General features: G+C 51.1%; 4 protein-coding genes across 4 annotated transcripts; all 4 read right to left on the reverse strand.

Annotated features, from left to right (window-relative positions):
- Positions 1-9430: 9430 nt before the first annotated feature.
- Positions 9431-46516, reverse strand: LOC132417004 (sialic acid-binding Ig-like lectin 5). The gene is given in 17 exon segments (XM_069540261.1): positions 9431-9664; positions 13900-13981; positions 14332-14428; positions 14731-15015; positions 15101-15358; positions 17379-17657; positions 17873-18256; positions 18323-18371; positions 36623-36746; positions 40265-40378; positions 40726-40822; positions 42477-42521; positions 42607-42828; positions 45254-45301; positions 45523-45801; positions 46018-46401; positions 46468-46516. Coding segments are annotated over 17 exon segments (2979 nt in total). The 3' UTR covers positions 9431-9481.
- On the reverse strand, positions 24042-36559 carry LOC132416448 (myeloid cell surface antigen CD33-like). The gene is made up of 7 exons (XM_059999823.1): positions 36508-36559; positions 36064-36441; positions 35584-35862; positions 35301-35348; positions 28230-28326; positions 27219-27300; positions 24042-24215 (listed from the first exon to the last, which is right to left on the reverse strand). The coding sequence occupies exons 1-7, from the start codon at positions 36539-36541 to the stop codon at positions 24042-24044; spliced, it is 1092 nt and encodes a 363-aa protein (XP_059855806.1). The 5' UTR covers positions 36542-36559.
- Positions 46517-52162: 5646 nt separating the features above from the next.
- On the reverse strand, positions 52163-58910 carry LOC132416447 (myeloid cell surface antigen CD33-like). Its single transcript, XM_059999822.1, has 7 exons — positions 58859-58910; positions 58415-58792; positions 57935-58213; positions 57659-57706; positions 56251-56347; positions 55241-55322; positions 52163-52336 (listed from the first exon to the last, which is right to left on the reverse strand). Exons 1-7 carry the CDS (start codon positions 58890-58892, stop codon positions 52163-52165), a joined length of 1092 nt encoding a protein of 363 aa, XP_059855805.1. The 5' UTR covers positions 58893-58910.
- A 4100-nt stretch (positions 58911-63010) lies between these two features.
- On the reverse strand, positions 63011-69245 carry LOC132417006 (sialic acid-binding Ig-like lectin 13). Its single transcript, XM_060000620.1, has 6 exons — positions 68747-69245; positions 68251-68559; positions 67982-68029; positions 65338-65595; positions 65194-65253; positions 63011-63111 (listed from the first exon to the last, which is right to left on the reverse strand). Exons 1-6 carry the CDS (start codon positions 69243-69245, stop codon positions 63011-63013), a joined length of 1275 nt encoding a protein of 424 aa, XP_059856603.1.
- Between the last annotated feature and the right edge of the window lie 590 nt (positions 69246-69835).

Here is a 69835-nt window from a genome sequence, read left to right on the forward strand (position 1 = left end):
CACTCACTGCGACTAGAGAAAGCCCACACGCAGCAACGAAGACCCAACATAGCCAAAAATTAAATAAATAAATTTATATGAAAAAAGTTGGTCAGTCTTGTTGATCTTTTCAAAGAATTAACTTTGTTTTGTTGATTTTTTCTATTGCTTTTCCATTCTCTTTCATTTATCTCGATTCTAATCTTTATCATTTATTTCCTTCTGCCAGCTTTAGGTTTCGTTTTGTTTTGCTTTTCTAGCTTCTCAATCTGTAAAATGATGTGGCTTGTTTGAGATCTTTCTTCGTTTTGAATGTAAGCGTCTGCAGCTCTACATTTTTCTTTTAGCACTGCTTTGACAGCATCCCATAAATTTTGGTATGTGTTTCGGTTTTCATTTGTCCCAAGGTATTTTCTAATTTCCCCGGTGATTTCTTTTTACACTCTTGATTGTTGAAGAGCGTGCTGTTTAATTTCCACATATTCGTGAATTTTCCAGTTGCCTTTCTGTTATCGATTTCTAGTTTTAGTCCACTGTGATTGGAAGAGATGCTTTGTATGATTTCCATATTTTAAACTTTATTAAAACTTGTTTTTTAACAAAGAGAAGTTTCCTTTTCCCCGTTGCAATAATCCCATTCCCCTTATTGCAGTAATCGTTTTGAACAAACTCTCTTTTTATCTTAATCCAGATTTGTTTTTTGTGTGACAGACTGAAGGAGGAAGTCCAGCCTCCTCAACATGGCTACAAAGTCTTTGGAGAGCAGAGACCAGTCAAAGTTTCTAGGGATGTGACCTTACCTTGTCTCCTTTACCCCAGGACTCACTACTGCGCATTGATCTCTCTTGCCCAGACAGCTGCCAGAGTGTCTCCCACCTCCTTGTTTTATACCTGATGTTATTACTACCTGGGCTGCTTTGCATTTTCTCTGCTTGGCCAACTCCTACTTTTCTCTTAATACCCTATGTCCATCTTGATAGGAACCACATCACACTGTGTTTTAATAGGTTACGGATTTCTGTTCCTTCCCCAAACCTTACCCCATGAACTTGAACTCCTCTGAGGCAGAAACTGTATCTTCTTCCTTTTGTTATTCTTGGTGTATGGTAGAATGCAGATTGGGAACAACAACAAAAAGACGTCTGGGGAACAAAGAAATGAGGAACAAAGGTAGGAATTTCCCACGGCTCCCCTCATGAATGCGAGGCAAAGGAACTGAAACGCACTTAATTGTTTTGAAACTTTTCCAGGAGTGAAGAAATGGTGTTTGTGGTGACTTTGAAAAGGAGAACTGGAGAAAGTTTGTCGTTCCACTGAAGTATCTGTGTGAGTGCAGAGGAGGGAGGCTCTAACCCAGTGGTTCTGCTGGGGGTGGGGGACGTTTTGCTCTCCCACGGGCATTCGGTAATGTTTGGAGACATTTTTGGTTGTCAAAACTGGCCAGCGGAAGCTACTGACATCTCATGGATAGAGATCAGAGGTGCTCCTTGACATCCTACAATGCACAAGACACACCCGCACAAGAAAGAGTCATTCAGCCCCCAACTGCCCAGATATCAGTAGTGCTGAGGTTGATAAACTGGACTCTAATCCCCCCACGGGAAAGTGCAGGGGTGGGGGCGGGGTAAAGCAGGGAAGGTATCGATAGCTTGTTTGAGGAGGTGATACTCGAGCCAGATCTCAAAGGATAAGCATGTATCGCAAAGACGGAGAAAGGGGACAATATTATAGTGGGATGGGACCCTATGAATGAAGGTTGGAGAGACAGGAAGGGGTATGAGATCTTCATGAAGTGACAGGGATGTGGCTAAGATGTGTGAAGTGGTGGCTAAAAGGGGGTGTGTTTAGGGTAGACGAGAGCGTCAAATCCTAACCACTAGACCACCAGGGAGTGCCAAGGGTAGATGAAGGTGTGAGCGTGAAAATTCTTGAATAACTCTCACTGAAGTTGATATTTCATCTTGAGGGAAAGGGGCAGGCATGGAAGGACATTTAGGAGGAGAGGGACAGAGTTGGAGCTGCACATCCGCTCCCTCTGCTGCTGCTGGTGGTGATGGGCTGGGTGGGATGACACCGGAGCCCAGATTTTTAAGGAGGAAGTGTTTACGGAGCACAGGCTCCGGACGCGCAGGCTCAGCGGCCATGGCTCACGGGCCCAGCCGCGCCGCGGCATGTGGGATCTTCCCGGACCGGGGCACGAACCCGCGTCCCCTGCATCGGCAGGCGGACTCTCAACCACTGCGCCAGCAGGGAAGCCCGAGGAGGGTGTTTTAATGATCAAGGGAGAGAGGCCAGGCTGGGCTAGAGAAGAGGGGACAGATCAGGGAGTTGTTGACTCAGTGGGAACGGGTGAAGAAAGGGGGGGGGGAATTGAAACAGAACCCTGACCACGAAGGCTTGAAATAAGCCTCATACTTCTCCTTTGCTAACTTGCATGTCAACATCCTTTACCCATGACCGCAGAAACACCCACTTATCAGGGTGCCGCACGTTTACAGCTTCAAACCTAGCGGTTGTTTAGTAAGTTTAATGATTACCTGGGCGGTGTTTCTCTGGGTACACTCTGAGCAGCCACCTGCAGGTGACAGTCACTGCCGGCTCACCAAGCACAGGGCACGGCACCGTGCCTGTGGACGTGAATTCACTGAATTCTCAAAGCAACAAAATGAGCTAAGGAAGGTTGTCCTCCCCATTTGACACATGAGCAAGTGGTAGTAGCGAGAGGTTAAGTGGTGAAGCAGGTGCTTGAATCCTGGTGGAAGGACTTTAAATGACTATTATTAGTATTATCATTATTATTTTAATAAAGGAGAAATTACCATGACATAAAATTAACCATTTTAGGGCTTCCCTGGTGGCACAGTGGTTGAGAGTCCACCTGCCGATGCAGGGGACGAGGGTTCGTGCCCCGGTCCTGGAAGATTCCACATGCCGCGGAGCGGCTGGGCCCCTGAGCCATAGCCGCTGAGCCTGCGCGTCCGGAGCCTGTGCTCCGCAATGGGAGAGGCCACTACAGTGAGAGGCCCGCGTACCGCAAAAAAAAAAAAAAAAAAAAAAAAGAACTTCACGATGGTGACCGCAGACCTCAGAGCGTTAGAACCCAAGCGTGGGTCTCCTTCTGAATGTGAGGTCCCCTTTGCCCGGGTTGCCTGCCCTTGAAGCTGGCCCTGTCTTCATCCCAGCTTCAACCAGAAGCTGAGGCAGGAGATAGATGGGCCCCAGGAGGAACAGCTGGAGTTTGTCCCCTGTGGACAGATACTCCAAGATAAAGACAGTAACAGGAGGGAGGAGAAGCTGAGCCCTGCCCAGGTAACACACCACATATTTCTCATTCTCAAGGTCAAGGAGACCTTCCCGAATACACATGCACAGAAAGGCTCCTTCGAGGTCAAAAAGGGGGTGATGTCAGCCTACCCATAGGCCTCTTCGCAAGAATCCACCTCGGCTGAGAGATGCACGCGCACGCAGGGTAGGACCCTGAGATAAACCAAGTACTGGACTCAGAACCAGGCAAAGCAAGATGACTGGCCAGAGGAAACCCGGAAGAAATGCCCCATATAAGTGATTCAAACTACCGCGAGGGGGCTTCCCTGGTGGCGCAGTGGTTGAGAGTCCGCCTGCCGATGCAGGGGACACGGGATCGTGCCCAGGTCTGGGAAGATCCCACATGCCGCGGAGCGGCTGGGCCCGTGAGCCATGGCCGCTGAGCCTGCGCGTCCGGAGCCTGTGCTCCGCAACGGGAGAGGCCACAGCAGTGAGAGGCCTGCATACCGCAAACAAAACAAAACAAAACATTTTAAAGTGAACAATTTAGTGGCATTTCGTATATGCACAATATTTTGTAACCAACACCTCTATCTAGTTCCAAAACATTTTCCATCACCCCAAAAAGAAACTTCATACCCATGAAACAGTTACTCTCCAGTTCCTCCTCCCCAAAGCCCCCGGCAGCCCCTCATCTGCTTTCAGTCTCTATGGATTTATCTATTTTGGAGGTTTCATATAAATGGAATTTTACAACATGTGACCATTTGTGTCTTGCATCTTTCATTTAGCACGTTATTGACGTTCATCCACGTCGTAGCGCGTATCCGTGCTTTTATGGCTGAATGATATGCCATTGTAGGGAAGGATCACATTTTGTTTATTCATTCATCCATTGATAGATATTTGGACTTTTTCCATTTTGTGGTTATTAGGAAAGGGCTTACAATGTTTTTCTTTTCCATTATGGTTTATTACAAGATACTGAATATAGTTCCCTGTGCTGTACAGTAGGACCTTGTTGTTTATCCACGCTATATATAATAGTTTGCATCTGCTAATCCCAAACTCCCAAGCCATCCCCTCCCCTCTTCCACCCCTCCCCTCCTCAGCGACCACAAGTCTGTTCTCTATAACTGAGTCTGTTTCTGTTTCATAGGTAAGTTCATTTGTGTCATTATTTTAGATCCCGCATGTAAGTGACATCATATGGTATTTGTCTTTCTCTGTCTGACTTTCTTCACTTAGTGTGATCATCTCTCCGTCCATCCAAGCTGTTACAAATGGCATTATTTCATTCTTTATTATGGCTGAGTAATATTCCATTGCGTATGAATATCACATCTTCATGATTCACTCAACTCTCGACGGACATGTAGGTTGTTTCCATGTCTTAGCTACTGTAAATAGTGCTGCTGTGAACATTGGGGTGCAGGTGTCTTTTTGAATTAGAGTTTTCTTTGGAAATATGTCCAGGAGTGGGATGGCAGGATCCTATGGTAACTCTATTTTTAGTTTTTTAAGGAACCTACATACTGCTCTCCATAATGGCTGCATCAATTTACATCCCTACCAACAATGCAGGAGGGTTAGGGCTTACAGTTTTAATAGCTGCCCTCCCCTGCCTTCACTAAGACAGGTTAGACAGCCTCTAGGCCCTGTGATTAAAACTACAGTGGAGAGATGAATGAGGTCTGCGGGGTTCCAGAGGAGGGAGTTCCAGAATCTTCCCCAGAGGACTTCCCTGGTGGCACAGTGGTTAAGACTCTGCGGTCCCAGTGCAGAGGGCCTGGGTTTGATCCCTGGTCCGGGAACTAAATCCCACATGCATGCCACAAGTAAGAGTTCTCATGCCACACCTAAGGAACTGAAAAGCTGCAACGAAGGAGCCGGTGAGCCTGCCTGCTACAACTAAGACCCAATGCAAATACATAAATAAATATTTTTTAAAAAGACTTTTCCCCAGATGATAGGACAGGGTTGAAGAAGGCTTCATGCTGAAAGCTGGGCCTTGAATACTACTGGACCTGGTAGCTGGGTCTTGAGGCACTTTATACAGTGGCCCCGGCGGGAGAAGAAGATGCAGACTCACCAATTCAGGAAGTGGTTAGGACAGTGGCCTCTTGGAGGAACAGACAGAGAGGAACCTAAATGGAAACCAGAGAGACTGGAGAAGGGGAGGAGGCCTGTTTCACAAGATCCAAGACGTGCTGGGCCAGGAGTTGTGTCCTGGTGGGGGATGGCGCTGATCCAGGCACAAGGGTGCGATGCTCTCCTGGGCTGATACTGCGAGTCAGGCACCATGCTGCTGGATGGACATTCTCGAGTTCTGGACGGAGGACCCAGGCGAGAACCAGGCTTGAGGGGTGATGCAGAGTCCGGCTTGGGATACACTGAAAGCGAAGCACCTGTGGTCAATCAGGGAGAGATGTGGAGGACACTGGGATTCAGAACTTAGGACAGAGGCTTGGGCTGGAAACAACATGGGAAGCCTCAGCAGAGCCCGGCTGTGTCTTCCCCTTGCACTTGAGTGCAAATCATTTCAAAGGTTTACTGAGTCCAGTTGATGTGTTGTGTCCAAGGCTAGGCTCTGAAAACACAAGGCTGGGCATAGTACTGTCCCTGCCCTGGGGAAGCTTATCGTTTGGTGGAGATCAGAGTTAGAAACTTGCAAGGATCATCTTTTTAAAGCTTAATGTAAATTTTATTCAAGAGTAATATTCATATAGAAAAGAGCACACATCATAATTGTTTGACTCAAAAATGTTTCATAGGGACTTCCCTGATGGCGCAGTGGTTGAGAATCCGCCTGCCAATGCATGGGACACGGGTTCAATCCCCGGTCCAGGAAGATCCCACATGCCACAGAGCAACAAATCCCGTGCGCCACGACTCCTGAGCCTGTGCTCTAGAGCCCGGGAGCCACAACTACTGAGCCTGTGTGCTGCAACTACTGAAACCCTGGTGCCCTAGAGCCCACGCTCCGCAACAAGAGAAACCACTGCAGTGAGAAGCCCACACACTGCAACAAAGAGTAGCCCCCGCTCGCTGCAACTAGAGGAAGCCCGTGCGCAGCAACAAAGACCCAATGCAGCCAAAAATAAAAATAAATTTGAAAAAAAGAAAAGGATAGGAGTAGGACCCAGTATTTAAAAAACAACAACAACCTTTCATAGAGTGAATATATCTGAGCAATGAATGCCCAGATCAAGAAACAGATCCTTACTGGAAACCCCAGGATACCCCTACTGCCCTCCTACAGCCAGTACCCACTGAGGGTAACCAGTATATGGACTTCTAACACCTAAGATTAGGGTTTTTGATTTTTTTTTCAGCTGCGCCACATGGCTTGTGGGATCTTAGTCCCCCAACCAGGGACTGAATCTGGGCCCTCAGCAGTGAAAGCTGCTTTTTAACTTTTTTTCCTTTTTTTTTTTTTTTTTTTTCAGTACGCAGGCCTCTCACTGTTGCAGCCTCTCCCGTTGCGGAGCACAGGCTCCAGACGTGCAGGCTCAGTGGCCATGGCTCACGGGCCCATCCGCACCGTGGCACGTGGGATCCTCCCGGACCGGGGCACAAATCCGCGTCCCCTGCATCGGCAGGCGAACTCTCAACCACTGCGCCACCAGGGAAGCCCTTTTTTCCTTTTTTTTTAAGATGAGTTTTGTCTGAACCTCATATCAAGGATATCACATAGTAGGTATGCTTTGTGTCTGGGTCCTTTCACTCAACATTGTTTGGAAGATTCATACATGTTGTGTGCAGTTGTTACTTTTTCCATTGCGTAAATAATTTACTCTCTATTTACCTGTCTTACTGTTTTTTGTTTTTTAGACTGAAGTATAGTCGATTTACAACGTTGCGTTAGTTTCTGGTGTACGGCACAGTGATTCAGCCATATTATATATATGTATATATATATATATATATATATATGTACTTTTTCATATTCTTTTCCACTATGGCTTATTACAAGGTACTGAATATAGTTTCCTGTGCTATACAGTAGAACCTTGTTGTCACCTGTCTTACTGTTGATGGGAATTTGGGCAGGTTCCTGTTTTCAGCCCTTACAACAAGCACTGCTATGAACACCCTTGTATACATATGGTGAACATGTGTACGCGCTTCTGTTGGGCGCACACCTGGGAGTTGAATGGCTGTCTCATGTGCTCAGTGTTAGTAGAGAGTGACAAAGTCTTTCCCAAGTGGTTGTACCAATTCTCACTCCTACCAGCAGTGTAGGAGAGTTCCAGTTGCTCCACATCTTCACCAACACTTGATGTTCTTTTTGTTTTTGTTTTTTTTTGCGGTACACGGGCCTCTCACTGTTGTGGCCTCTCCCGTTGCGGAGCACAGGCTCCGGACACGCAGGCTCAGCCGCCATGGCTCACGGGCCCAGCCGCTCCGCGGCATGTGGGATCTTTCCGGACCGGGGCACGAACCTGTGTCCCCTGCATCGGCAGGCGGACTCTCAACCACTGCGCCACCAGGGAAGCCCCTTGATGTTCTTTAAGGAAACATTTTTTATTGTGATGAAGTACCCATGACATACTGGTTTAACCATGTTTCAAGTGTACAATTCAATGGCGTTAAGCATATTCACATCGTGCAACCATCACCTCCGTCTGTCTCTAGAACTTTTTCATCCTCCGAAACTGAAATTCTGTACCCACTAAACATGAACTGTCCACCGACACCCCCAGTCCCCAGCCCCTGGTAACCACTATACAGTACTTTTAAAAACATTGTGGTAAAAAAAAAAATAACATAAAATTTACCATCGTAACCATTTTTAAGTGCACGGTACAGTAATGTTAATGACATGCACATTGTTGGCCATCAAATCTCTAGCATGTTTTCATCTTGCAAAAATGAAACTCTACACCTATCGAAGAGCAATTTCCTAACTCCCCTTCTCTGAGTCTCCCCCAGGGCCCCTCTACCTTCTGTTTCAGAGTTTGATTTCCTTAAATACTTCCTAGAGCTGGAATCATGCAGCATTTGTCATTCTGTAACTGTTTATTTCACTTAGCGTAATATCCCCAACACTTGATTTCCTTGACATTATTTTTATTACCTTAGCCAGTGTGACTATGCAGTTGGCACCACTGTGATTTTAATTTTTATTTCCCTGACAGCGACAGAAGTTGAATACTTTTCTCTGTGCTTATTGGCCATTTGACTATTTTGTCTTTGTATTCGGTTGTCTGCCTTTTTCTAATGGATTCGTGGAAGCTCTTTACATAACCCTTTAAATTTTTTTTTCAAATTTATTTATTTTAAAAAATATATATTTATTATTATTTTATTTATTTTTGGCTGCGTTGGGTCTTTGTTGCTGCATGCGGGTTTTCTCTAGTCAGGGCGAGCGGGGGCTACTCTTCGTTGCGGTGCGCGGGCTTCTCATTGCGGTGGCTTCCCTTGTTGCGGAGCACGGGCTCTAGGCATGCGGGCTTCAGTAGTTGTGGCACGCGGCTTCAGTAGTTGTGGCTCGAGGGCTCTAGAGCACAGGCTCAGTAGTTGTGGCGTATGGGCTTAGTTGCTCCGCGGCATGTGGGATCTTCCCAGACCAGGGCTTGAACCCGTGTCCCCTGCATTGGCAGGTGAATTCTTAACCACTGTGCCACCAGGGAAGCCTTCAAATTTATTTTTAAATTATTTATTATTAAAAAAATATATTCATTATATATCCTGGGTGTCCTTTGTTAGGTACATGTATTGGGAAATATCGTCTCCATCCAGAGAGGTAAATTTAGATTTACTTAAAAAAAATAATACATGTTTTATCTCCTCCCTCCCGGAAAAACAAACAAACAAAAAATAATTCATGTTCTTAAAAACAGTCAGGCAAAACAGAAATATGTGGTAGAGCTGACATCTCCCTCCATGCTGAGGCTAACTTAACACATAACAATGTGGTTAGCAGCTGCCAAAGTGCATTTTTCCCACTTAACAATGTGCCTAACGGATATTATCCCCATTTTACAGAGAAGGAAACTGAAGCACAGAGAGGTAAAGTGATTCGCCTGCTATAACATCCTCAGGGCTGCCAGGGTCTGGATTTGAACCTGGGACTCTCTGTGCCCTTCAGCCGCTCCCAGGAGCTTCACCTCCTCATTTGTAAGCTCTGGCTCAGAGGGCAGCCAAGTCCTCAAGAATCGGTGCCTGGCACACATTTTCTTCAGAGATGCACCTTCTGGGCTCCAGCCTGGTTCTGGGGTTGGGGGCGGGGGCATCATTTCTGGATCTTGATCTCTGAGTACTCAGTGGTGTCCTGGTCCTGAAAGTTGTGGGTCCTCAGCCTGTGGAAGTTGAGGGTGGCGTAATGGAGCTCCTGCTCCTTCCCTGGGGTGGAGGTGGCCGGAGCTGGGGTCTGGTAGTCCGAGGGGCTGTCTGAACAGGATTCATTGAGGTGACCCTGAGTGGGACGAGAGAAGAGCTTCAGAGCTGGCTGTTGAGGTCTGGAGAAGGGAACCTGGGGCTTGAGGGGGGCAATTATTCCCTTATCCATTTCACACCCATTTCCTGAGGATTCACTCATTCACTCACTCACTCATTCATTCATTCCTTTAATCACAGTGGTCTGTTCTTCTTCTTTCTCACCCCACTGAATGCTTACAACTTCCCTCCACGGATGATATAAATGTTATCCTCATTTTACAGTTAGGAAAACAGACCGAGTGAGCAAGGTGAAGTGATTCTTCCACAGACAAGATCCCTGACCTTGGACAGTCTATGAGGACAAGGGGACTGTATGAAATTGTTGCCCACTCAAAACTTATCGAATTGCAAATTGTGATTTGATGGACAGAAGCAGGGTGCTGTGGGTGAGAGTCACAGAGGTCTGCAGGAGACCTGAACTACCCTCCAGGGGCTCACAGTGTGGTGGGGACAGGCCTGTGATTATTACAGGGATGCATGACGACAGTCGGTCTGGTATAGGGCAGGGGAATATTTAAATGACATAAATTGGCATGACATTAAAAAAGAATGAAATAAAACAGAAACAGACTCACAGACATAGAGAACAGACTTGTGGTTGCCAAGGAGGGTGGGGAGGGGGAGGGATGGATTCGGAGTCTGGCATTAGCAGATGCAAACTATTATATATAGAATGGATAAACAACAAGGCCCTACTGTATAGCACAGGGAACTAAGTATCCAGTGATAGGGCTGCCCTGGTGGCACAGTGCTTAAGAATCCGCCTGCCAATGCAGGGGACATGGGTTTGAGCCCTGGTCCGGGAAGATCCCACATGCTGCGGAGCAACTAAGCCCATGCGCCACAACTACTGAGCCCACGTGCCACAACTACTGAAGCCTGTGCGCCTAGAGCCTATGCTTTGCAACAAGAGAAGCTACTGCAACGAAAAGCCCGTGCACTGCAACGAAGAGTAGCCCCCGCTTGCCGCAACTAAAGAAAGCCCACATGCAGCAATGAAGACCCAACGCAGCCAAAAATAAATAAATAAGTTCATTAATTAAAAAAAAGCAATATCCAGTGATAAACCATAATGGAAAGGAATATGAAAAAGAATGTGTGTGTGTGTATATATATATATATATATATATATATATATAAAACTGAATCACTTTGCTGTACAGCAGAAATTAACACAACATTGTAAATCAGCTATACTTCAATAAAATACATTTTTTAAAAAAAGAAGGAAATAATGCCATTTTCAGCAACATGGGTGGACCTAGAGATTATCATACTAAGTGAAGTAAGTCAGACAGAGAAAGACAAATATCATATGATTTCACTTATATGTGGAATCTAAAAGAATGATACAAAAGAACTTATTTACAAAACAGAAACAGACTCACAGACAGAAAGCAAACTTATGGTTACAGGGGAGGCAGGGAGGGATAAATCAGGAGTTTGGGATTAGCAGATACACACTATTACATATAAAACAGATAATCAACAGGGTCCTACTGTATAGCACTGGGAACTACGTATAATATCTTTTAATAAACTATAATGGAAAATAATCTGAAAAAGAATATATATATAGGAATCACTTTGCTGTATACCAGAAACTAACACAATATTGTAAATCAATTATAGATCAATAAAAAATAAATAAAAAAATTAATTGGGGCAAGAAAGATGACTGAGGGCTTGACCAGTGCAAATGGGACCAGGACAGAGGAAATCTCGAATGCAAACGCACAAAGTCACAAAGAGTGAGCCCTGCCTGGAGATATAAGGATCCTGGAACCACTTACAATATGGGGCAGGGGCGGGGGGATTTGCACACCAACAAGCACGTCTGCAGCACCAGCTGGGTGTCCCACAATTCAGCTCAATTCTGACACTGTTAAGGGCTCGGTCCCACAAGACTGTCCCACCCTCAACCTCACATGCCAATCACAAGTCCCAGATTCTCACCTGTGCTTCTGACCAGACAGCTGTCGATCAGAGATTCCCACAACCCCTCTCCTCAGATTCCATTCATTTGCTAGAGCAGCTCACAGAACTCAGAGAAATATTTCACTTATTAAATTAGCTGTTTTTTTAAATTAAAGTATATAACTCAGGAACAGCCAGATGGAAGAGATGTGTAGGGCAAGGTATAGGGAAAGGGTGCAGTTTCCATGCCCTCTCCGATTGCTTCAATCTCTTCAAATCTCCACTTATTCACCAACCTGGAAGCTCTCTGAGCCCCATACTTTGAGGGGTTTTATGGAGGCTTCATTCCATAGTCATGATTGACTGAATCATTGGCCCTTGGGGATTGAACTCATCCTCCAGCCCCTTTCCCATCCCTGGAGGTCAGGGCGTGGGACTGAAAGTTCCAATCCCCCAATTGCATGGTTGGTTCTCCCAGCAACCAGCCCCCATCCTTAGGTGCTTCCCAAAAGTCACTCCATGAATATAACAAGAAATACTTTTATCACTCCCATCACAGGAAAGTTCAAGGGTTCTAGGGGCTCTGTGCCAGGAATAGGGGATAAAGACCAAATATATATTTCTTATTATAAATCATAATATCATAGAATATAATCAGCTCATTTTGTGGGGAGGGACAGGATGCCGGCTGGAGAACTTGGCAGGGGACAGATCACAGAACACCAGACTGAAGAATTTGGTCTTGATTTCCTAGGCCTGCGCTGTCCAGCACAGGAGCCCCCAGCCACACGTGGCTCTTGAGCCCGTGAAACGTGGTGAGTCAGAACAAAGATGTGCTGAGTACAAAATGCATACTGGAGTTCAAAGTCGAGGAAGAAAGAAAGAAAGAGAAAGAAAAAAAGAAAGAAGGAAAGAAAGAAAGAAAGAAAGAAAGAAAAAAGAAAGAAAGAAGAAAGAAGGAAAGAAAGAAAGAAAGAAAGAAAAAAGAAAGAAGAAAGAAGGAAAGAAAGAAAGAAAGGAAGGAAGGAAGGAAGGAAGGAAGGAAGGAAGGAAGGAGAAAGAAGGAAAGAAAGAAAGAAAGAAGAAAGAAAGAAAGAAAAAAGAAAGAAGAAAGAAGGAAAGAAAGAAAGAAACGAAGGAAGGAATGAAGGAACAAAGGAAGGAAGGAAGGAAGAAAGAAGGAAAGAAAGAAAGAAAGAAAGAGGGGCTTCCCTGGTGGCGCAGTGGTTAAGAGTCTACCTGCAAATGTAGGGGACATGGGTTTGAGTTCTGGTCCCTGGAGGATCCCACATGTCATGGAGCAACTAAACCCGTGAGCCACAACTACTGAGCCTGCACTCTAGAGCCCAAGAGCCACAACTACTGAGCCTGTGAGCCACAACTACTGAAGCTCTTGCGCCTAGAGCCCGTGCTCCGCAACAAGAGACGTCACCACAATGAGAAGCCCACGCACCACAACGAAGAGTAGCCCCCACACGCTGCAACTAGAGAAAGCCTGTGTACAGCAACAAAGACCCATGCAGCTAAAAATAAATAAATTAAAAAAAAAAAGAAAGAAAGGGGGAGGGGGAGGGAGGGAGGGAAGAAGGAAGGAAGAAAGAAAAAGAAAGAAAGAAAACAGAGGAAGGAAAGAAGGGAGAAAGAGAGAAGGAAAGCAAGTAAGAAAGCAAGAAAGCAAGAAGGAAAGAAAGCAAGAAGGAAAGAAAGAAAGAAGGAAAGAAAGAAAGAAAGAGAAATCTCAATAATTTGTATGTTTATGTTGACTGTTGATGACATGATGTTTGAAATAACACTTTGGCTACGTTGGGTTAAATAAAATATTATATTAAAATTGATCTCATGTTCCTTTTACTTTACTCACGTGGCTAAGTTTTAAGTTATATACATGGCTCGCATCATATTTCTGTTGGATCTAGACAGTGGGGAGCAAGCACAGGGTGACCGAAGGACAGCCGTTCGGGGAATTTCTTGCCGAGAGCTTGTTCGGGGAGGAGAGATGAAGCCAGTGACCCGGCAGAGAGAATGTGAGGGCTCAGCAGGGAAGGGGCCAAATGGAGATGAGCTTTGCTAAAAGGAAGATGGACAGGACTTGGGCAATTCTTGGCTCTGGGAAGTGATGGAGGGGAAAGAGGAGAGGGTGACTTGAGTGCAACAGGAAATTCAGGAGGAAGAACAAATTTGCAGGTGGGGAGGACGAACTCATTTTTTTGAGGTGCTGAGTAAGCTGCTACGGACCCTGTTAGGGGAGAGGTGTCCAGTGGAGACACTGGATGGAAAGTTGCCCACATCACTCACCAGAGAGATGGAAGTCAGTGCGGGACGGACGCCATCTCTGCCTGATGCCTTCTCCGCTGATTTCTTCCTGTAGATCTTCACTCTGAAAAGAGAGACCAGGGCCTTTCTTGGCTTGGTGGACTCACTGCATGGAGCTGAGAAGGACTGACTGAATGCAGGCTGGCGTCCAGCTGCAGAGACCATGACCAGAACACCTGTTCCCTCCTCCAGGATGGCTGGCACCAGAGTCCACACTTGGCCAAGATGTCAGGAGGCTGCATTCCTGATGCCGCTTCGACTAACGGCCCTCCTTCCCGGCTTCATCACTCTACCAGGGCCCTCAGCTCTGAGCTTTGAGTTTTGAAAATTTCTTTGAGTCTCCTCCTCCTTCGCCCCTTGCCCCCCATACCACCACCTCGGGAAGTCTTGTCCCAAACTGGGACCACCACTCACACAAAGAAGACGAGGCAGACGCAGACAGCTAGCAGGGCTGTGACGCCGGATCCCCCGACGGCCCCCCAAACCACACCGGTCCTGGGTGCTGGCTTCCCTGCAAATAAGAGACTTGGGGTGACCTGCAGTCTCCCTAAGCAGGCACCTAAGTGACGAGCCTTCTCAAATCCATGACCCACGAGTGTGCCCACTTCTATCCAGGACTCTGTCCTTTGTCCCCCATCCTTCTACATAATTGTAGGTTCCTGTGTCCCCAGCCCCCACCCCAGCCAACCGACAGAGGACCCTGAATTCCCCTTTTGCCCTGAATCAGGCCCATTTCTCTCCCTCTCAGTATCTTCTAGGACGCAGACTCGTGTGTCCCCTTTCCCCGGACACGGCCCTTCATAGCTCCCAGACCTGGTAGCAGCAGGACAGTGGCGCTCTGTTTCCCGTGGCCGTTCTGGGCCTCGCAGCTGAGTCGGAGGCCAGAGCTGAGCCCCTCGCGGAGGCTCAGGGAGCTGTTGGCCCAGGGCCCAGCCGAGCTGGAGGTGACCTTGAAGGAGGCATTGCTGAAATTCCCCTCCAGCAGCCCCTCCCCCAGCCGCCAGCGCAGGGAGGGGGCCGGCTGGGCTCGGGAGGAACAGTCGCAGTGCAGACCCTCCTTCTCCTGGGAGCAGGAGGGTCCCAGCAGCTGCGGGGGGTCTGTGGGGAGAGATGGGAGGGATCAGAGGAGACTCTCCCCTCCCTAGAACCCAGGCGTCCTTCCCTCAGGTGTGTTCCAACTCACTTTTCACAACGAGGCTCAGAGATGCTTCCTTGGACCCCAACGGATGCTGAGCTCGGCAGACATATTTCCCATGGTCCCCCAGTTGCACCCGGGGCAGCTCCAGGACCCCAGGGTTCGAGCAATTGGAGGGGCTCAGGGTCAGGCTCCCCCGGATCCAGCTCATCCTGGCAGGAGGGTTGCTGTCGGCAACACAGTCCAGGCGTAGGAACTCGCCCTCCTGGACTGGGAGAGATAGGCTTTGGCCCAGATTTTCAGGTCCTGGCAGGACAGAGAGAAAGCTAGCTTCAGTCTGCCTGTCTGTCTGTCTGTCTCTTTCATTGCCTAAGGGTTCATATCTTCCTGTTTTGTAGCACTTGTCAATTTCCTCTGTGTAAAAACTCCCATCTTGGCCAATTTCAAGCACCTAATTTGAAGCCTCTGAACCCCGAAGTGGGAAAAGATGGACACAACTGCACAACTGGCTCTCGCCAACCAGTAAGAGCTAGTCCCAGTACATCACTGAATGCAACTTAAAAAAAAAATGGCGGGGGTTCCCTGGCGGTCCAGTGGTTAGGATTCCGTGCTTCCACTGCGGGGGGCACGGGCTAGATCCCCGTTTGGGGAACTAAGATCCTACAAGCCACGCGGTGCGGCCAAGAAAAATGGCATGTATTTGCCTAACAAAATCACCATACACTAAGTCAAAAGCCCATGATTAGGATGAAAAGAAATCCTCTCAACTTATACACAGATGATTGCGTTAATATGAAAAGAGTTTCTTCAAATCAAGAAAAAGACCACAAAGAAATACACATGGGGCTTCCCTGGTGGCGCAGTGGTTGAGAGTCTGCCTGCCGATGCAGGGGACACAGGTTCGTGCCCCGGTCCGGGAAGATCCCACATGCCGCGGAGCGGCTGGGCCCGTGAGCCATGGCCGCTGAGCCTGTGCGTCTGGAGCCTGTGCTCCGCAACGGGAGAGGCCACAACAGTGAGAGGCCCGCGTACCACAATAAAAAAAAAAGAGAAAGAAATACGCATGTTTTTTAAACACAATGAAAGATACCCAACCTATTCACAAAATGATGATGCAAGTTAACATGAGAGTGTATTCACTTATGGTATCAGCAAGGATGAAAATGTGTAGCAGGGAAACAGACACATAGCAGGGGGTAGCGTAAGCAGAACGCCTTCCATGTAGCTCGATTTGGCAATATCTGCAGAAATTACAAACATGCCCTTCGATCTAGGACTTTCTTCTGTCTCAAGAGTAAGCTTCCAGACCCACACATTTGTCCTGTCCTTGCAAAGGATTGGAAACACCATAGTTTTCCACTAACAGGAGACCTATTAAGTACTTTATCATATAATATACTTCTAACTGGAAAACCATGGGGTCAACATTAAGAATGAAGAGGGTTTCCTAGGTACAGATACAGGAGAATCTCCAAGATACACCAAGTCTGAGAAAAAGGAGAGTTTAGTTTGTAGAAATGTACCAACGTCACTTCCTTAGTTGTGGCAAATATGCCACGTGGATGGAGGATTTTAATGCTGAGGAGAGAGATCTGTGGACAGTCTCTGTACCACGCGAGTCTAAAATTACTGCATATGAAAAGTTTATTAAAAATACTAATAGAGATGCAAAGCATGCGGGTAGTATGATCTGCATATATGTGTGTGTTTTAAAATGTACATGTGTAGGTTCTATTCGAAAAGATAACGAAGACGGAGGATACACAAGTGCTGAATACTATTGGGCAGGATGTGGGACAAGGATGGAGCCCTGGCAGTGGGGACAGCCACGTCCAACAGGCAAGGAAGAGGCCACGCGATACCCCATGAGAGCAGGGCCAGCGAAAGGGGGAGGCCAGTGCGTAAGCTGATGAGCCAGTGGGGGTTGTCCCACCTCTGCTGTCCCCTCCCCGGGCCTGAGCCTCTCTGCCATCTGAGTTCTGATCCCCAGCTCTGCTCCGAAGGGCAGAGACACTTCCACTTCCACCACACCCCTGGAGAAGAGAGGTTTAGACCTACCTGTGTCTTCCTTCCGGAACACTCTGATGGTCGGCTTCTGGGGTGCATCTGGACAGACAGACATAACAGTCCCCTTTTCAGCGGCAGGAAGGTAGGCATTGGCCCTTTTCCCCAGAAACACTAGAAATAGGAAGAGGGTGGAGTAGTGTCCTCTTTCCTTCCTCCCCAGTTCCAGCTTGCAGGGCTCAGCATGCAGTAGCCCTGGCCCTCCCTCCCGTCCCCAACGCCCTCCACCCTCAGGGACCCGGTGTCCCTGCCCCGCGCTCACAGGACACGTTGAGCCTGATGGTTCTGTCTGCGCTCACGCCAGCTCCGGGGAAGGTCACTCGACAGGTGAGGTTGGTGCCGTGGTCCTGGGGCCCCAGGGTGAGGGTGAGCACCGAGGAGTGGGGGCCCTTGGGGTGCAGGGAAGGGAGGGCAACCCCGGTCCAGGAGAAGGTGTGGGGGGTACCCCTCTCACAGGCCCATGGCACTGCACAGGTGATATTCCTGGGGAAGCCAGATACTAAGGTCCCCTGGACGTGGATGTCGGGTGTCTGTGTCAGAGCTGAAGAGGAGAGAGAAACAGACCCAGGCCCTGGACGTGGGGCCCCGAGTGTGCCCCTCAGAGCTGTCTCTGCCCCAGGCCAGCCGCAGCGGCCTGTCCTCCTAGGTCCCCTTGGGCCCCTCCCAGGATGAGAAGACAGGGGGTCCCCTCCCAGCCCTGCCCTGGGGGCCCTCAGGGCCCCTGTGTCTGTGTCCTCTCCTCGACACCATCCTTACCTGTTACATGCAGGTGGAGCTTGTTCTCTAAATAACTATATTTCACAGAAGGCCCTCTCTCCACCCTAAAGAAGTATGTCCCCGTGTCTCCCTGCCGTGCATCTCTGATGTCCAGGGAGCAGCTGTAGGTCCGGGGGTTTCCAAAGAGGTGGAATCGGCCCTGGGTGTTCGTCAGCACCGCACGACCTGGGTTGTTTGTGGCCACTGGACGATGCTGGTCGATTCTGGCCCCGTCCTGGAACCAGTAGCCGAAAGCTGGGACAGAGTAGTCCGAGTAGGCCCGGGGATACTGGAAGTAGCAGGGCACGCGGACACACTGGCCCTCCTGCACCGTCACGGACTCCTGCACTTCCAGCCGGTATTCTCTGTCCTGAGCCAGGGACCCTGCGGGGAAACGAGGGTCAGCCACAGCCCCTGCCCCGCCCAGCCGTCTCCCCGCAGCCCACCCACCCGCCCACAGCAGGGACAGCAGCAGCAGCGGTGGTGGCAACAGCAGCATCTTTGGGGTAAGAGTGATGGGGCCTTTGTGTCACAGGATTGAGAGGAAGCCCCGACAGGAAGCCCAGAGCTGAGGTCAGAAGGTAACCGACCACAAAAGAGGAACTCCGCACCCACATGCTGCCGGAGCTGCGTGGACCTGGGAGAGTCACCACTTCTACTTTCCATGTGAGGCCCTGGTGAGGGTCACGAGCAGCGAATACAGCCCAAAGGTGCCTCCCGGATCCCTGTTCACAGCCTGTCCCTCCCACACCTCTGTCCGCAGGAAATCAGGCCGGTCAGTCCCAGCCACGGTGAAAGAGGTGGTGATTAGTTACTGAAATTGTAACAGGGAAGAGTCAATCCTGACTCCGTGTTGGATCTGTTTCTTCTACTTTAACCTTTGCTTTCCACTGCTTTTGTTCATTAAAAGGATACTGTCTCTACATAATGGCCTGCCTCGGGGAGCCCTGCCCCTCCGCCTGAAGGTTAATACAAAGTGGCTTCGTTCAGGGAAACATCTGGTCCCCGTTCCACCCGTGGATGGCTGCAAGGAAGAAGAAATGAACGCATTCCCTCCCCGAGGCTGGCCATTCCAGGAGACGTTTGCTAAGCTTGTGGCCTTTTCACTTTACTTCCTCATCTCCTCTCCCTCTCTGTGCTGTAAAAGAAATTGGCATCCAAACCCCAGTCAAAAGGTTCTTCAGAGACACTAGTCTGCCGTCTTCTAGGTCTGCCAGCTTTCCGAATAAAGGTGTCATTCCTTCCCTCAACACCTCATCTCCGATTCACGTGCCCGTTGTGAGGCGAGCAGAGCAAGCTTGGACTTGGGAACAAAATGAACACGACAACGGCACAGGGGCACCTCTCCTTTCAGGGGAGTGGGGCACAAGGCAAGAATGCGGCAGACTTTGTCTCCACCCTTGAGAACTTCTCCAACGCCCCAACTCCTGCTGATACAGTGTGAGATAGGGGCAGCCCAGATAGAGGCTTGGAGGAAACCCCATCGCTCCATGCACCTAGAAGGCGAGTTCCCAGGTATAAATGGACGGAGAGGGTGAGACCAGGATCCAGGAGGGTGGCCACCAGGACATGATCCCACAGGGGGTCCTGAGGCTTCCTGACCCGCTCGCAGCCCCCTGCCCCAGGCCTCCCTGCACATGCCAGGCTTGGGCGCCGGGCACTGGGAGCAAGATGGCAGCCAGCGTGGCCCTGGGGGGATGCCAGTGTTTGGAGGTAGGTGGGCCCCGCCCTTCTCCCTTCCAGGCCTCAGTTTTCTCATCTGTCACATGGAAGGATCACAATGTTCAACCCTCGTCTGTGGGAGAATCTGACACAAGGACAGAGGTGGGCGTTTTCTACAGACTCTTCTGTGGCTGTCTTGCAGGTCAGGTGTCTGGCCCTGCCCATTCCTCAGGGGTCACTCTGAGTCCCCCCCTCAGTGGTGGTCAGCGCTTCCCTGGGGCTTCCTCCCCTGAGGGCTTTCATGCGGGGCTCAGGGGCACAGGCTCTGCAGCAGATGGCTCTAGGCTTGCGCTTGCTTCCCTAATCCTTGCTGTGCCACCTTGGGGAGGCGCTTAACCACTCTGTGCAGAGGCGTGCCTATGCTCGCACGGCGTTGGAAGCTGAATTGTGTCACCCCCCAGATTCCTATGTGCACGTCCTAACCCCCAGTACCTCTAAGTGTGACTGCATTTGGAGACAAGGCCTTTAAAGAGGTAATTAATATAAAGTCAGGTCATTGGGCTGGGCCTTCATCTAATAGGACTGGTGTCCTTGTAAGAAAGAGAGATTAGGACACAGACACATACTGAGGGAAGACCACGTGAAGATACAGGGAGAAGACGGCCATCTACAAGCCAAGGAGAGAGGCCTCAGAAGGATGTCTATATAGGTGTGACTGAATCACTTGGCTGTACAGCAGAAATTAGCACAACATTGTAAAGCAACTATACTTCAATTAAAAATTTAAAAAATTTAAAATAATAATACTAAGAAGCCAGCCCTGCTGACACTTTGATCTCAGACTTCCAGCCTCCTGATCTGTGAGAAAATGAATTTCTGTTGCTCAAGCCGCCCAGTCGGCCGTGCTTCCTTACGGCAGCCCTAGCAGGTGAACCCATGGGGTCACCCCGAAGATTCGACATGTTCCTACAAGTGGAGGGCTCAGAGCAGCCTAGAGCAGACCAAACTGACGCAGCCCACACAGTGGCCAGTGGTCAGCCTGCAGGATGGGGCCACTCCAAGGACAGGAGGAGAAAAGGGAATGAAAGAGGTGGTAACCCGAGGACACCTCGGCTTCTCCTCCTGCTCTCAGAGTGGCGGCAGGGAGTGGTGGCGTGAAGCGAGATCTTAATTCCCTGCCCAGGAATTGAACCTGGGGAGCCTGGATGAAAACCAGGAATCCCAGCCACCACACCCCCTGGCTCTTGCCCCAGTGAAAAATGCATCTCTCACGGAGGCAAAACTGTAAAAACAGGTACAAAGCTTATTATCAGAGACACAGCACAACAAGTGGGAGAGCACACAGAGAAACAGTTTGTTTAGTTAAGATAGAAGCAGGGCAGAGACGCACACCCGCAGGGAAAGAGTGTGGGCGTCCCCCCAATGAGGAAGAGCCCCATAAAAAGGCGGTTACGTCATTCATATAGGGCAGTTCTTCCGGGTCTTTGTTTCCCTTTGGCCAATTATCTGGTTTCTTTTTCCACACCTGACCTGCCCTAGGACCCTCAACAGCATGCGTGCGCAGCTTTTTTGCAAGATGGATTCCAGCCCAGAGGCCTATGGGACGGCCTTAGCCTCACATGTTATGGGGTGGCGCCCCCTCCTTTTGGACCCCAAGGAGCCTTTCTGCGCATGTGCAATGTCTCCCTTGCCCCAAGGGTGGGAAATGCATGGCCTCTTGACCTTTTAACAGGGTTTGTCCCACTCTGTTCCTGCCATAAAAATGTCCAATGTCTGGTTATTTACCCTATTATTTCTGTTGCTGGTTTTTATATCGAGGTGCAGATCTCGAAAGATAGACAGGAGTTCGGTCATAAATATGGAGTCCTGGAGCCTGTTCGTCTCTTGCTTCAGGAAATGTAAACAGGGGGCTGGGAATGAATGTCCGGCCTGGAGCCCATCTTCTTCTCACCCCAGGAAGTGTGAACAAGAGGCCAGTTGGAAATGTCTAGCCTGGAGCCCATCTATCTCCTGCCTCACTCCGAGCACCGGCTCTGATCTCTACTCGCTCTTACTTCACTCTGGCCACGCTTCCGCTCCCCTCCCCAGGCCAGGACGTGCTGAACAGGCCGCTGTTCGGGCAGGTCCCTCCACTGGCTGAGCTGGTGGCCGCTCCTGCACCCTGGGTGCCTGTCTCCCATCTGTTGAGCAGAGTGTCCTGTGGGGTTGGGCTAAGGCGAGGCCACCACTGGAGGAGAACCAGCCAGGGTCAGGAAGGGGGACGGAGACACAATCACAGTGGGGCGTGGCCTGGGCTGATGCAGCGGGGAGGACGAGGCTGTGGGAGCCCCAGGGAGGGAGGAGGACAGAACCCGGATGATGGGACAGGTGAGCGCATTCCTGACACTATGATGATAACCCTTGACTGTTTCTCAGTCGGGGTTTGGGAAACGGTGGGTGTGAGTCGGGGTTTGGGAAACGGTGGGTGTTCATCCCCGTTTGGCTGTAGGAACTGGGATGCCCTGACTCTGCATTGTTTTTCCAGTCCTGGGGTCCTAAAGCAACTTGCCTTCTTCTTACCACTTTCCAGAATTCTCCTTTGGTTGTGTCTTGCACCATGCACAGGGTTTATCGTTGTGAACAGAGGGAGAAGCAGGGAACAATGGCCCAGTGTCATCTTGCCTGGATTGGAAGGCTAACCATCGACCTTTAATGTGTTGAGTCGTATCACGCAGACTGACATTATCATAAACGGAAGTCTGACCTAACTGTCCTTTCTGGGTGTAGGCGCCGGGTTTGGGCGCCAGGCCTTTTCTTACACCACACCAGAATCTTTCATCTGTTCAAGTGTCACTTTAGAAACTGGGGCGTCATGCATGGTCCCTGCCATGCTTTTGGTGCTGCTGGTCTATTTGGGGCTGTTTTTGTTTCAACTGATTTGCAGTAAAATTAGAGTGTTAGGCTTTGTAGGAGGACGTTTCCAAGCTCTCGCTTCCCTCTACCTTCTCAACCCAGACCATAATTTTGAACTCACTTTGAAGGATAAGAAGGTGTTAGCCAGATGACTTCATGGGGCTGGGTCTTCCTGGAAGGAGAGATGCAGGTGCTCAGAGACAGTGAGGGATGCATCGGAATGGGTTCTTAGAGAATGGCTTGAGGGATAGGTGGTTTGGGGTACGGTGATGGAGAAGCAGATTGGGTGAGACTAAGAATAACCTAGAACCTACAACCCTGGGGCTGCCTGTTTTTGTGAATAAAATTTTGTTGGCACCCAGCCACATTAATTCGTTTGCAAATGGTCCGCGGTTGCTTTTGCACTACAGTTGAATAGTTGCAACCGAGACCCTATGGCTTGAAAAGCCTAAATACTTACTATCTGGCCCTTTCGCAGAAAGGTCTCCTGACCCCTGACCTAAAACGTCAGGTTGAGAAGCTTGTAAATTATTCTTTGGGCTTGAGGAGAGAGCGGTATTTTGGCTGTGGTCAGCTCTAAGATTTAGGAAATTCTCTCAATGTTATTACTTGATTTTGGCTATAGCAGGACTAGTAGAAGACAGGGAGGGTGGAAAGGGAAGATTCAGGAATGGCAAGAGATGGTGCTGGAGGTCCAGTCAAGGAAGGGATCCATGGGAGGGTTTTGAGTAGACAGTGAGACTGACATGTAGCCGATGTGGTGCCCGGGACAGGACATACCCAGCCTCTGGGTGAATTGAGCAAACAAACAAACAAAATGTTGCCTGCCGTTTCAGTAAACAAAGGATGTTGTCCGCTGTTAAACAATCAACCACTGCGGTCTCCCCCGAAGGTGTGCCCTGAGGGGAATTCAGGACGAGAAAAACACGATCCTGGCCCTAGAGTGTTAAGGTGCATCTAAGGACTAATTTCCAATCAGCTCAGACAGTGCATCCTCCCATACACAGAAAAGCTCTAAAGCTCCAAAGTCATTACTCTGATCGTCTGATGTTTGTGGTTGGACATCTTTTGATGTTCGACTACATGTTTGTTTGTTTGTTTTCAGCAAAAACACCCTTATATCCTGGCTCCTCCCTGACCTCTTTGGAGCAGCTCCTCAGAGCTATGGGAGAGGCTCTCTCCCAGGCTATAGTCCTCAGTAAGGTCCCCAAATAAAACATAACATGCAACTTTTAGGTTGTGAGCTTTTGTTCCGTGGACAAAGGTCACAATGCATGAAGACTTCTGTTGTATATTTGGTACTTTCGTTTAATCCTCACAACAACCTTGTGATGCTGGACCTCTCACATCCATTTCACCAAAGCAGAAAACCAAGACATGGAGGGGTTAGGTGCCATGACATCATACTCTTGCTGAATGAAAAAGCGTGGACTTGATGCCAGGTGTCTCTGAATGCAAAGCCTAAGATAGTTCCAATAGAGCAGGAAAGGCACTGACAGTAGTTCATAAACCCATCACCTACGGGGATGTTAAGTCCCTAAGGATTAGCCTGTGGGTCCCCCTTCCTGTAGAGGAAATGGACGTCCTGCCTGAGGCTGATGCCGCGTGCGGTCCCTCACTTGGTCCTGATCTCCGTGTATTCTGAGTGGGGGCTCTCCTGAGGATGACGCGTCCCATGGAAGCTGAGGGAGGCGTAATGCAGCTCTTCCTCCATCCCCGAGGTGGGGGTGGCCCCTGCCGAGCTTGTGGGGTCAGGAGGATCCTCTAACTTGGACTCTCGCCGGTGATCCTGGATGGAGAGCAAAGGAAGGGGTCAGATCGAGATAGTTTCGGGGGGAGAAGGGAGAGAGGGTCCAGGAAGCGAATTTGACTCTGGGACAGAGCATCTATTCCTTCTTCCATTCTGCTACCAAACGTTTCTGAAGGTGCCATTGATTCAGTCATCCAACACATATAACGCTATAGATTGTTTCCCAGTTCTACTGAGCACCCACACAGACCTACGGAGGAAATATTACTACGTTACAGGGAGAGAAACGAAGTCTCAGAGAGGGTAGGTTCCTCCCAAGGTCACACAGCTATTGATCACAAACTCAACCCCTGGCCCTCTGAGATTTCCTGAGGTTTTCCGTAAACAGGAGGGTGTTTATGGAAAAACTCACTTCTGTGTGTCTCTCCTTTACTCTCGCACTGTTATCACACTCACAACACTTCTGTCACCAGATGCGTGGGTTCTTTGTACCCCCACACCAAGGAATTCTCCCACACCAGCTGGGTGTCCTGCAATGTAACTCAATTCTGATACTCTCTGCCTGGAGATAGTGTCAGATCCCACAGGTGGAGGGCTCAGTCCCATGAGACTGCCTCCCCCCCAATTCAGGTGTCAATCACAAGTCCAGGTTGCCACCTGTGCTTCTGACCAACTGGCTATAAATCAGAGGTTCCTATGGCCTCCTCCTCAGGTTTGATTAATTTGCTGGAGTGGCTCACAAAACTCAGGAAAACCATTTACTTAGTAGATTACTAGTTTATTATAAAAGGATATAGCTTAGGAAGGCGTGAAAAGTCCAATGAAGAAATACACAGGGCAAGCAAGGTATGTGGGAAGGGGTGCAGGGTTTCCATCCCCTCTCAAGACACGTCACTCTCCCAGCACCTCCACTTGTGCACCAGCCAGAAGCTCCCTTTGCCCCACACTATTGGGATTTTTATGGCGGCTTTGTCATGATTAAGCGATGCGTCTCTCCAATGCATCAGCTCGTCCCAACCTCTGAGCCCAGCACTTGTGGCTCCCTCTGTCTAGAGCCCTTCAACGACTCTCTTTCAGGGGCTCCCACTGTGTTCCTTCACTTCCTGCAGGGGTTTTCTCAAAGACTCCCACCCCCAGAACTGTCCCTCCCATTGCATCTCCCTCCATAGCTCTCATTTCCTGTATACTTTCACTACTCACCTGTTCATTGCTTTCACCACAACCGCCCCACTCCCCTCAATAAATGTAAGTCCTTGACAGCAAGGGACATTTTCCACTTGTAACATATGTCTCTGTAAAAATACAGAGATTACCCAAGTGCTCAGAACAATCAACAAGTGGGAGATAGTTGCTGAAGGAATAAGTGAATGCATGCATGATGGATTTGCTCAGAGACCTCAGTGATGGCCACATTAGCCATAGCTCAAGAAATAAATGCAAGTCAGGGATCAGAGGATGAGCATGAGTAGGGCTGGTTGATACGGACACGGGAGGAGAAGGGGGCAGATGGGCAATGATTCTGAGGGGCAAAAAGCTTACTTTGCTTGAGCAAGCCTGTTTGGAAGAAGTGCAGCGTTAAAGCTGTCTCTGGTTTTCCTGCCCTAAATGTCAATCAAGTTGTTTGGCAGTGAGGAGAAACAGTGCATTTCAGACTTGGGCAGGATGGGACGACTGTCTAATACAGATGCAGGCAGTGCAGATGCAGTCAATGCAGATGCAGGTAATACAGATGCAGGCAGTGCAGGTGCAGGTAATGCAGATGCAGGTTATTCAGATGCAGGCAATGCAGACCAGGTCATGCAGGTGCAGGTAATGCAGGTGCAGGCTATGCAGGAGCAGGCAATGCAGATGCAGGGCATGCAGATGCAGGTAATGCAGGTGCAGGTGATGCAGGTGCAGGGAGTGCAGATGCAGGGCATGCAGGTGCAGGTAATGCAGGTGCAGGTTCTTCAGATGCAGGCAATAGAGATGCAGGCAATGCAGATGCAGGCAACGCAGATGCAGGCAATGCAGGTGCAGGCAATGCAGGTGCAGGTAATGCAGATGCAGGTAATACAGATGCAGGTTATGCAGATGCAAGTAATACAGACGCAGGTAATGCAGGTGCAGGCAATGGAGATGCAGGTCATGCAGGTGCAGGTAATGCAGGTGCAGGCAATGCAGGTGCAGGAAATGCAGGTGCAGGTCATGCAGATGTTTGGGGGAAGGTGGGGAGGCTTCAGCAGGATAAGAGCTAAGTGGGGAGCTCAGCTCAAAGGGCGTGTTTGTATCAAGCTGTATTTAGAAGAAACACAGACATGCTTTGCAGTGTATCAGTGCAGGAAGAGGTGATGGGGGAAAGGGATAGATCTCTGGCTGGGAGTCAGGAACAAGAGTACCACTGATGAATTGGAGAACCCAGCAGAGTATGTTTAGGGATGTATTCACCTTGTGTTTCTGATGTTTTGACAACCGGGGCTTTGTTAACCCTCGAGGGATTGCCCCTGCCAGTGCTAGTCAAGTTCTAGAGATTCTAAGGGATCTGCCTGCAAGCCTGCCTTTCATATTGCAAACCGATCAGCCCAAACCACTTCCTTTATCAAACTCTTACTCTCTGGACCGTTATCCTGCTCTCATCACCCCGGGGCCAGGTACCAGAAAACCAGAGACAACCCCTACACCCCAGAGCATTCTGAAATCATTCAACTAGACAGTCCTCAGTCTGCTTACCCTGCCTGTTCCTTCCCACGTAAACCACAAAATCTCTTGCCCAGGTTTCCTCCTCACTCCCTCTGCCTCTTGACAGACCCTTGTGCTGCCCCTCATGGCCCTGCAGGGTGTGGCATGCCCCCTCCTCTTGGGAACTGTACTACCTGTCTTTTTTGTGGCAATCGTCTCCTGATCTGTTGGCCTCACACAGAGGAATAATAATAAATCCTACATTTTCAAAGAAGCAGGAAGGGGAAGAGCTCATTTCTGGACATGCTGAATGGAGCATGGCTGTGGGCCGCCCCGGGAGATCTGCAGGGCAGGCTGCATTGCCGGGATGCCCGTGTCACTCACCAGGGAAGTTGGTCCTATGACAGGGTGGATGTCCTCCATACCCACTGCAGTCCTGGCTGCTCTCTTCCGGTAGGTCTTCACTCTGTTGGGAGACACGAGGGTCTGTGACACAGGGTATCTCTTTTGAGGCTGGAGTGAGTGACTAAGGCAGGTCAAGCGTAGGGTGAGCCCAACATATTCAGAAAAAACCATAATTCGGAAAGACACATGCACCCCAACGTTCATAGCAGCACACTTACAATAGGCTGGACGTGGAAGCAACCTAAATGTCCATCGACAGAGGAATGGATAAAGAAGATGTGGCACATATATACAATGGAATATTACTCAGCCATGAAAAAGAACAAAATAATGCCATTTTCTGGGACATGGGTGGACCTAGAGATTGTCATACTGAGTGAAGTAAGCCAGACAGAGAAAGACAAATGTCCTATGAAATGGCTAATATGTGGAATCTAAAAAAATGGTACAAATGGGCTTATTTACAAAACAGAAATAGAGTCACAGACGCAGAAAACAAACTTATGGATACCAAGGGGGAAAAGCGGTGGGATAAATTGGGAGATTGGGATTGACATATACACACTGCTATATATAAAGCAGATGACTAATAAGGACCTACTATATAGCACAGGAAACTCTACTCAGTACTTTGTAATGACATATGGGAATAGAATCTAAAAAAGAGTGGATATATGTGTATGCATAACTTATTCAATTTGCTGTACACCAGAAACTAACACAACATTGTAAATCAACTCTACTCCAATAAAAATTAAAAATTAAAAGGGTAGAGGGAGCCCAGAAGCCTTTACAACAAGACTGTGACAAGGTCCCTTCTCCCTCCCGGCTTCTGGATCGGGGACCAGGGCTGGGAACACGCTCGAGCCTGGCCAGGTGTCTACGAGCTGGATCCTCACTACCCCTGCACCGCCCCAGCCTTGCTCTGGGTCCTCACAACCCCTCCAGGCCCCTCTTCTCCTCCCCTGGCCCACAGCCAACCCAACTCACGTGAAGAAGATGAGGCACAGGCAGAGAACAAGCAGCGTGGTGACACCAGCTCCCCCAAGGGCCCCCTCAATCACTCCTGCCCTGGCCCCCGAGTTTCCTGCAGACAAGAGAGACTTGGGGAGAATTCCAATCCTGACGAGCAGGCATAGGTCTCCTCCTCTCCGTAGCAGATAGAGAGGGGTGCCCCCCCTTCCCACCGAGGGTTCAGCCCCTAGGTTCCCCCACCATTTGTAGGACCTGAGCCTTCTCCAGAAGGGCACAGTCTATGCCACACCTCCTCTCCAGCCCACATACTCCCAACAAACTTCAGCTCTTCGTGGAGTCAGCTATTTGTCCATCCAGGGTCTCTCTGCAAAAGACTCCAGACCTGGCCACAGCAGAGCCATGAGGTTCTGTGCCCCGTGGACATTCCAGAGAGACAGAGAGCACTGAGGGAGGCTGAGGGGCCTTGCCTCTCCTTCCTTCCAGGGAGGGCACAGCCCCTGCCCTGCCCACCCCTCTCCCCGCAGCCCACCCACCTGCCCACAGCAGGGACAGCAGCAGCGGCAGCATCTCTGAGACGGAGGGCTTCTGGGCGTCCTGTGTGTGAAAAGAGAAGGGGGAGGAGAGAGGGAGGTAAGGCTGCGGGGAGACCCACGGGAAGCCGGGGAGGAACACGAGACCCAGCTGTTCACAGAAGAGGAACTGCAAAGCCGGAGCTCGGCCCCCCCTCCGCACAGAGCGCACGGACACCCCTCAGTCCAGTGACCCCGGAGACCTGCCCAGAGAGGAGCAGGCAAGGAGGAGAGCCCTGCCCTGCCCCCCATCTCGGGTGGGTCCTTCCAGCACCAGAGCCTCTGAGGACACGGAGGCGTAGGACACGGCGAGCCTCCTAAGGTCCTCCCGTCTGAGCACCGCTGTCTACACCAGGGAGCCGCTCAGCTCCTGTCTCGACCTGGAGGGTCCCAGCCTCACCTAGACCCTCGGGTGGTCGGTCCCGCAAGATGTCGGGCTCTTTAGGGTCTGTGTGAGCGTCTGGGGCAGAAGACAAGAAGGGGCTCCTGGGTGACGTGAAGGCAGCAGCCAATCATGCCTTCACTCCTTCCCCCAACACTGAGCATCTTGGGCTGGTGACCTGGAGAACAGAAGGGCTACGGCTGGCCTGGTCCCTGCCCAGGAGATGCTCCCACCCGGGCCCATCACTTCCCCAAACAGGCAGCACTGTCGGGCTTTAGAGCTGCATCAGTGGTGAGATTGCCGAGTGTCCGGCAGCATACTGGGTATTTTCTAAAAATATGATATGGGATGTTTTTTTAACTTCTACTATGCTGATTCGCAAACTTTCAGTGGCATCTTCAGAACAAAAACCATGTAGCATCTTCATGTAGAACAAACGGGCAAGCACATGGTCTATGTCAGTGCAAAGGAAATTTCTTTTTTTTAACGAGCCTCCAAATTATTTAGTTTTCAATTTAGTTTCATTTTTATTTTGTATTGGAGTAGAGTTGATTTACAATGGTGTGTTAGTTTCAGTTGTGCAGCAAGGTGATTCAGTTATACATGTATCTATTCTTTTCAGAGTTTTTTCCAATATAGGTTATTGCAGAATATTGAGTAGAGTTCCGTGTGCTATGCATGGTCCTTGTTGAGTGTCGATTTTATATATAGTAGTGTGTATGTGTTAGTCCCAAACTCCTCATTTATCCCTCCCCCATCCCCTTTCCCCTTTGGTAACCATAAGTTTGTTTTCTATGTCTGTGAGTCTGTTTCTGTTTTGTATATGAATTTAGTGGTATTAGTTTTTAGATTCCACATGAAAGTGATATTATATAATGTTATCTCTGTCTGACTTACTTCACTTAGTGTGATAATCTCTAGGTCCATCCATGTTGCTTCAAATGGCATTATTTCATTCTTTTTATGGCTAGGTAATATTCCATTATATATATTCATATATATATCTCACATCTTTATCCATTTATCTGTGGATGGACACTTAGGTTGCTTATATGTCTTGGCTGTTGTGAATAGAGCTGCTATGAACATTGGGTTGCACGTACCTTTTTGAATTAGAGGTTTCTTCGGATATATGCCGAGGAGTGTGATTGCTGGATCATATGCTAACTCTATTTTTAGTTGTTTTTCTTGTTTTTCTGTTTTTTTCTTGCAGTATGCGTCACTGTTGTGGCCTCTCCCGTTGCAGAGTACAGGCTCCGGACGCGCAGGCCCGGCGGCCATGGCTCACGGGCACAGCCGCTCCGTGGCATGTGGGATCTTCCCGGACCGGGGCACGAACCCGTGTCGCCTGCATCGGCAGGCGACTCTCAACCACTGCCCCACCAGGGAAGCCCCTATTTTTAGTTTTTTAAGGAACTTCCATACTGTTCTCCTTAGTGGCTGCACCAGTTTACATTTCCATCCACAGTTCCGAGGGGTTCCCTTTTCTTCACACCCTCTCCAGCATTTATTATTTGTAGACTTTTCGATGATTGCCGTTCTGACCGGTGTAAGGTGATACCTCAATGTAGTTTGGATTTGCATTTCTGTGAGGATCCTTTTCAAATGAAAGTTCAATCCTGTCTCTGCTCTCCTCAAAGGCTTCCGGATACTTGCATTGGCCTGGAAGCCCTTGGGATAATTGTCTCTTACGGGAGCACAGAACCTGCTTTCTTCCACTTTCAAGTCTTGGCTCAAACATCATCTCGGGCACACTCTCAGCGACAGAAAACAGCCCCCAAATGTCACCTGTTCGCTCCCTGCCCGATGCTTCTCCAGACACATGTTACCATCAAACACACTCAATGTTTTTCTTTATTTTTAAAAAATGTTTCTATTTTATATCCAGAAGGACAGCTTCTTGATGACAGAGATTTAAAAAATTTCTTTATTGAAATGTAGTTATTTACATTATTTACAATGTTGTGTTTAATGTCTGCTGTCCAGCAAAGTGGCTTAGCTATTCTTATACATATAATACATGTGCTTTTCCATATTCTTTTCCATATGGTTTATCCCAGGATATTGACTAGAGTTCCCTGTGTTGTACAGTGGGACCTTGTTTATCCATTCTATATATAATAGTTCACATCTGCTAACCCCAAACTCCGAATCCATCCCCCCCCACACCCCAGGTAATCACAAGCTTATTCTCTATGCTTGATGACAGAGATTTTTTTAAATTTTTTTTTTGCAGTACGCGGGCCTCTCACTGTTGTGGCCTCTCCTGTTGCGGAGCACAGGTTCCGGACGCGCAGGCTCAGCGGCCATGGCTCACGGGCCCAACTGCTCCGCGGCATGTGGGATCTTCCCAGACCGGGGCACGAACCCGTGTCCTCTGCATCGGCAGGCGGACTCTCAACCACTGCGCCACCAGGGAAGCCCGAGGACAGAGATGTTTGATGCTGTGCTCACTGATGCCCCCTGGGAACCTCCAACAAGGGGGCACAGAGTACATGTTCAATAGTTCTTGCCGAATAGTCTGTAATTAAGTGTATGCCACTCTTCCACCCAAAACGAGACAATGAAACACACACACACACACTCACACACACACACACACACACTCACACACACGCGGTGACATTTAAGCCTGAGCCTGAGGATATTCTCAGGACTTGGAGAGGCAGGAATGGGGAGGGAAGGATGTTTCAGGGGAGGGACTGCACATACAAAGTCTCAGAGTCACAGAGGTCAGGCCAGGCTGGGTGTGGAGACGTGGGGAGATGCAGGGAGAGGAGGGATCTGGGTGGAGAGTCCAGCAGGGCAGAGCCCGCCAGGGTGGAAACTCCAGCCAGTGGTGTGTGCACCTTGGTCTCTGGCTGTGGAGAGGAAACACAGCTGTCCCTGCTGTGCAGCAAGTGGATGGTAACGGTCTCTGCGAACAGTCCGGAGGCTTGTGTTTCCCAGGGAGATGGAGGCAGGAGGTGGGGGGTTCAGAGACCCAGGGAAGAGAGGAGGCTGCTGGAACGACTGGAGTCAAGATGGGAAGGAGACGGGCATCAGGACGAGCTGTGCTTAGGAGGAAGGATGGACAGCACTTAGTGATTATTGGAGCCTGGAGAAGAGAAGCGGGGATGAAAGGGGACAAACACCGTCCTTCCTTCTGGCCTTAGAGATGGGGGCCACCTTGTCATCAGTGTGACAGGGAACCCAGCAGAGAAGTGGGTTTGGGGAGGAAGATGGCAGCTCCACTTTGGGTACGCTGAGCAGAGCAATCCTGGGGGCCATTCTGGGGCAGGTGTGCAGTGGGATGCTGGGTGGTAGGATGCCGACATCACTCACCCAGAGGGGTAACCTGGAATGGCGTTTGCATCTGACACGCCCCCTGCAGGCCTGGCTGCCTTCCTCCTGCGGGACGTCACTCTGAGCCAGAGAAGAGACCAGGCTCTGGTCAGATCGGGTGCCGCGGGCCGCACACTCACCCTGTTCCTTCTTCAGGGGCGGGGGGATGACTGAGGTGGGAGAGGGCAGGTCTGGCCCCACAGACCCTCTAGAGCACAGCGGCTACCTTCAACCGTGACACTGGGCGGGGAGGAGCCCCTGCCCCAGGGGACTCCTCACCGCCCCCAAGCCCCGCCCCCCCACTCCCCCTTCCCGTCAGCCTCCTGCCGGCCCCGCCCCCGCCCCCTCCAGCGCTGGTTCCAGGGTGCAGCCACCTGCGCCCTGCCCTCCCCACCCATCCCCTCTCCCCTCTCCCAGGGGTGCTCACAGGAGGGCGATGAGGACCAAGAAGAGTAGCGGGATCTTGACAGCCGCTTCCCAGATGGCCGTCAGAATCACCTGTGCTGCGACGCGGCCCGACTGCCCTGCAGGAAAGCGGGACCAGGATGGAATCATCTGCTCAATCCTGTGTCCTTCTGCTCCCAGGAGGACTCTGGACGTTGGTCTTCCAGGCTTTCCTTATCCACCGGATGCCAAACCCCATGTGCCTGGGGTGTCAGCCCACCCCATGCCCTTACCTTCCAGCAGCTGAACAGAAAACAAAAATGCATAAGTTGGACTTCATGGAAATGAAAAATTCGGCTCATCAGTGGACTGAGAAAGTGAAAAACCAACCCATTTAATGGGAGAAAATATTTGCAAATCATAGATTCGATAAGTGTGTGATATCCAGCCTATATAAAAGCTATATCAAAACAATACAAGGGCTTCGCTGGTGGCGCCGTGGTTGAGAGTCCGCCTGCCGATGCAGGGGACACGGGTTCGTGCCCCGGTCCGGGAGGGTCCCACGCGCCGCGGAGCGGCTGGGCCCGTGAGCCATGGCCGCTGGGCCTGCGCATCCCGAGTCTGTGCTCCGCGACTGGAGAGGCCGCAACAGTGAGAGGCCTGTGTACCGCAAAAAAAAAAAGAAAAAACAAACAAACAAAAAAACAATTCAAGAACAAAGAGACAAACAATGAAATTTTTCAAAACGGACAAAGGAATAAAAAAGTTCTCCAAATAACCAATACATTCATGAATAAAATGAACGATGTCATTATTCGCTCCATAAATGTAACTCAGAACGTAATGAGGTATTTCTTCACACCCACCAGCAAACTCGAATTGTTTTTTTAAGCAAAATAATGTCGACAAGGATCTGGAGAAATTGGAACCCTCATACTTTGCTGTTGGGAATGTAAAATGGTGCTGCCAGTGTGGAAAACATCTGGCATTTCCTCAGAAATTTAAAATTAGAAACTACCATTTGATCCAGAAATTTCACTCCTAGGTGTATGCTGGAGAAGACTGAAATCAATGATCAAAAAAAAATAAAATAAAATAAAATAAAAAGGAAAAGTATAGCAACGTTCATAGCAGCATTGTAAGAGCCAAAAAGTGGAAACAACCCAAACGTCCATCCACTGCTAACTGGATGGAGACAAGCTGGCGCATCCACGCAATGGAATATTATTCAGACAAAAAGGAACTGATGCTGATACACGCTCCATGGATGATGCTTGAGAACGTTTAGTGAGAGAAGCCGGACAGAAAAGGCCACTGTTTTGTAACATTCCACGTGTATGAAGTATCCACTATAGGCAGATCCAGAGACATGGAGAGCAGACTCCAAACCTGGCCACAGCAGAGCCATGAGGTTCGGTGCCCCGTGGACATTCCAGAGAGACAGAGAGCACTGTGGGAGGCTGAAGGGCCTTGCCTCTCCTTCCTTCCAGGGAGGGGGTCTAAATCTGCTCTCCTGGCCTCTATTGGCCCTGTCACTCAGGGTCCATGGTGATCTTTTGTGCCTTCAGAAGGAGGTGGAAGCAGGAAGCTTCTCAGACCTCCGGGTCAGACCCAGACAGCTCTCCTGGCCCTGCCTGTAGCACCCCAACACCCAGCACAAGGGATGTGCGTCTGGGCATCACCTGTCTACAGATTGGTGGGCACTGCTGAGACAGCCCTAATGGGGCTCTGTCCAGATGGGGACCAGATGTTATGACCAGTGGGAATACAGCAGTGAGGGGAGCGCTGGGCTCCAGAGAGGGCTCAGGGTGAGGGCTGAGGGGCTGACAGTCAAAAAAATGGCCCAAAGAGATGTTGGGACAGTGAAACTCTTCTGTATGATACTATAATGGCAGATACGTGTCATTATACATTTCTCCAAACCCATGAAATGTACAACTCCAAGAGGGAACCCTAACGTCAATCATGCACTTTGGTTGAAAATGACGCGTCAGTGGAGATTCATCGATTGTAACAGGCACCCTCTGGCGGGGCGTGCTGTTGGTGGGAGGCCGTGCGTGTGTGGGAAAGTGCAGCGGGGACGAGGGAAGTCTCTTTACCTTCTGACGAATCTGCTACGAACCCAAATCAGTTCCTGAAAATAAAGTCTACTTAAAAAATGTCCCCCCCCCCCTCCGCGGCAAGGCTTTCAGTGACTGGAGAAAGATAAAGCCCATATTTAGAATGGGCAGGGAGGGAGGTGTGGGTCACTTTGGCAAGACCAGAGTCGGAGGATACTGCAGGAAGGGACCTAATGGGGGCTTCTTGTGTCTAATTGCAGGACCACACCCGACCTGCACCATTTGAGCTCTGAATGTGCAGCTCTGACCCAACCTGGAAGAGACCCCACTCCACTCAATGCCCCATGGATGGGGGGCTCCGTCTTACCTGTGCCATCCCCTGAGCACACACCTCTTGCTGGGCTCTGTGGAGCACCTAGGAGTGGAAGACAGGATTTCCTTCCTCAGTGAGAGGACTGGGGTGAGATAAGGGTAGGCATCCCCCCCCCCACACACACACCCAGAAGCCACAGAAATACAGGAGGGACAGGGCTTCTGTCCTTCCAGGCCCTCCTACTCAGCCGGTCTCCAGGCAACAGCACCAAGCACCCCCGGCCTGGCCCACCTGCCCCCATCCCCTCACGCCCCGGGCATCACGGCGCAGCGCTCACAGGTGACGCTGAGCTGGATGGTCCTCTCCATGATCACACCGGTTGCGGGGAACTTCACTTGACAGGTGACATTGGTGCCATTGTCCTGGGGCTGTGGGGTGATGGTGAGCACTGAGGACAGGTGGGTCCTGGGGCCCAGGGAGGTGAGGGCGGCTGACGTCCAGGAGAAGATGGGGGGCGCGCCCTGCTCACAGGCCCAGGGCACAGAGCAGGTCAGGTTCCCGGGGCGGCCCGCCTCCAGCGTCGCAGGAATGAGGATGTGGGGTGTGTGGTTCAGGGCTGATGAAGAGAGGGGGAGATGGGGTCAGGAGGAGGGTTAGAGGTGCAGCCCTGAGATAAGCTTCAGGCTTTGGTCCAGCCCCTCTTTCTGAACCCCCACTTGCGTTACCCCCGACCCCTCCCAGGAGGGGGTCCTATCCGAGTCCTGCCCTGGGGCTCCAGGTCCTTCCCCTGAGGCCTCTCCCGGACCCCACTCCTTACCCGTCACATGCAAGGAGAGCTTGTTAGACTTATAACTCCATAATGTCGTTCCTCTTTCCACACGAAAAAAATATGAACCTTGATCCCTCCTCCTGGCGTCTCTGATGTCCAGGGAGCAATTGTTTCCATGGTCCCCTAGGAGGTGGAATCGGCCTTGGGTCTCTTCCTGAACTTTACGTTCTGAGTTGTTTGTGGCCACAGGGGCATCCACGTCCACATCGGCCCCTTCCTTGAACCAGTAGCCGAAAGCTGGGGCAGAGTTGTCCTTGTTGTCCCATGAAAAGGAGAAGGAGCAGGGCACGCGGACACACAGGCCCTCCTGCACCGTCACGGACTCCTGCACTTCCAGCTGGTATCTGCTGTCCCAAGCCAGGGACCCTGCGGGGAAACGAGGGTCAGCCACAGCCCCTGCCCTGCCCACCCCTCTCCCCGCAACCCACCCACCTGCCCACAGCAGGGACAGCAGCAGCGGCAGCATCTCTGAGACGGAGGGCTTCTGGGCGTCCTGTGTGTGAAAAGAGAAGGGGGAGGAGAGAGGGAGATAAGGCTGCGGGGAGACCCACAGGAAGCCGGGGAGGAACACGAGACCCAGCTGTTCACAGAAGAGGAACTGCAGAGCCGGAGCTCGGCCCCCCCTCCGCACAGAGCGGACGGACACCCCTCGGTCCAGAGACCCCGGAGACCTGCCCAGAGAGGAGCAGGCAAGGAGGAGAGCCCTGTCCTGCCCCCCATCTCGGGTGGGTCCTTCCAACACCAGAGCCTCTGAGGACACGGAGGCGTAGGACACGGTGAGCCTCCTAAGGTCCTCCCGTCTGAGCACCGCTGTCTACACCAGGGAGCCGCTCAGCTCCTGTCTTGACCTGGAGGGTCCCAGCCTCACCTAGACCCTCGGGTGGTCGGTCCCGCAAGATGTCGGGTTCTTTAGGGTCTGTGTGAGCGTCTGGGGCAGAAGACAAGAAGGGGCTCCTGGGTGACGTGAAGGCAGCAGCCAATCATGCCTTCACTCCTTCCCCCAACACTGAGCATCTTGGGCTGGTGACCTGGAGACCAGAAGGGCTACGGCTGGCCTGGTCCCTGCCCAGGAGATGCTCCCACCCGGGCCCATCACTTCCTCCCCAAACAGGCAGCACTGTCGGGCTTTAGAGCTGCATCAGTGGTGAGATTGCCCAGTGTCCGGCAGCATACTGGGTATTTTCTAAAAATATGATATGGGATGTTTTTTTAACTTCTACTATGCTGATTCCCAAACTTTCAATGGCATCTTCAGAATAAAAACCATGTAGCATCTTCATGTAGAACAAACGGGCAAGCACATGGTCTATGTCAGCGCAAAGGAAATTTCTTTTTTTTAACGAGCCTCCAAATTATTTAATTTTCAATTTAGTTTCATTTTTAGTTTGTATTGGAGTAGAGTTGATTTACAATGGTGTGTTGGTTTCAGTTGTGCAGCAAGGTGATTCAGTTATACATATACATATATCTATTCTTTTTCAGATTTTTTTCCAATAAAGGTTATTGCAGAATATTGAGTAGAGTTCCCTGTGCTATGCTTTGTCCTTGTTGAGTGTCGATTTTATTTATAGCAGTGTGTATGTGTTAGTCCCAAACTCCTCATTTATCCCTACCCCATCCCCTTTCCCCTTTGGTAACCATAAGTTTGTTTTCTATGTCTGTGAGTCTGTTTCTGTTTTGTACATGAATTTAGTGGTTTTAGTTTGTAGATTCCACATGAACGTGATATTATATAATGTTATCTCTGTCTGACCTACTTCACTTAGTGTGATCATCTCTAGGTCCATCCATGTTGCTGCAAATGGCATTATTTCATTCTTTTCATGGCTAGGTGATATTCCACTATATATATTCATATATATATCTCACATCCTTATCCATTTATCTGTGGATGGACACTGAGGTGGCTTCCATGTCTTCGCTGTTGTGAAAAGAGCTGCTATGAACATTGGGTTGCAAGTACCTTTTTGAATTAGAGGTTTCTTCAGATATGTGCCCAGGAGTGTGATTGCTGGATCATATGCTAACACTATTTTTAGTTGTTTTTCTTGTTTTTGTTTTTTCTTGCAGTATGCGTCACTGTTGTGGCCTCTCCCATCGCAGAGTACAGGCTCCGGACGCGCAGGCCCAGCGGCCATGGCTCACGGGCACAGCCGCTCCGTGTCATGTGGGATCTTCCCGGATCGGGGAACGAACCCGTGTCCCCTGCATCGGCAGGCGGACTCTGAGCCACTGTGCCACCAGGGAAGCCCCTATTTTTAGTTTTTTAAGGAACTTCCATACTGTTCTCCATAGTGGCTGCACCAGTTTACATTTCCATCCACAGTTCCGAGGGGTTCCCTTTTCTTCACACCCTCTCCCGCATTTATTTGTAGACTTTTTAATGATTGCCATTCTGACCGGTGTAAGGTGATACCTCATTGTAGTTAGGATTTGCATTTCTGTGAGGATCCTTTTCAAATGAAAGTTCAATCCTGTCTCTGCTCTCCTCAAAGGCTTCCGGTTACTTGCATTGGCCTGGAAGCCCTTGGGATAATTGTCTCTTATGGGAACACATCACCTCGGGCACACTCTCAGCAACAGAAAACAGCCCCCAAATGTCACCTGTTCGCTCCCTGCCCGATGCTTCTCCAGAGACGTTACCATCAAACACACTCAATATTTTTCCTTATTTTTAAAAAATGTTTCTATCCTTATATCCAGAAGGACAGCTTCTTGATGACAGAGATTTAAAAAAATTTCTTTATTGAAACGTAGTTATTTACAATGTTGTGTTTAATGTCTGCTGTCCAGCAAAGTGGCTTAATTATTCATATACATATAATACATGTGCTTTTCCATATGGTTTATCCCAAAATATTGACTATATTTCCCCGTGCTGTACAGTAGGACCTTGTTTATCCATTCTATATGTAATAGTTCACATCTGCTAACCCCAAACTCCGAATCCATCCCCCCCCCACAGGTAACCACAGGCTTATTCTCTATGCTGGATGACAGAGAATTTCTTTTTTTTTTTTTTTTTTTTTTTTTTTTTGCGGTACGTGGGCCTCTCACTGTTGTGGCCTCTCCCGTTGCGGAGCACAGGCTCCGGACGCGCAGGCTCAGCGGCCATGGCTCACGGGCCCAACTGCTCCGCGGCATGTGGGAACTTCCCAAACCGGGGCACGAACCCCTGTCTCCTCATCGGCAGGCGGACTCTCAACCACTGTGCCACCAGGGGAGCCCGAGGACAGAGATGTTTGATCCTGTGCTCACTGATGCCCCCTGGGAAATTCCAACAAGGGGGCACAGAGTACATGTTCAATGGTTCCTGCCGGATAGTCTACAGTTAAGTGTATCCACTCTTCCACCCAAAACCAGACAGTGAAACACACACACACACACACACACACACACTCACACACATGCACACTCACACACACACACTCACACACACACACACACACACACACACACACACACACTCACACAGACGCGGGGACATTTAAGCCTGAGCCTGAGGATATGCTCAGGACTTGGAGAGGCAGGAATGGGGAGGGAAGGATGTTTCAGGGGAAGGGACTGCACGTACAAAGTCTCAGAGTCACAGAGGTCTGGCCAGGCTGGGTGTGGAGATGTGGGGAGATGCAGGGAGAGGAGGGATCTGGGTGGAGATTCCAGCAGGGCAGAGCCCGCCAGGGCTGCAACTCCAGCCAGTGGTGTGTGCACCTTGGTCTCTGGCCGTGGAGAGGAAACACAGCTGTCCCTGCTGTGCAGCAAGGGGATGGTAACGGTCTCTGCGAGCAGTGCGGAGGCCTGTCTTTCCCAGGGAGATGGAGGCAGGAGGTGGGTGGGTTCAGAGACCCAGGGAAGAGATGAGGCTGCTGGAACGACTGGGGTCAAGATGGGAAGGAGACGGGCATCAGGAGGAGCTGTGCTTAGGAGGAAGGATGGACAGCACTTAGCGATTATTGGATCCTGGAGAAGAGGATCGCGGATGAAAAGGGGCAAACCCCGTCCTTCCTTCTGGCCTTAGAGATGGCGGCCACCTTGTCATCAGTGTGACAGGGAACCCAGCAGAGAAGTGGGTTTGGGGAGGAAGATGGCAGCTCCACTTTGGGTACGCTGAGTGGAGCAATCCTGGGGGCCATTCTGGGGCAGGTGTGCAGTGTGGGATGTTGGGTGGTAGGATGCCGACATCACTCACCCAGAGGGGTAACCAGGAATGGCGTTTGCAATAGACGCGCCCCTTGCAGGCCTGGCGTTTGCATCTGACACGCCCGCTGCAGGCCTGGCTGCCTTCCTCCTGCGGGACGTCACTCTGAGCCAGAGAAGAGACCAGACTCTGGTCAGATCGGGTGCCGCGGGGCTGCACACTCACCCTGTTCCTTGTTCAGAGGTGGGGGGATGACTGAGGTGGGAGAGGGTAGGTCTGGCCCCACAGACACTCTAGGGCACAGCGGCTACCCTCAACCCTGACACTGGGTGGGGAGGAGCCCCTGCCCCGGGGGACTCCTCACCGCCCCCAGGCCCCGCCCCCCCACTCCCCCATCCCGTCGGCCTCCTGCCGGCCCCGCCCGCGCCCCCTCCAGCACCGGTTCCAGGGTGCAGCCACCTGCGCCCTGCCCTCCCCACCTCTCCCCTCTCCCCTCTCCCTGGGGTGCTCACAGGAGGGCGATGAGGCAGAAGAAGAGTAGCAGGATCTTGACAGCCGCTTCCCAGATGGCCGTCAGAATCACCTGTGCTGCGACGCGCCCCGACTGCCCTGCAGGAAAGTGGGACCAGGATGGAATCATCTGCTGGACCTCAATCCTGTGTCCTTCCGCTCCCAGGAGGACTCTGGGCGTTGGTCTTCCAGGCTTTCCTCATCCACCGGATGCCGAATCCCGTGTGCCCGGGGTATCAGCCCACCCCATGCCCTTACCTTCCAGCAGCTGAACAGAAAACAAAAATGCGTAAGTTGGACTTCATGAAAATGAAAAATTCGGCTCATCAATCGACTGCGAAAGTGAAAAACCAACCCATTTAATGGGAGAAAATATTTGCAAATCATAGATTCGATATGTGTGTGATATCCAGCCTATATAAAAGCTATATCAAAACAATACAAGGGCTTCGCTGGTGGCGCCGTGGTTGAGAGTCCGCCTGCCGATGCAGGGGACGCGGGTTCGTGCCCTGGTCCGGGAAGATCCCACATGCCGCGGAGCGGCTGGGCCCGTGAGCCATGGCCGCTGGGCCTGCGTGTCCGGAGTCTGTGCTCCGCGACGGGAGAGGCCGCAGCAGTGAGAGACCTGTGTACTGCAAAAAAAAAAAGAAAAAACAAACAAACAAAAAAACAATTCAAGAACAAAGAGACAATGAAATTTTTCCAAACGGACAAAGGAATAAAAAAATTTTCCAAATAACCAATACATTGATGAATAAAATGAACGATGTAATTACTCGCTCCATGGATGATGCTTGAGAACGGTTAGTGAGAGAAGCCGGACAGAAAAGGCCACTGTTTTGTAACATTCCACGTGTATGAAGTATCCACTATAGGCAGATCCAGAGACATGGAGAGCAGACTCCAGACCTGGCCACAGCAGAGCCATGAGGTTCGGTGCCCCGTGGACATTCCAGAGAGACAGAGAGCACTGTGGGAGGCTGAAGGGCCTTGCCTCTCCTTCCTTCCAGGGAGGGGGTCTAAATCTGCTCTCCTGGCCTCTACTCGCCCTGTCACTCAGGGTCCACGGTGATCTTTTGTGCCTTCAGAAGGAGGTGGAAGCAGGAAGCTTCTCAGACCTCCAGGTCAGGCCCAGACAGCTCTCCTGGCCCTGCCTGGTGGCACCCCAACACCCAGGGCAAGGGATGTGCGTCTGGGCGTCACCTGTCAACAGATCGGTGGGCACTGCTGAGACAGCCCTAATGGGGCTCTGTCCAGATGGGGGACCAGATGTTATGACCAGTGGGAATACAGCAGTGAGGGGAGCGCTGGGCTCCAGAGAGGGGTCAGGGTGAGGGCTGAGGGGCTGACAGTCACAAAAATGGCCCAAAGAGATGTTGGGACAATGAAACTCTTCTGTATGTTACGATAATGGCAGATACATGTCGTTATACATTTGTCCAAACCCATGAAATGTACAACACCAAGAGGGAACCCTAACGTCAATCATGCACTTTGGTTGAAAATGACGTGTCAGTGGAGATTCATCGATTGTAACAGGTACCCTCTGGCGGGGCGTGCTGTTGGGGGGAGGCCGTGCGTGTGTGGGAAAGTGCAGTGGGGACGAGGGAAGTCTCTTTACCTTCTGACGAATTCTGCTACGAACCCAAATCAGTTCCTGAAAATAAAGTCTACTTAAAAAATGTCCCCCCTGCAAGGCCTTCGGTGACTGGAAAAAGATAAAGACCATATTTAGAACAGCCGCAGTGCAGACCCTCATCCTCCTGGGAGCAGGAGGGTCCCAGCAGCTGCGGGGGTTCTGTGGGGAGACATGGGAGGGATCAGAGGAGACTCTCCCCTCCCTAGAACCCAGGCGTCCTTCCCTCAGGTGTGTTCCAACTCACCTTTCACAACGAGGCTCAGAGATGCTTCCTTAGAGCCTAACGGATGCTGAGCTCGGCAGACATATTTCCCATGGTCCCCCAGTTGCACCCGGGGCAGCTCCAGGACCCCAGGGTTCGAGGAATTGGAGGGGCTCAGGGTCAGGCTTCCCCGGATCCAGCTCATCCTGGCAGGAGGGTTGCTGTCGGCAACACAGTCCAGGCGTAGGAACTCGCCCTCCTGGACTGGGAGAGATAGGCTTTGGCCCAGACTTTCAGGTCCTGGCAGGACAGAGAGAAAGCTAGCTTCAGTCTGCCTGTTTGTCTGTCTGTCTCTTCCATTGCCTAAGGGGTCATATCTTCCTGTTTTGTAGCACTTGTCAATTTCCTCTGTGTAAAAACTCCCATCTTGGCCAATTTCAAGCACCTAATTTGAAGCCTCTGAACCCAGAAGCGGGAAAAGATGGACACAACTGCACAACTGGCTCTCGCCAACCAGTAAGAGCTAGTCCCAGTACATCACTGAATGCAACTTAAAAAAAAAATGGCGGGGGTTCCCTGGCGGTCCAGTGGTTAGGATTCTGTGCTTCCACTGCAGGGGGCACGGGCTAGATCCCCGGTTGGGGAACTAAGATCCCACAAGCCACGCGGTGCGGCCAAGAAAAATGGCATGTTTTTGCCTAGCAAAATCACCGTGCACTAAGTCAAAAGCCCATGATTAGGATGAAAAGAAATCCTCTCAACTTATACACAGATGATTGCGTTAATATGAAAAGAGTTTCTTCAAATCATCAAGAAAAAGACCACAAAGAAATAGGCATGGGGCTTCCCTGGTGGCGCAGTGGTTGAGAGTCCGCCTGCCGATGCAGGGGACACGGGTTCGTGCCCCGGTCCGGGAAGATCCCACATGCCGCGGAGCGGCTGGGCCCGTGAGCCATGGCCGCTGAACCTGCGCGTCCGGAGCCTGTGCTCCACAACGGGAGAGGCCACAACAGTGAGAGGCCCACGTACCGCAATAAAAATAAAAAAAAAGGAATACGCATGTTTTTTAAACACAATGAAAGATACCCAACCTATTCACAAAATGATGATGCAAGTTAACATGAGAGTGTATTCACTTATGGTATCAGCAAGGATGAAAATGTGTAGCAGGGAAACAGACACATAGCAGGGGTAGCGTAAGCAGAACGCCTTCCATGTAGCTCGATTTGGCAATATCTGCAGAAATTACAAACATGCCCTTCGATCTAGGACTTTCTTCTCTCTCAAGAGTAATCTTCCAGACCCACACATTTGTCTTGTCTTTGCAAAGGATTGGAAACACCATAGTTTTCCACTAACAGGAGACCTATTAAGTACTTTATCATATAATATACTTCTAACTGGAAAACCATGGGGTCATCATTAAGAATGAAGAGGGTTTCCTAGGTACAGATACAGGAGAATCTCCAAGATATACCAAGTCTGAGAAAAAGGCGAGTTTAGTTTGTAGAAATGTACCAACGTCACTTCCTTAGTTGTGACAAATATGCCATGTGGATGGAGGATTTTAATGCTGAGGAGAGAGATTTGTGGAAAGTCTCTGTACCACGTGAGTCTAAAATTACTGCATATGAAAAGTTTATTAAAAAATACTAATAGAGATGCAAAGCATGTGGGTAGTATGATCTGCATATATGTGTGTGTTTTAAAATGTACACGTGTAGGTTCTATTCGAAAAGATAACGAAGAGGGGGGATACACAAGTGCTGAATACTGTTTTATTCTTGTTAAATTGCGCTAGGGACTGAACTATGTTCCCCTCAGATTCACATGTCAAAGCTCTAACCTCCAATATGATGGTATTTGGAGGTATTTGGACGGGTCTTTGAGAGGTCATTAGGGTTAGATGAGGTCATGAGACTGAGATTCTCACAATGGCGTTAGTGTTCTTATAAGAGATACCAGAGAACGTAGACAAAAAGCAGCGGTGCGCAAGCCAGGAAGCGAGCCCTCACCAGGAACCCGATCAGCCGGCGCTTTGAGCTCAGACGTCCCAGCCTCCAGAGCTGTGAGAAATAAACTCCCAGTTTTTACGCCACCTAGTCTCTGGTATTTTATTATGGCGGCCTGAGCTGACTAACACACATGGTATGCTTATTCTTTTCTTTTCTTTTCTTTATTTTTTTCAACTACGTTCTACTTTTTGTTTTATTTATTTTGGCTGTGCCGTGCGGCATGCAGGATCTTAGTTCCCTGAACAGGGATCGAACCTGCGCCCCCTGCATTGGGAGCGTGGAGTCTTAACCACTGGACCGCCAGGGCAGTCCCGTATGCTTACTATTGTAAACAATGACATTAAAATGAGGGAAGGAAACTGAAGGAGTAGGTGGGGTCTAGATCCTAAGGAGAATGAGGGCAGGATGTGGGACAAGGATGGAGCCCTGGCAGTGGGGACAGCCACGTCCAACAGACAAGGAAGAGGCCACGCGATACCCCATGAGAGCAGGGCCAGCGAAAGGGGGAGGCCAGTGCGTAAGCTGATGCGCCAGTGGGGGTTGTCCCACCTCTGCTGTCCCCTCCCCGGGCCTGAGCCTCTCTGCCGTCTGAGTTCTGATCCCCAGCTCTGCTCCGAAGGGCAGAGACACTTCCACTTCCACCACACCCCTGGAGAAGAGAGGTTTAGACCTACCCGTGTCTTCTTTCCGGAACACTCTGATGGTCGGCTTCTGGGGTGCATCTGGACAGACAGACATAACAGTGCCCTTTTCAGTGGCGGGAAGGTAGGCATTGGCCCTTTTCCCCCAGAAACATTAGAAATAGGAAGAGGGTGGAGTAGTGTCCTCTTTCCTTCCTCCCCAGTTCCAGCTTGCAGGGCTCAGCACGCAGTAGCCCAGGCCCTCCCTCCCGTCCCCAACGCCCTCCGCCCTCAGGGCCCCTGCGTCCCTGCCCCGCGCTCACAGGACACGTTGAGCCTGATGGTTCTGTCTGTGCTCACGCCAGCTGCGGGGAAGGTCACTCGACAGGTGAGCTTGGTGCCATGGTCCTGGGGCCCCAGGGTGAGGGTGAGCACCGAGGAGTGGGGGCCCTTGGGGTGCAGGGAAGGGAGGATAACCCCGGTCCAGGAGAAGGTGTGGGGTGTCCCCCTCTCACAGGCCCATGGCACTGCACAGGTGATATTCCTGGGGAAGCCAGATTCTAAGGTCCCCTGGACGTGGATGTCGGGTGTCTGTGTCAGAGCTGAAGAGGAGAGAGAAACAGACCCAGGCCCTGTGGGGGGGGAGCCCAAGTGTGCCCCTCAGAGCTGTCTCTGCCCCAGGCCAGCCGCAGCGGCCTGTCCTCCTAGGTCCCCTTGGGCCCCTCCCAGGATGAGAAGACAGGGGGTCCCCTCCCAGCCCTGCCCTGGGGGCCCTCAGGGCCCCTGTGTCTGTGTCCCCTCCTTGACACCATCCTTACCTGTTACATGCAGGTGGAGCTTGCTCTGTATATAATTATATTTCACAGTAGGCCCTCTCTCCACCCTAAAGAAGTATGTCCCCGTGTCTGTCCGCCGTGCATCTCTGACGTCCAGGGAGCAGCTGTAGGTCCGGGGGTCTCCAAGGAGGTGGAATCGGCCCTGGGTGTTCGTCAGCACCGCACGACCTGGGTTGTTTGTGGCCACTGGACGATCCTGGTCGGGTCTGGCCCCTTCCTGGAACCAGTAGCCGAAAGCTGGGACAGAGTCGTCCCAGTAGGCCCGGGGATACTGGAAGAAGCAGGGCACGCGGACACACTGGCCCTCCTGCACCGTCACGGACTCCTGCACTTCCAGCCGGTATTCTCTGTCCTGAGCCAGGGACCCTGCGGGGAAACGAGGGTCAGCTGCAGTCCCTGCCCCGCCCACCCGTCTCCCCGCAGCCCACCCACCTGCCCACAGCAGGGACAGCAGCAGCAGCGGTGGTGGCAGTAGCAGCATCTTTGGGGTAAGAGTGATGGGGCCTTTGTGTCACAGGATTGAGAGGAAGCCCCCACAGGAAGCCCAGAGCTGAGGTCAGAAGGTAACCGACCACAAAAGAGGAACTCCGCACACACATGCTGCCGGAGCTGCGTGGACCTGGGAGAGTCACCACTTCTACTTTCCATGTGAGGCCCTGGTGAGGGTCACGAGCAGCGAATACAGCCCAAAGGCGTCTCCCGGATCCCTGTCCACAGCCTGTCCCTCCCATACCTCTGTCCGCAGGAAATCAGGCCGGTCAGTCCCCGCCAGGGTGAAAGAGGTGGTGATTAGTTACTGAAATTGTAACAGGGAAGAGTCAATCCTGACTCCGTGTTGGATCTGTTTCTTCTACTTTAACCTTTGCTTTCCACTGCTTTTGTTCATTAAAAGGATACTGTCTCTACATAATGGCCTGCCTCGGGGAGCCCTGCCCCTCTGCCTGAAGGTTAAAACAAAGTGGCTTCGTTCAGGGAAACATCTGGATGCCGTTCCACCCGTGAATGGCTGCAAGGAAGAAGAAATGAACGCATTCCCTCCCCGAGGCTGGCCATTCCAGGAGATGTTTGCAAAGCTTGTGGCCTTTTCACTTTACTTCCTCATCTCCTCTCCCTCTCTGTGCTGTAAAAGAAATTGGCATCCAAACCCCAGTCAAAAGGTTCTTCAGAGACACTAGTCTGCCGTCTTCTAGGTCCGCCAGCTTTCCGAATAAAGTTGTCATTCCTTCCCTCAACACCTCATCTCCGATTCATGCGTCCGTTGTGAGGCGAGCAGAGCAAGCTTGGACTTGGGAACAAAATGAACACGACAACGGCACAGGGGCACCTCTCCTTTCAGGGGAGTGGAGCACAAGGCAACAATGCAACAGACTTTGTCTCCACCGTTGAGAACTTCTCCAACGCCCCAGCTCCTGCTGATACAGTGTGAGATAGGGGCAGCCCAGATAGAGGCTTGGAGGAAACCCCATCGCTCCATGCAGCTAGAAGGCGAGTTCCCAGGTATACATGGACAGAGAGGATGAGACCAGGATCCAGGAGGGTGGCCACCAGGACATGATCCCACAGGGGGTCCTGAGGCTTCCTGACCTGCTCGCAGCCCCCTGCCCCAGGCCTCCCTGCACATGCCAGGCTTGGGCGCCGGGCATTGGGAGCAAGATGGCAGCCAGCGTGACCCTGGGGGGATGCCAGTTTTTGGAGGTAGGTGGGCCCCGCCCTTCTCCCTTCCAGGCCTCAGTTTTCTCATCTGTCACATGGAAGGATCACAATGTTCAACCCTCGTCTGTGGGAGAATCTGACACAAGGACAGAGGCGGGCGTTTTCTACAGACTCTTCTGTGGCTATCTTGCAGGTCAGGTGTCTGGCCCTGCCCATTCCTCAGGGCTCACTCTGAGTCCCACCCTCAGTGGTGGTCAGCACTTCCCTGGGGCTTCCTCCCCTGAGGGCTTTCATGCAGGGCTCAGGGGCACAGGCTCTGCAGCAGATGGCTCTAGGCTTGCGCTTGTTTCCCTAATCCTTGCTGTGCCACCTTGGGGAGGCGCTTAACCACTCTGTGCAGAGGTGTGCCTATGCTCGCACGGCGTTGGAAGCTGAATTGTGTCACCCCCCAGATTCCTATGTGCACGTCCTAACCCCCAGTACCTCTAAGTGTGACTGCATTTGGAGACAAGGCCTTTAAAGAGGTAATTAATATTAAGTCAGGTCATTGGGCTGGGCCTTCATCTAATAGGACTGGTGTCCTTGTAAGAAAGAGAGATTAGGACACAGACGCATACTGAGGGAAGACCAGGTGAAGATACAGGGAGAAGACGGCCATCTACAAGCCAAGGAGAGAGGCCTCAGAAGGATGTCTATATAGGTGTGACTGAATCACTTGGCTGTACAGCAGAAATTAGCACAACATTGTAAAGCAACTATACTTCAATTAAAAATTTTAAAAATTTAAAATAATAATACTAAGAAGCCAGCCCTGCTGACACTTTGATCTCAGACTTCCAGCCTCCTGATCTGTGACAAAATGAATTTCTGTTGCTCAAGCCGCCCAGTCGGCCGTACTTCCTTACGGCAGCCCTAGCAGGTGAACCCACAGGGTCACCCCGAAGATTCGACGTGTTCGTACAAGTGGAGTGCTCAGAGCAGCCTACAGCAGCCCAAATTGACGCAGCCCACACAGTGGCCAGTGGTCAGCCTGCAGGATGGGGCCACTCCAAGGACAGGAGGAGAAAAGGGAATGAAAGAGGTGGTAACCCGAGGACACCTCGGCTTCTCCTCCTGCTCTCAGAGTGGCGGCAGGGAGTGGTGGCGTGAAGCGAGATCTTAATTCCCTGCCCAGGAATTGAACCTGGGGCGCCTGGATGAAAACCAGGAATCCCAGCCACCACACCCCCTGGCCCTTGCCCCCAGTGAAAAATGCATCTCTCACGGAGGCAAAACTGTAAAAACAGGTACAAAGCTTATTATCAGAGACACAGCACAACAAGGGGGAGAGCACACAGAGACACAGTTTGTTTAGTTAAGATAGAAGCAAGGCAGAGACGCACACCCGCAGGGAAAGAGTGTGGGCGTCCCCCCAATGAGGAAGAGCCCCATAAAAAGGCGGTTACGTCATTCATATAGGGCAGTTCTTCCGGGTCTTTGTTTCCCTTTGGCCAATTATCTGGTTTCTTTTTCCACACCTGACCTGCCCTAGGACCCTCAACAGCATGCGTGCGCAGCTTTTTTCCAAGATGGATTCCAGCCCAGAGGCCTATGGGACGGCCTTAGCCTCACATGTTATGGGGTGGCGCCCCCTCCTTTTGGACCCCAAGGAGCCTTTCTGCGCATGTGCAATGTCTCCCTTGCCCCAAGGATGGGAAATGCATGGCCTCTTGATCTTTCAACAGGGTTTGTCCCACTCTGTTCCTGCCATAAAAATGTCCAATGTCTGGTTATTTACCCTATTATTTCTGTCGCTGGTTTTTATATCGAGGTGCAGATCTCGCAAGATAGACAGGAGTCCGGTCATATATGGAGTCCTGGAGCCTGTTCGTCTCTTGCTTCAGGAAATGTAAACAGGGGGCTGGGAATGAATGTCCGGCCTGGAGCCCATCTTCTTCTCACCCCAGGAAGTGTGAACAAGAGGCCAGTTGGAAATGTCTAGCCTGGAGCCCATCTATCTCCTGCCTCACTCCGAGCACCGGCTCTGATCTCTACTCGCTCTTACTTCACTCTGGCCACACTTCCGCTCCCCTCCCCAGGCCAGGACGTGCTGAACAGGCCGCTGTTCGGGCAGGTCCCTCCACTGGCTGAGCTGGTGGCCGCTCCTGCACCCTGGGTGCCTGTCTCCCATCTGTTGAGCAGAGTGTCCTGTGGGGTTGGGCTAAGGCGAGGCCACCACTGGAGGAGAACCAGCCAGGGTCAGGAAGGGGGACGGAGACACAATCACAGTGGGGCGTGGCCTGGGCTGATGCAGCGGGGAGGACGGGGCTGTGGGAGCCCCAAGGAGGGAGGAGGACATAACCCAGATGATGGGACAGGTGAGCGCATTCCTGACACTATGATGATAACCCTTGACTGTTTCTCAGTCGGGGTTTGGGGAACGGTGGGTGTGAGTGTTCATCCTCGTTTGGCTGTAGGAACTGGGATGCCCTGACTCTGCATTGTTTTTCCAGTCCTGGGGTCCTAAAGCAACTTGCCTTCTTCTTACCACTTTCCAGAATTCTCCTTTGGTTGTGTCTTGCACCATGCGCAGGGTTTATCGTTGTGAACAGAGGGAGAAGCAGGGAACAATGGCCCAGTGTCATCTTGCCTGGATTGGAAGGCTAACCATCGACCTTTAATGTATGAGTCGCATCACGCAGGCTGACGTTATCATAAACGGAAGTCTGACCTAACTGTCCTTTCTGGGTGGAGGCGCCGGGTTTGGGCGCCAGGCCTTTTCTTACACCACACCAGAATCTTTCATCTGTTCAAGTGTCACTTTAGAAACTGGGGCGTCATGCATGGTCCCTGCCATGGTTTTGGTGCTGCTGGTCTATTTGGGGCTGTTTTTGTTTCAACTGATTTGCAGTAAAATTAGAGTGTTAGGCTTTGTAGGAGGACGTTTCCAAGCTCTCGCTTCCCTCTACCTTCTCAACCCAGACCATAATTTTGAACTCACTTTGAAGGATAAGAAGGTGTTAGCCAGATGACTTCATGGGGCTGGGTCTTCCTGGAAGGAGAGATGCAGGTGCTCAAAGACAGTGAGGGATGCATCAGAATGGGTTCTTAGAGAATGGCTTGAGGGATAGATGGTTTGGGGTACGGTGATGGAGAAGCAGATTGGGTGAGACTAAGAATAACCTAGAACCTACAACCCTGGGGCTGCCTGTTTTTGTGAATAAAATTTTGTTGGCCCACAGCCACATTAATTCGTTTGCAAATGGTCCACGGTTGCTTTTGCACTACAGTTGAATAGTTGCAACCGAGACCCTATGGCTTGAAAAGCCTAAATACTTACTATCTGGCCCTTTCGCAGAAAGGTCTCCTGACCCCTGACCTAAAACGTCAGGTTGAGAAGCTTGTAAATTATTCTTTGGGCTTGAGGAGAGAGCGGTATTTTGGCTATGGTCAGCTCTAAGATTTAGGAAATTCTCTAAATGTTATTACTTGATTTTGGCTATAGCAGGACTAGTAGAAGACAGGGAGGGTGGAAAGGGAAGATTTAGGAATGGCAAGAGATGGTGCTGGAGGTCCAGTCAAGGAAGGGATCCATGGGAGGGTTTTGAGTAGACAGTGAGACTGACATGTAGCCGATGTGGTGCCCGGGACAGGACATACCCAGCCTCTGGGTGAATTGAGCAAAGAAACAAACAAAATGTCGCCTGCCGTTTCAGTAAACAAAGGATGTTGTCCGCCATTAAACAATCAACCGCTGCGGTCTCCCCCGAAGGTGTGCCCTGAGGGGAATTCAGGACGAGAAAAACACGATCCTGGCCCTAGAGTGTTAAGGTGCATCTAAGGACTAATTTCCAATCAGCTCAGACAGTGCATCCTCCCATACACAGAAAAGCTCTAAAGCTCCAAAGTCATTACTCTGATCGTCTGATGTTTGTGGTTGGACATCTTTTGATGTTCGACTACATGTTTGTTTGTTTGTTTTCAGCAAAAACACCCTTATATCCTGGCTCCTCCCTGACCTCTTTGGAGCAGCTCCTCAGAGCTATGGGAGAGGCTCTCTCCCAGGCTATAGTCCTCAGGAAGGTCCCCAAATAAAACATAACGTGCAACTTTTAGGTTGTGAGCTTTTTTTCCGTGGACAAAGGTCACAATGCATGAAGACTTCTGTTGCATATTTGGTACTTTCGTTTAATCCTCACAACCACCTTGTGATGCTGGACCTCTCACATCCATTTCACCAAAGCAGAAAACCAAGACATGGAGGGGTTAGGTGCCATGACATCATACTCTTGCTGAATGAAAAAGCGTGGACTTGATGCCAGGTGTCTCTGAATGCAAAGCCTAAGAGAGTTCCAATAGAGCAGGAAAGGCACTAACAGTAGTTCATAAACCCATCACCTACGGGGATGTTAAGTCCCTAAGGATTAGCCTGTGGGTCCCGCTTCCGGTAGAGGAAATGGACGTCCTGCCTGACGCTGATGCCGCTTGCGGTCCCTCACTTGGTCCTGATCTCCGTGTATTCTGAGTGGGCACTCTCCTGAGGATGACGCATCCCATGGAAGCTGAGGGAGGCGTAATGCAGCTCTTCCTCCATCCCCGAGGTGAGGGTGGCCCCTGCCGAGCTGGTGGGGTCAGGAGGATCCTCTAACTTGGACTCTTCCCGGTGATCCTGGATGCAGAGCAAAGGAAGGGGTCAGATCAAGGTAGTTTCGAGGGGAGAAGGGAGAGAGGGTCCAGGAAGTGAATTTGACTCTGGGACAGAGCATCTATTCCTTCTTCCATTCTGCTACCAAACGTTTCTGAAGGTTCCATTGATTCAGTCATCCAACAAATATAACGCTATAGATTGTTTCCCAGTTCTACTGAGCACCCACACAGACCTATGGAGGAAATATTACTACGTTACAGGGAGAGAAACGGAGTCTCAGAGAGGGTAGGTTCCTCCCAAGGTCACACATCTATTGATCACAAACTCAACCCCTGGCCCTCTGAGGTTTCCTGAGGTTTTCCGTAAACAGGAGGGTGTTTATGGAAACTCACTTCTGCTGTGTGTCTCTCCTTTACTCTCGCACTGTTATCACACTCACAACACTTCTGTCACCAGATGCATGGGTTCTTTGTACCCCCACACCAAGGAATTCTCCCACACCAGCTGGGTGTCCTGCAATGTAACTCAATTCTGATACTCTCTGCCTGGAGAGAGTGTCAGATCCCACAGGTTGAGGGCTCAGTCCCATGAGACTGCCTCCCCCCCACTTCAGGTGTCAATCACAAGTCCAGGTTGTCACCTGTGCTTCTGACCAACTGGCTATAAATCAGAGGTTCCTAGGGCCTCCTCCTCAGGTTTGATTAATTTGCTGGAGTGGCTCACAAAACTCAGGAAAACCGTTTACTTACTAGATTACTAGTTTATTATAAAAGGATATAGCTTAGGAAGGCGTGAAAAGTCCGATGAAGAAATACACAGGGCAAGGTATGTGGGAAGGGGTGCAGGGTTCCCCCCCCCTCAAGACACATCACTCTCCCAGCACCTCCACTTGTGCACCAGCCAGAAGCTCCCTGTGCCCCACACTATTGGGATTTTTATGGCGGCTTCGTCATGATTAAGCGATGCGTCTCTCCAATGCATCAGCTCGTCCCAACCTCTGAGCCCAGCACTTGTGGCTCCCTCTGTCTAGAGCCCTTCAACGACTCTCTTTCAGGCTCACACTGTGTTCCTTCACTTCCTGCAGGGGTTTTCTCAAAGACTCCCACCCCCAGAACTGTCCCTCCCATTGCATTTCCCTCCATAGCTCTCATTTCCTGTATACTTTCACTACTCACCTGTTCATTGCTTTCACCACAACCGCCCCACTCCCCTCTCAATAAATGTAAGTCCTTGACAGCAAGGGACATTTTCCACTTGTAACATATGTCTCTGTAAAAATACAGATATTATCCAAGTGCTCAGAACAATCAACAAGTGGGAGATAGTTGCTGAAGGAATAAGTGAATGCATGCGTTATGGATTTGCTCAAAAACGTCAGTGATGGCCACATTAGTCATAGGTCAAGAAATAAATGAAAGTCAGGGATCAGAGGATGAGCATGAGTAGGGCTGGTTGATACGGACACGGGAGGAGAAGGGGGCAGATGGGCAATGATTCTGAGGGGCAAAAAGCTTACTTTGCTTGAGCAAGCCTGTTTGGAAGAAGTGCAGCATCAAAGCTGACTCTGGTTTTCCTGCCCTAAATGTCAATCAAGTTGTTTGGCAGTGCGGAGAAACAGTGCATTTCAGACTTGGGCAGGATGGGACGACTGTCTAATACAGATGCAGGCAATGCAGGTGCAGGCAATGCAGGTGCAGGCAATGCAGGTGCAGGCAATGCAGATGCAGGTTGTTCAGATGCCGGCAATGCAGGTGCAGGCAATGCAGGTTCTTCAGATGCAGGCAATGCAGATGCAGGTAATACAGATGCAGGCAAGGCAGATGCAGGCAATGCAGCTGCAGGTAATGCAGATGCAGGTTATTCAGATGCAGGTAATACAGATGCAGACAACGTAGGTGCAGGTAATGCAGGTGCAGGCAATGCAGATGCAGGTCATGCAGGTGCAGGCAATGCAGGTGCAGGTAATGCAGATGCAGGTTGTTCAGATGCAGGCAATGCAGACAGAGGCAATGCAGGTGCAGGCAATGCAGGTGCAGGCAATGCAGATGCAGGTCATGCAGGTGCAGGTAATGCAGATGTTTGGGGGAAGGTGGGGAGGCTTCAGCAGGATAAGAACTAAGTGGGGAGCTCAGCTCAAAGGGCGTGTTTGTATCAAGCTGTATTTAGAAGAAACACAGACATGCTTTGCAGTGTATCAGTGCAGGAAGAGGTGATGGGGGAAAGGGATAGATCTCTGGCTGGGAGTCAGGAACAAGGGTCCCATTGATGAATTGGAGAAGCCAGCAGAAGTATGTTTAGGGATGTATTCACCTTGTGTTTCTGATGTTTTGACCACCGGGGCTTTGTTAACCCTCCAGGGATTGCCCCTGCCAGTGCTAGTCAAGTTCTAGAGATTCTAAGGGATCTGCCTGCAAGCCTGCCCTTCATATTGCAAACCGATCAGCCCAAACCACTTCCTTTATCAAACTCTTACTCTCTGGACCGTTATCCTGCTCTCATCACCCCGGGGCCAGGTACCAGAAAACCAGAGACAACCCCTACACCCCAGAGCATTCTGAAATCATTCAACTAGACAGTCCTCAGTCTGCTTACCCTGCCTGTTCCTTCCCACATAAACCACAAAATCTCTTGCCCAGGTTTCCTCCTCACTCCCTCTGCCTCTTGACAGACCCTTGTGCTGCCCCTCATGGCCCTGCAGGGTGTGGCACGCCCCCTCCTCTTGGGAACTGTACTACCTGTCTTTTTTGTGGCAATCGTCTCCTGATTTGTTGGCCTCACACAGAGGAATAATAATAAATCCTACATTTTCAAAGAAGCAGGAAGGGGAAGAGCTCATTTCTGGACATGCTGAATGGAGCATGGCTGTGGGCCGCCCCGGGAGATCTGCAGGGCAGGCTGCATTGCCGGGATGCCCGTGTCACTCACCAGGGAAGTTGGTCCTATGACAGGGTGGATGTCCTCCATACCCACTGCAGTCCTGGCTGCTCTCTTCCGGTAGGTCTTCACTCTGTTGGGAGACACGAGGGTCTGTGACACAGGGTATCTCTTTTGAGGCTGGAGTGAGTGACTAAGGCAGGTCAAGTGTAGGGTGAGCCCAACATATTCAGAAAAAAACATAATTCGGAAAGATACCTGCACCCCAACGTTCACAGCAGCACACTTACAATAGCCTGGACGTGGAAGCAACCTAAGTGTCCATCGACAGAGGAATGGATAAAGAAGATGTGGTACATATAACAATGGAATATTACTCAGCCATGAAAAAGAACAAAATAATGCCATTTTCTGGGACATGGGTGGACCTAGAGATTGTCATACTGAGTGAAGTAAGCCAGACAGAGAAAGACAAATGTCCTATGAAATGGCTAATATGTGGAATCTAAAAAAACGGTACAAATGGACTTATTTACAAAACAGAAATAGAGTCACAGACGCAGAAAACAAACTTATGGATACCAAGGGGGAAAAGCGGTGGGATAAATTGGGAGATTGGGATTGACATATACACACTGCTATATATAAAGCAGATGACTAATAAGGACCTACTATATAGCACAGGGAACTCTACTCAGTACTTTGTAATGACATATGGGAATAGAATCTAAAAAAGAGTGGATATATGTGTATGCATAACTTATTCAATTTGCTGTACACCAGAAACTAACACAACATTGTAAATCAACTCTACTCCAATAAAAAGTAAAGATTAAAAGGGTAGAGGGAGCCCAGGAGACTTTATAACAAGACTGTGACAAGGTCCCTTCTCCCTCCCGGCTTCTGGATCTGGGACCAGGGCTGGGAACACGCTCGAGCCTGGCCAGGTGTCTACGAGCTGGATCCTCACTACCCCTGCACCGCCCCAGCCTTGCTCTGGGTCCTCACAACCCCTCCAGGCGCCTCTTCTGCTCCCCTGGCCCACAGCCAGCCCAACTCACGTGAAGAAGATGAGGCACAGGCAGAGAACAAGCAGCGTGGTGACACCAGCTCCCCCAAGGGCCCCCTCAATCACTCCTGCCCTGGCCCCCGAGTTTCCTGCAGACAAGAGAGACTTGGGGAGAATTCCAATCCTGATGAGGAGGCATAAGTCTCCTCCTCTCCGTAGCAGGTAGAGAGGGGTGCCCCCCTTCCCACCGAGGGTTCAGCCCCTAGGTTCCCCCACCATTTGTAGGATCTGAGCCTTTTCCAGAAGGACACAGTCTATGCCACACTTCCTCTCCAGCCCACATACTCCCAACAAACTTCAGCTCTTCGTGGAGTCAGCTATTTGTCCATCCAGGGTCTCTCTGCAAAAGACTCCAGACCTGGCCACAGCAGAGCCATGAGGTTCTGGGCCCCGTGGACATTGCAGAGAGACAGAGAGCACTGTGGGAGGCTGAAGGGCCTTGCCTCTCCTTCCTTCCAGGGAGGGGGTCTAAATCTTCTCTCCTGGCCTCTATTGGCCGTGTCACTCAGGGTCCACGGTGATCTTTTGTGCCTTCAGAAGGAGGTGGAAGCAGGAAGCTTCTCAGACCTCCAGGTCAGGCCCAGACAGCTCTCCTGGCCCTGCCTGGTGGCACCCCAACACCCAGGGCAAGGGATGTGTGTCCGGGCGTCACCTGTCAACACTGTGGTGGGCACTGCTGAGACAGCCCTAATGGGGCTCTGTCCAGATGGGGACCAGGTGTTATGACCAGTGGGAATACAGCAGTGAGGGGAGCGCTGGGCTCCAGAGAGGGCTCAGGGTGAGGGCTGAGGGGCTGACAGTCAAAAAAATGGCCCAAAGAGATGTTGGGACAATCAAACTCTTCTGTATGATACTATAATGGCAGATACATGTCATTATACATTTGACCAAACCCATGAAATGTACAACAGCAAGAGGGAACCCTAACGTCAATCATGCACTTTGGTTGAAAATGACGTGTCAGTGGAGATTCATCGATTGTAACAGGTACCCTCTGGCGGGGCGTGCTGTTGGGGGGAGGCCGTGCGTGTGTGGGAAAGTGCATCAGGGACGAGGGAAGTCTCTTTACCTTCTGACAAATTCTGCTACGAACCCAAATAAGTTCCTGAAAATAAAGTCTACTTAAAAAATGCTCCCTCCCCACCCCCGCCCGCAAGGCCTTCGTTGACCGGAGAAAGATAAAGCCCATATTTAGAATGGGCAGGGAGGGAGGTGTGGGTCACTTTGGCAAGGCCAGAGTCGGAGGATACTGCAGGAAGAGACCTAATGGGGGCTTCTTGTGTCTAATTGCAGGACCACACCCGACCTGCACCATTTGAGCTCTGAAACTGCAGCTCTGACTCAACCTGGAAAAGACCCCACTCCAGTCAATGCCCCATGGATGGGGGGCTCCATCTCACCTGTGCCATCCCCTGAGCACACACCTCTTGCTGGGCTCTGTGGAGCACCTAGGAGTGGAAGACAGGATTTCCTTCCTCACTGAGAGGACTGGGGTGAGATAAGGATAGGCATCCCCCCCCACACCCAGGAGCCACAGAAACGCAGGAGAGACAGGGCTTCTGTCCTTCCAGGCCCTCCTACTCAGCCGGGTCTCCAGGCAACAGCACCAAGCACCCCCGGCCTGGCCCACCTGCCCCCATCCCCTCACGCCCCGGGCAACACGGCGCAGCGCTCACAGGTGACACTGAGCTGGATGGTCCTCTCCACGATCACACCGCTTGCGGGGAACTTCACCTGACAGGTGACATTGGTGCCATTGTCCTGGGGCTGTGGGGTGATGGTGAGCACTGAGGACAGGTGGGTCCTGGGGCCCAGGGAGGTGAGGGCGGCTGACGTCCAGGAGAAGATGGGGGGCGCGCCCTGCTCACAGGCCCAGGGCACAGAGCAGGTCAGGTTCCCGGGGCGGCCCGCCTCCAGCGTCGCAGGAATGAGGATGTGGGGTGTGTGGTTCAGGGCTGATGAAGAAAGGGGGAGACGGGGTCAGGAGGAGGGTTAGAAGAGCAGCCCTGAGATAAGCTTCAGGCTTTGGTCCAGCCCCTCTTTCTGAACCCCCACTTGCTCTCCCCCCGACCCCTCCCAGGAGGGGGTCCTATCCGAGTCCTGCCCTGGGGCTCCAGGTCCTTCCCCTGAGGCCTCTCCCGGACCCCACTCCTTACCCGTCACATGCAAGGAGAGCTTGTTAGACTTATAACTCCATTTTGTCGTTCCTCTTTCCACACGAAAAAAATATGAACCTTGATCCCTCCTCCTGGCGTCTCTGATGTCCAGGGAGCAGTTGTTTCCATGGTCCCCTAGGAGGTGGAATCGGCCTTGGGTCTCTTCCTGAACTTCACGTCCTGAGTTGTTTGTGGCCACAGGGGCATCCACGTCCACATCGGCCCCTTCCTGGAACCAGTAGCCGAAAACTGGGGCAGAGTTGTCCGTGTATTTCCAGTGATAGTAGAAGGAGCAGGGCACGCGGACACACAGGCCCTCCTGCACCGTCACGGACTCCTGCACTTCCAGCCGGTATTCGCTGTCCCGAACCTGGGACCCTGCGGGGAAACGAGGGCCAGCCGCAGCCCCTGCCCTGCCCACCTCTCTCCCCGCAGCCCACCCACCTGCCCACAGCAGGGACAGCAGCAGCGGCAGCATCTCTGAGACGGAGGGCTTCTGGGCGTCCTGTGTGTGAAAAGAGAAGGGGAAGGAGAGAGGGAGGTAAGGCTGCGGGGAGACCCACGGGAAGCCGGGGAGGAACACGAGACCCAGCTGTTCACAGAAGAGGAACTGCAGAGCCGGAGCTCGGCTCCCCCTCCGCACAGAGCGGACGGACACCCCTCGGTCCAGAGACCCCGGAAACCTGCCCTGAGAGGAGCAGGCAAGGAGGAGAGCCCTGTCCTGCCCCCCATCTCGCGTGGGTCCTTCCAGCACCAGAGCCTCTGAGGACACGGAGGCGTAGGACACGGTGAGCCTCCTAAGGTCCTCCCGTCTGAGCACCGCTGTCTACACCAGGGAGCCGCTCAGCTCCTCTCTCGACCTGGAGGGTCCCAGCCTCACCTAGACCCTCGGGTGGTCGGTCCTGCAAGATGTCAGGTTCTTTAGGGTCTGTGTGAGCGTCTGGGGCAGAAGACAAGAAGGGGCTCCTGGGTGACGTGAAGGCAGCCGCCAATCATGCCTTCACTCCTTCCCCCAACACTGAGCATCTTGGGCTGGTGACCTGGAGACCAGAAGGGCTACGGCTGGCCCGGTCCCTGCCCAGGAGATGCTCCCACCCGGGCCCATCACTTCCTCCCCAAACAGGCAGCACTGTCGGGCTTTAGAGCTGCATCAGTGGTGAGATTGCCGAGTGTCCGGCAGCATACTGGGTATTTTCTAAAGATATGATATGGGATGTTTTTTTAACTTCTACTATGCTGATTCCCAAACTTTCAATGGCATCTTCAGAATAAAAACCATGTAGCATCTTCATGTAGAACAAACGGGAAGCACATGGTCTATGTCAGTGCAAAGGAAATTTCTTTTTTTAACGAGCCTCCAAATTATTTAGTTTTCAATTTAGTTTCATTTTTATTTTGTATTGGAGTAGAGTTGATTTACGATGTTGTGTTAGTTTCAGTTGTGCAGCAAGGTGATTCAGTTATACATATACATATATCTATTCTTGTTCAGATTTTTTTCCAATATAGGTTATTGCAGAATATTGAGTAGAGTTCCCTGTGCTATGCTTTGTCCTTGTTGAGTGTCGATTTTATTTATAGCAGTGTGTATGTGTTAGTCCCAAACTCCTCATTTATCCCTGCCCATCCCCTTTCCCCTTTGGTAACCATAAGTTTGTTTTCTATGTCTGTGAGTCTGTTTCTGTTTTGTACATGAATTTAGTGGTTTTAGTTTTTAGAATCCACATGAACGTGATATTATATAATGTTATCTCTGTCTGACTTACTTCACTCAGTGTGATCATCTCTAGGTCCATCCAGGTTGCTGCAAATGGCATTATTTCATTCTTTTCATGGCTAGGTAATATTCCACTATATATATTCATATATATATCTCACATCCTTATCCATTTCTCTGTGGATGGACACTCAGGTTGCTTCCATGTCTTCGCTGTTGTGAATAGAGCTGCTATGAACATTGGGTTGCACGTACCTTTTTGAATTAGAGGTTTCTTCGGATATATGCCCAGGAGTGTGATTGCTGGATCATATGCTAACTCTATTTTTAGTTTTTTTTTTTTGCAGTACGCGTCACTGTTGTGGCCTCTCCCATTGCTCCGGACGCACAGGCCCAGCGGCCATGGCTCACGGGCCCAGCCGCTCCGCGGCACGTAGGATCTTCCCGGACCGGGGCACGAACCCGTGTCCCCTGCATCGGCAGGCGGACTCTCAACCACTGTGCCACCAGGGAAGCCCCTATTTTTAGTTTTTTAAGGAACCTCCATTCTGTTCTCCATAGTGGCTGCACCAGTTTACATTTCCATCCACAGTGCAGAGGGGTTCCCTTTTCTTCACACCCTCTCCAGCATTTATTATTTGTAGACTTTTTGATGATGGCCATTCTGACGGGTGTCAGGGGATACCTCATTGTAGTTTGGATTTGCATTTCCGTGAGGATTCTTTTCAAATGAAAGTTCAATCCTGTCTCTGCTCTCCTCAAAGGCTTCCGGATACTTGCATTGGCCTGGAAGCCCTTGGGATAATTGTCTCTTACGGGAACACAGAACCTGCTTTCTTCCACTTTCAAGTCTTGGCTCAAACATCACCTCGGGCACACTCTCAGCAACAGAAAACAGCCCCCAAATGTCCCGTGTTCGCTCACTGCCCGATGCTTCTCCAGACACATGTTACCATCAAGCACACTCAATATTTTTCCTTATTTTTTAAAAATGTTTCTATCCTTATATCCAGAAGGACACCTTCTTGATGACAGAGATTTTAAAAATTTCTTTATTGGAATGTAGTTATTTACAATGTTATGTATAATGTCTGCTGTCCAGCAAAGTGGCTTAGTTATTCATATACATATCATACATGTGCTTTTTCATATTCTTTTCCATATGGTTTATCCCAGGATATTGACTATAGTTCCCTGTGCTGTACAGTGGGACCTTGTTTATCCATTCTGTATATAATAGTTCACATCTGCTAACCCCAAACTCCGAATCCATCCCCCCCCCGTCCCCCAGGTAACCACAAGCTTATTCTCTATGCTTGATGACAGACATTTTTTTTTTTTTTTGCGGTACGCGGACCTCTCACTGTTGTGGCCTCTCCCGTTGCGGAGCACAGGTTCCGGATGCGCAGGCTCAGCGGCCATGCCTCACGGGCCCAGCCGCTCCGCTGCATGTGGGATCTTCCCGGACCAGGGCACGAACCCGTGTCCCCTGCATCGGCAGGCGGACTCTCAACCACTGCGCCACCAGGGAAGCCCGATGACAGAGATGTTTGATGCTGTGCTCACTGATGCCCCCTGGGAACCTCCAACAAGGGAGCACAGAGTACATGTTCAATAGTTCTTGCCGAATAGTCTATAATTAAGTGTATGCCACTCTTCCACCCAAAACCAGACAATGAAACACACACACACACACACACACACACACACTCACACGCGGTGACATTTAAGCCTGAGCCTGAGGATATGCTCAGGACTTGGAGAGGCAAGAATGGGGAGGGAAGGATGTTTCAAGGGAAGGGACTGCACGTACAAAGTCTCAGAGTCACAGAGGTCAGGCCAGGCTGGGTGTGGAGACGTGGGGAGATGCAGGGAGAGGAGGGATCTGGGTGGAGGGTCCAGCAGGGCAGAGCCCGCCAGGGCTGCAACTCCAGCCGTGGTGTGTGCACCTTGGTCTCTGGCCGTGGAGAGGAAACACAGCTGTCCCTGCTGTGCAGCAAGTGGATGGTAACGGTCTCTGCGAACAGTCCGGAGGCTTGTGTTTCCCAGGGAGATGGAGGCAGGAGGTGGGTGGGTTCAGAGACCCAGGGAAGAGAGGAGGCTGCTGGAACGACTGGGGTCAAGACGGGAAGGAGACGGGCATCAGGACGAGCTGTGCTTAGGAGGAAGGATGTACAGCACGTAGTGATTATTGGAGCCTGGAGAAGAGAAGCGGGGATGAAATGGGGCAAACCCGTCCTTCCTTCTGCCCTTAGAGATGGGGGCCACCTTGTCATCAGTGTGACAGGGAACCCAGCGGAGAAGTGGGTTTGGGGAGGAAGATGGCAGCTCCACTTTGGGTACGCTGAGCAGAGCAATCCTGGGGGCCATTCTGGGGCAGGTGTGCAGTGGGATGTTGGGTGGTAGGATGCCGACATCACTCACCCAGAGGGGTAACCTGGAATGGCGTTTGCAATAGACGCTCCCCCTGCCGGCCTGGCGTTTGCAACAGACGCGCCCCCTGCAGGCCTGGCTGCCTTCCTCCTGCGGGACGTCACTCTGAGCCAGAGAAGAGACCAGGCTCTGTTCATATCGGGTGCCCCGGGCCGCAGACTCACCCTGTTCCTTGTTCAGGGGCGGGGGCATGACTGAGGTGGGAGAGGGCAGGTCTGGCCCCACAGACCCTCTAGAGCACAGCAGCTACCTTCAACCCTGACACTGGGCGGGGAGGAGCCTCTGCCCCAGGGACTCCTCACCGCCCACAAGCCCCGCCCCCCCACTCCCCCTTCCCGTCAGCCTCCTGCCGGCCCCGCCCCCGCCCCCTCCAGCTCTGGTTCCAGGGTGCAGCCACCTGCGCCCTGCCCTCCCCACCTCTCCCCTCTCCCCTCTCCCTGGGGTGCTCACAGGAGGGCGATGAGGACCAAGAAGAGTAGCGGGATCTTGACAGCCGCTTCCCAGATGGCCGTCAGAATCACCTGTGCTGTGACGCGCCCCGACTGCCCTGCAGGAAAGCGGGACCAGGATGGAATCATCTGCTCAATCCTGTGTCCTTCCGCTCCCAGGAGGACTCTTGACGTTGGTCTTACAGGCTTTCCTCATCCACCGGATGCTGAACCCCGTGTGCCCGGGGTATCAGCCCACCCCATGCCCTTATCTTCCAGCAGCTGAACAGAAAACAAAAATGCGTAAGTTGGACTTCATGGAAAGAAAAATTCGGCTCATCAATCGACTGAGAAAGTGAAAAACCAACCCATTTAATGGGAGAAAATATTTGTAAATCATAGATTCGATATGTGTGTGATATCCAGCCTATATAAAAGCTATATCAAAACAATACAAGGGCTTCGCTGGTGGCGCCGTGGTTGAGAGTCCGCCTGCCGATGCAGGGGACGCGGGTTCGTGCCCTGGTCCGGGAAGATCCCACATGCCGCGGAGCGGCTGGGCTCGTGGGCCATGGACGCTGGGCCTGCGCATCCGGACGCTGTGCTCCGCAACGGGAGAGGCCGCAGCAGTGAGAAGCCTGCGTACCACAAAAAAAAAAAAAAAAAGTAAAAACAAACAAACAAACAAAAAACAATTCAAGAACAAAAAGGCAAACAGTGCAATTTTTCCAAACGGCCAAAGGAATAAAAAAATTCTCCAAATAACCGATACGTTCATGAATAAAATGAACGACGTCATTACTCGCTCCATAAATGTAAATCAAAACATGATGAGATATTCCTTCACACCCACCAGCGGGCTCGAATTTTTTTTTAAGGAAAATAATGGCGACAAGGATCTGGAGAAATTGGAACCCTCATACTTTGCTGGTGGGAATGTAAAATGGTGCTGCCAGTGTGGAAAACATCTGGCATTTCCTCCGAAATTTAAAATTAGAAACGACCATTTGACCCAGAAATTTCACTCCTAGGTATATGCCCGAGAAAACTGAAATCAATGATCCAAAAAAAAAATAAAATAAGAATAAAAAGGAAAAGTATAGCAACGTTCATATCAGCATTGTAAGAGTCAAAAAGTGGAAACAACCCAAACGTCCATCCACTGCTAACTGGATGGAGACAAGCTGGCGCATCCGCGCAATGGAATGTTATTCAGACAGAAAGGAACTGATATGATACACGCTCTACGGATGATGCTTGAGAACGTTTAGCGAGAGAAGCCGGACAGAAAAGGCCACTGTTCTGTAACATTCCACGTGTATGAAGTATCCACTATAGGCAGATCCAGAGACATGGAGAGCAGCCTCCAGACCTGGCCACAGCAGAGCCATGAGGTTCTGTGCCCCATGGACATTCCACAGAGACAGAGAGCACTGTGGGAGGCTGAAGGGCCTTGCCTCGCCTTCCTTCCAGGGAGGGGGTCTAAATCTGCTCTCCTGGCCTCTATTGGCCCTGTCACTCAGGGTCCACGGTGATCTTTTGTGCCTTCAGAAGGAGGTGGCAGCAGGAAGCTTCTCAGACCTCCAGGTCAGGCCCAGACAGCTCTACTGGCCCTACCTTGTGGCACCCCAACACCCAGGGCAAGGGATGTGCGTCCGGGCATCACCTGTCAACACTGTGGTGGGCACTGCTGAGACAGCCCTAATGGGGCTCTGTCCAGATGGGGGACCAGATGTTATGACCAGTGGGAATACAGCAGTGAGGGGAGCGCTGGGCTCCAGAGAGGGCTCAGGGTGAGGGCTGAGGGGCTGACAGTCACAAAAATGGCCCAAAGAGATGTTGGGACAATGAAACTCTTCTGTATGATACTGTAATGGCAGATACATGTCATTATACATTTGACCAAACCCATGAAATGTACAACAGCAAGAGGGAACCCTAACGTCAATCATGCACTTTGGTTGAAAATGACGTGTCAGTGGGGATTCATCGACTGTAACAGGCACCCTCTGGCGGGGCGTGCTGTTGCGGGGAGGCCGTGCGTGTGTGGGAAAGTGCAGCGGGGACGAGGGAAGTCTCTTTACCGTCTGACGAATCTGCTACGAACCCAAATCAGTTCCTGAAAATAAAGTCTACTTAAAAAATGCCCCCCCCCGCAAGGCCTTCGGTGACTGGAGAAAGATAAAGACCATATTTAGAACAGCCGCAGTGCAGACCCTCGTCCTCCTGGGAGCAGGAGGGTCCCAGCAGCTGCGGGGGTTCTGTGGGGAGAGATGGGAGGGATCAGAGGAGACTCTCCCCTCCATAGCTCCAGGCGTCCTTCCCTCAGGTGTGTTCCAACTCACTTTTCACAATGAGGCTCAGAGATGCTTCCTTGGACCCCAACGGATGCTGAGCTCGGCAGACATATTTCCCATGGTCTTCCAGTTCCACCCGGGGTAGCTCCAGGACCCCAGGGTTCGAGGAATTGGAGGGGCTCAGGGTCAGGTTCCCCCGGATCCAGCTCATCCTGGCAGGAGGGTTGCTGTCGGCAACACAGTCCAGGCGTAGGAACTGGCCCTCCTGGACTGGGAGAGATAGGCTTTGGCCCAGACTTTCAGGTCCTGGCAGGACAGAGAGAAAGCTAGCTTCAGTCTGCCTGTCTGTCTGTCTCTTTCATTGCCTAAGGGTTCATATCTTCCTGTTTTGTAGCACTTGTCAATTTCCTCTGTGTAAAAACTCCCATCTTGGCCAATTTCAAGCACCTAATTTGAAGCCTCTGAACCCAGAAGTGAGAAAAGATGGACACAATGGCACAACTGGCTCTCGCCAACCAGTAAGAGCTAGTCTCAGTACATCACTGAATGCAACTTAAAAAAAAAATGGCGGGGGTTCCCTGGCGGTCCAGTGGTTAGGATTCTGTGCTTCCAGGGGCACAGGCTAGATCCCCGGTTGGGGAACTAAGATCCCACACGCCACGCAGTGTGGCCAAGAAAAATGGCATGTTTTTGCCTAGCAAAATCACCGTACACTAAGTCAAAAGCCCATGATTAGGATGAAAATAAATCCTCTCAACTTATACACAGACGATTGCGTTAATATGAAAAGAGTTTCTTCAAATCATCAAGAAAAAGACCACAAAGAAATAGGCATGGGGCTTCCCTGGTGGCGCAGTGGTTGAGAGTCCGCCTGCCGATGCAGGGGACGCGGGTTCGTGCCCCGGTCCGGGAAGATCCCACATGCCGTGGAGCGGCTGGGCCCGTGAGCCATGGCCGCTGAACCTGCGCGTCCGGAGCCTCTGCTCCACAACTGGAGAGGCCACAACAGTGAGAGGCCCGCGTACCGCAATAAAAATTAAAAAAAAGGAATACGCATGGTTTTTAAACACAATGAAAGATACCCAACCTATTCACAAAATGATGATGCAAGTTAACATGAGAGTGTATTCACTTATGGTATCAGCAAGGATGAAAATGTGTAGCAGGGAAACAGACACACAGCAGGGGTGGCGTAAGCAGAACGCCTTCCATGTAGCTCGATTTGGCAACATCTGCAGAAATTACAAACATGCCCTTCGATCTAGGACTTTCTTCTGTCTCAAGAGTAAGCTTCCAGACCCACACATTTGTCCTGTCCTTGCAAAGGATGGGAAACACCGTAGTTTTCCACTAACAGGAGACCTATTAAGCACTTTATCATATAATATACTTCTAACTGGAAAACCATGGGGTCATCATTAAGAATGAAGAAAGTTTCCTAGGTACAGATACCGGAGAATCTCCAAGATATACCAAGTCTGAGAAAAAGGCGAGTGTAGTTTGTAGAAATGTACCAACGTCACTTCCTTAGTTGTGGCAAATATGCCACGTGGATGGAGGATTTTAATGCTGAGGAGAGAGATCTGTGGACAGTCTCTGTACCACGTGAGTCTAAAATTACTGCATATGAAAAGTTTATTAAAAATACTAATAGAGATGCAAAGCATGCGGGTAGTATGATCTGCATATATGTGTGTGTTTTAAAATGTACACGTGTAGGTTCTATTCGAAAAGATAACGAAGAGGGGGGATACACAAATGCTGAATACTATTTTATTCTTGTTAAATTGTGCTAGGGACTGAACTATGTTCCCCTCAGATTCATATGCCAAAGCCCTAACCTCCAGTATGATGGTATTTGGAGGTATTTGGACGGGTCTTTGAGAAGTCATTAGGGTTAGATGAGGTCATGAGATTGAGATTCTCACGATGACGTTAGTGTTCTTATAAGAGATACCAGAGAACGTAGACAAAAAGCAGCCGTGCGCAAGCCAGGAAGCGAGCCCTCACCAGGAACCCGATCAGCCGGCGCTTTGAGCTCAGACGTCCCAGCCTCCAGAGCTGTGAGAAATAAACTCCCAGTTTTTAAGCCACCGAGTCTCTGGTGTTTTATTATGGCGGCCTGAGCTGACTAACACACATGGTATGCTTATTCTTTTCTTTTCTTTTCTTTATCTTTTTCAACTACGTTCTACTTTTTGTTTTATTTATTTAGTTATTTTGGCTGTGCCGTGCGGCATGCAGGATCTTAGTTCCCTGAACAGGGATCGAACCTGCGCCCCCTGCATTGGGAGCGTGGAGTCTTAACCACTGGACCGCCAGGGCAGTCCCGTATGCTTACTATTGTAAACAATGACATTAAAATGAGGGAAGGAAACTGAAGGAGTAGGTGGGGTCTAGATCCTAAGGAGAATGAGGGCAGGATGTGGGACAAGGATGGAGCCCTGGCAGTGGGGACAGCCACGTCCAACAGGCAAGGAAGAGGCCACGCGATACCCCGTGAGAGCAGGGCCAGCGAAAGGGGGAGGCCAGTGCGTAAGCTGATGCGCCAGTGGGGGTTGTCCCACCTCTGCTGTCCCCTCCCCGGGCCTGAGCCTCTCTGCCATCTGAGGTCTGATCCCCAGCTCTGCTCCGAAGGGCAGAGACACTTCCACTTCCACCACACCCCTGGAGAAGAGAGGTTTAGACCTACCTGTGTCTTCTTTCCGGAACACTCTGATGGTCGGCTTTTGGGGTGCATCTGGACAGACAGACATAACAGTGCCCTTTTCAGTGGCGGGAAGGTAGGCATTGGCCCTTTTCCCCCAGAAACATTAGAAATAGGAAGAGGGTGGAGTAGTGTCCTCTTTCCTTCCTCCCCAGTTCCAGCTTGCAGGGCTCAGCACGCAGTAGCCCAGGCCCTCCCTCCCGTCCCCAACGCCCTCCGCCCTCAGGGCCCTGGCGTCCCGGCCCCGCGCTCACAGGACACGTTGAGCCTGATGGTTCTGTCTGTGCTCACGCCAGCTCCGGGGAAGTTCACTCGACAGGTGAGGTTGGTGCCATGGTCCTGGGGCCCCAGGGTGAGGGTGAGCACCGAGGAGTGGGGGCCCTTGGGGTGCAGGGAAGGGAGGGCAACCCCGGTCCAGGAGAAGGTGTGGGGTGTCCCCCTCTCACAGGCCCATGGCACTGCACAGGTGATATTCCTGGGGAAGCCAGATTCTAAGGTCCCCTGGACGTGGATGTCGGGTGTCTGTGTCAGAGCTGAAGAGGAGAGAGAAACAGACCCAGGCCCTGTGCGGGGGGGAGCCCAAGTGTGCCCCTCAGAGCTGTCTCTGCCCCAGGCCAGCCGCAGCGGCCTGTCCTCCTAGGTCCCCTTGGGCCCCTCCCAGGATGAGAAGACAGGGGGTCCCCTCCCAGCCCTGCCCTGGGGGCCCTCAGGGCCCCTGTGTCTGTGTCCTCTCCTTGACACCATCCTTACCTGTTACATGCAGGTGGAGCTTGCTCTGTATATAATTATATTTCACAGAAGGCCCTCTCTCCACCCTAAAGAAGTATGTCCCCGTGTCTCCCTGCCGTGCATCTCTGATGTCCAGGGAGCAGTTGTAGGTCCGGGGGTCTCCAAGGAGGTGGAATCGGCCCTGGGTGTCGGTCAGCACCGCACGATCTGGGTCGTTTGTGGCCACTGGACGATCCTGGTCGGGTCTGGCCCCTTCCTGGAACCAGTAGCCGAAAGCTGGGACAGAGTAGTCCCACTTGTCCCGGGGATAGTAGAAGCAGCAGGGCACGCGGACACACAGGCCCTCCTGCACCGTCACGGACTCCTGCACTTCCAGCCGGTATTCTCTGTCCCAAGCCAGGGACCCTGCGGAGGAACAACGATCGGCTGCAGACCCTGCCCCGCCCACCCGTCTCCCCGCAGCCCACCCACATGCCCACAGCAGGGACAGCAGCAGCAGCGGTGGTGGCAGTAGCAGCATCTTTGGGGTAAGAGTGATGGGGCCTTTGTGTCACAGGATTGAGAGGAAGCCCCCACAGGAAGCCCAGAGCTGAGGTCAGAAGGTAACCGACCACAAAAGAGGAACTCCGCACCCACATGCTGCCAGAGCTGCGTGGACCTTGGAGAGTCACCACTTCTACTTTCCATGTGAGGCCCTGGTGAGGGTCACGAGCAGCGAATACAGCCCAAAGGCGTCTCCCGGATCCCTGTCCACAGCCTGTCCCTCCCACACCTCTGTCCGCAGGAAATCAGGCCGGTCAGTCCCCGCCAGGGTGAAAGAGGTGGTGATTAGTTACTGAAATTGTAACAGGGAAGAGTCAATCCCGACTCCGTGTTGGATCTGTTTCTTCTACTTTAACCTTTGCTTTCCACTGCTTTTGTTCATTAAAAGGATACTGTCTCTACATAATGGCCTGCCTCGGGGAGCCCTGCCCCTCCGCCTGAAGGTTAAAACAAAGTGGCTTCGTTCAGGGAAACATCTGGAGGCCGTTCCACCCGTGAATGGCTGCAAGGAAGAAGAAATGAACGCATTCCCTCCCCGAGGCTGGCCATTCCAGGAGATGTTTGCAA

The sequence above is a fragment of the Delphinus delphis genome, chromosome 20, assembly GCF_949987515.2.
Source record: "Delphinus delphis chromosome 20, mDelDel1.2, whole genome shotgun sequence".
Lineage (NCBI taxonomy): Eukaryota > Metazoa > Chordata > Mammalia > Artiodactyla > Delphinidae > Delphinus > Delphinus delphis.

Bases quoted from the DNA above. Each gene is read 5' to 3' on its own strand.
- LOC132416448 (XM_059999823.1), bottom strand. From the start codon at position 36,541: ATGCTGCCGCTGCTGCTGTCCCTGCTGTGGGCAG. The intron at 35,349-35,583 runs GTGAGCGCTGCG...TTCCACTCCTAG, and splicing joins CATCCAGCTCAGCGTCACCT to GTGCTCCACAGAGCCCAGCA. The intron at 28,327-35,300 runs GTAAGACGGAGC...TCTTGTCTGCAG, and splicing joins GTGCTCAGGGGATGGCACAG to GAAACTCGGGGGCCAGGGCA.
- LOC132416447 (XM_059999822.1), bottom strand. From the start codon at position 58,892: ATGCTGCCGCTGCTGCTGTCCCTGCTGTGGGCAG. The intron at 55,323-56,250 runs GTGAGTTGGGCT...GTCTCCCAACAG, and splicing joins CTGTGCCTCATCTTCTTCAC to AGTGAAGACCTACCGGAAGA. The intron at 52,337-55,240 runs GTGAGTGACACG...CTCTGCATCCAG, and splicing joins TCATAGGACCAACTTCCCTG to GATCACCGGGAAGAGTCCAA.
- LOC132417006 (XM_060000620.1), bottom strand. From the start codon at position 69,245: ATGCTGCTACTGCCACCACCGCTGCTGCTGCTGTCCCTGCTGTGGGCA. The intron at 68,030-68,250 runs GTGAGCGCGGGG...CTGTCTGTCCAG, and splicing joins CATCAGGCTCAACGTGTCCT to ATGCACCCCAAAAGCCGACC. The intron at 65,596-67,981 runs GTAGGTCTAAAC...CTGTCCTGCCAG, and splicing joins GTTCCGGAAAGAAGACACAG to GACCTGAAAGTCTGGGCCAA.